Here is a 72,089-nt window from a genome sequence, read left to right as displayed (position 1 = left end):
AACCAAACAACAGACAAAGGCCTCATATCTAAAATATATCAACAGCTCAAAAAATTGAATCACTCCACAACAAATCTCCAAAGTAACAACCATCCCATTAAAAAATGGGCCAAAGACTTAAAGAGGAGTCTTCTCTGAAGAAAAAACAAAGATGGCCTATAGACACATGAAGAAATGCTCAACATCTCTTGTCATAAAAGAAATGCAAATCAAAATAAGGCTAAGATTCCACCTCACTCCAGTTAGAATGGCCAGGATCAGGAAAACGAATAATAGCAGATGCTGGAGGGGATGTGGCCAGGAGGGATCACTACTACACTGCTGGTGGGAGTGCAAACTCATTCAACCACTATGGAAAGCAGTGTGGCAGTTCTTCAAAAGACTAAACATAGAGCTCCCCTATGACCCAGCAATTCCACTACTTGGCATTTACCCAAACATCCAGAAACAAGGACATACTAAATCCACTAGCACAACAATGTTCACTGCAGCACTATTCACCATAGCAAAGATATGGAACCAACCCAGATGTCCCACAGTTGATGAGTGGATCAACAAGTTGTGGTATTTGTACACAATGGAATTCTATGCTGCTGTCAGAAAAAAACGACATCGCCCCATTTGTTAGGAAATGGAAAGACTTAGAAAGAATCATATTACGTGAAGTAAGCCAGACTCAAAGGAACTTAGGCTCAATGGTTTCCCTCATCTGTCATAATCAGTAGAAACCTTGGGCTCTACTAGCAGAGATCTGCAATAGAGCAAAACCTTGATACATAAGGCCATATAGTATGAAGCTAATTGAAAGGACCTCCAGGATATTGAAACAAAAGCCATATAACAAATGATTGCTGTCCTTAATATACTCTGTTATCTCTCATCTCCTTTGCTGTCCCTTGGGTATCTCATATAGTTACAGTATCTCACTTTGTTATATGATATATTGAATTTATTTGTATTTGGTTATTTGAAATTTGATAGGAAAGGGGGGAAAACCAAGATGAGTGGGTGGGGGGGAGGGTAATGGGTACCAAGACATGTGAAAGGGTATCAATGTATGTGAATTAATGCACCTTCTATCTGGCAAATATCATGTAACCCTTTTATTAATTACAATAAAAAAATTAAAAAAAGAATTAAATCAGCTGCTTTTATAGAATGTTTTCGAGTGTTTGAATGAAGATAAAATATAAAACAATCAATGATCCGTAGTAGATCCCCTTTGCAAACACTGTATGTATGTATGTACGCATGTATGCATGCATGAATGATGTATTTATGATGAATGTATGGTGTGTGCATGTATGTATATGTGTATGGCCTTTGCCCTTGATTTCAGGTGCTCACCCACTGAGCAACACCTCCCGTTTCGTTCTTATCACTTTGTAATGAAGTTTTGAAATCTAAGACTTATCTGAGTTGTCCAAATCTCTTGATGATGCTTATTTTAATCAAGAAGTGCCATAGAATAATCTCTGTATAGAAATGACAGAAGTTACTGTTCTGTATGGTTTATATGTCATTAAGTGCTGGTCTTAGTTGAAGGCTTTTTTGAATTCTATTCTTAACTGCTGAGCTACTATTAAATTTGATTTGTACCTCTTGAAAGTCATAGCTTTTAGAAGCATAGTGCAAAATCTGGGCCTACAGTCTTGTCAGACTGCTAAAGAACCATAAATCACATTTTTAAATTGTGGTCACTTTGTAGTTCTATTTTGGAGAACAAGTATCTATTTGTATCTATTTTATTTGTGGTATATAGACCCTTAGGTTTTTTTCCTGAATGCAAATAGGGACGGCATTTCCAAATACAAAATATAGTTAATAAGTTCAAAGAACAAATAATAGAGTTCAGTGTACCACAGAATGGCAATGACTGCATATTTTAGGATCTAGTATTAACTGATGGTGCAGCACAAAATTGGAGGGTGTATATCTATTTGAAATGTGGATGCCAAAAGGGAAATTTCTTCCCTCTACTGAAAAAAGTATTTACAGACATAAATCTCTTTTTTAATATTTTTATTGTAATTAATAAAAGGGTTACATGATATTTGCCAGATAGAAGGTGCATTAATTCACATACATTGATACCCTTTCACATGTCTTGGTACCCATTACCCCCCCCCCCACCCCCCTATCTTGGTTTTCCCCCCTTCCCTATCAAATTTCAAATAACCAAATACAAATAAATTCAATATATCAGATAACAAAGTGAGATACTGTAACAATATGAGATACCCAAGGGACAGCAAAGGAGATGAGAGATAACATAGTACATTAAGGACAACAATCATTCATTATATGGCTTTTGTTTCAATATCCTGGAGGTCCTTTCAATTAGCTTCATACTATATGACCTTATGTATCAAGATTTTGCTCTATTGCAGATCTCTGCTAGTAGAGCCCAAGGTTTCTACTGATTATGACAGATGAGGGAAACCACTGAGCCTAAGTTCCTTTGAGTCTGGCTTACTTCACGTAATATGATTTTTTCTAAGTCTTTCCATTTCCTAATAAATGGGGCGATGTCGTTCTTTCTGACAGCAGCATAGAATTCCATTGTGTACAAATACCACAACTTGTTGATCCACTCATCAACTGTGGGACATCTGGGTTGGTTCCATATCTTTGCTATGGTAAATAGTGCTGCAGTGAACATTGTTGTGCTAGTGGATTTAGTATGTCCTTGTTTCTGGATGTTTGGGTAAATGCCAAGTAGTGGAATTGCTGGGTCATAGGGAAGTTCTATGTTTAGTCTTTTGAAGAACTGCCACACTGCTTTCCATAGTGGTTGAATGAGTTTGCACTCCCACCAACAGTGTAGTAGTGATCCCTCCTGGCCACATCCCCTCCAGCATCTGTTGTTATTCGTTTTCCTGATCCTGGCCATTCTAGCTGGAGTGAGGTGGAATCTTAGAGTTGTTTTGATTTGCATTTCTTTTATGACCAGAGATGTTGAGCATTTCTTCATGTGTCTACAGGCCATTTTTGTTTCTTCTTCAGAGAAGACTCTCATTAAGTCTTTGGCCCATTTTTTAATGGGATGGTTGTTACTTTGGAGATTAGTTTTGGAGTGATTCAATTTTTTGAGTTGTTGATATATTTTAGATATGAGGCCTTTGTCTGTTGTTTGGTTGGTGAAGATCTTCTCCCACTCTGTAGGCTTCCTAATTAATTTACTAGCTGCAGACATAAATCTTTTAATCAATTCCTATTATCGAGATGAAGGAAATTTAATGATGAAAATCAATAAAAAATGTTCTCATCAATGAAAATACTCATAATCTTCAGGAAGATTTTAATGAATATTGAAGCACTGTATTAATGTAACAAAAGTTTAGGATGACTTTTTCAAAGTGTGTGTGGAAGACTCTTTTGTGACAAGGGGGCCCCAAGGACCACATGAACCAGAAGACAGTGGATGTAGAAACTACACAGCCACTGGCTTGGAACGTGAAGAGCTTCTCCAGTGATGCTTCATCTCTAAATCAAACTGATTACCACATCACCCCCTTAATACTGTGTATCTAGCAGCATTTAAGCTTATTGCTTTTCTTCATTTCATCTTGCTAGTACCATAGATATCATGCATCACTCAGACTATGTCTGTAACTTGTCGCATATGCTTCTATTGTTGTCTAAACTCACAATCTGCTATCCTTTGTGAGTCCCTCTGTGAAATGATGTAGAATGATGCTTTTTTAATACAGCTCTCACCATGTGGCCTTGAGAATAGCGACAGGACTATGAAGGCACAATTCAAGGTATAGAAGATTATGGAGGCACAGAACTGGCCCACCAGGTAGGTTTTTCATCAAGTATCAATTTCAATTAATATGTGAATTTACCGTAATGATCCATGACATCTGTTAAACATTTGCCCTTATATCAGCTCTCTCTTGACCTCAAGCAGTGTTTCCTTCACTTCCCATAATGAATTTCACCTTGTCAGTGGAAGCAGATTTCCATTGTGATAGCTTCCTCATTCCAACAGGAAAATGGCAGAAGCCTGGACAAATGCCACCTCCTCATAAAGAGGGGAAGCCTCTATCTACTTGCCTCTAGTTTCTCAATATGTCTAATGGTATGTAATAAATGTCTGGAACGCATCAAAAGCAAATCATTTTAGGATATAATTCAAGCAAAACAAGACCCTAGCAAAAACAAGACCCTGAGTCTAATCTCTAATCTGCAGTAACACACACACACACACACACACGGAGAGAGACAGAGAGAGAGAGAGAGAGAGAGAGACAGACAGACAGACAGACAGACAGACAGAGACTGACAGAGACAGAGAGACTGATAGAATGACTGCATTTAGTTTTCCTGTCTTTGCAAGTACTCTCTGGCTCAATTACATTTTGTGTCGTTCATGATTCCCTATTATCATACTGTACTGTACTGTACTATTATATTATACTGTTCTTTTTAAAAAACTTCCTGAAACATTTGCATGATACCAAAGCTGAAGGAATTTTTAAAAATCCCCTAAATTCAGATAATTTTGACAAGGCAAGGCAAGGTTAGATTTTAAACTTAGGAATCTAAAATAGAGTGTCCTATTTTCAGACCTGTATAAACCATTATTAAGCAACAGAATCAAGGTTAAAACCTGGGACTCAGTTTCTCATTCCCCTTTCCTCCCATTCTCTCTTTCTTCTTTTACTTCTTTCTCATTCTTCCTTTCCTTCCTCTCCCTCTCTTCCTCCTCTCCCTTTCTCATGTTCTCTATTCTCCTATTCCTGCTCCCTCCCCCTTTCCTTCTTCCCTTCTTTCTCTCTCAAACTTCCCTCTCTGTCTTTTTTAGATCTCCCATTTCCCTTCCCCTCTCTCCCTTCTTCTCTCCATTTTGTAGGCCTCTACCCTCCCACAGAATATTCCGCACCTCTCAGCTAGAGAACCCCCCGCCCCCAATCCTTTCACCATCAGATCCAGACTTGTCATTTAGCTGAATATGATTCAGTGTTCCAGGTGGGCAGCCATGCCCTTTCTGTAGGCACATTTGTCTCATTGTAGTCTGCCAGATTGCCACTTATTACCAGGGTAACCTTGGATAAGTGATTTGACCACATCAGAGTTTAATCTTCTCCTCTGTATAATGTGAGTAATAATGGTCACAACTTCACAGGGTCTCTTGAAGATAGAGTGAGAGCTACATGAAGATCCTACAGAGCTGCTCCTGCCGTAATTGTGCATTTGGTAGATGTGAGTTATTGTTACCCTCATTTTGTATTTGTTATTTGGCTTTATGACAGACTACTGTAAAACAGATAACCACAATCCCCAGTTCTATACAGCAAGAATTTTCATGCTTATGTACCCAAATCATGAAGCATGTGAAATAGTCTTCCTGAAGAGGCGTACATAGCCCACGCATGGGGAAAGTGGTGGTCTGACTAGAGGTTAGCTGGCCCCTGGCTGCAGTGTATGGGAGACCTGGATTCTGTTTCAACAGTCTTTAACTAACTAACTAATCCACCCAGACCAGTTGTATTCTTGACAGAAGCAGAGTAAACTCCTATAAGCATGTCTGTACTTAGCACTTGCCCATCATCAATTCTGCGTTCTGCCACCATCCCCGCTGTCTTTTTTTTTCAAGTATTCTTTTCTACTTTAAGCAGTCATTTGTCTCCTTCACGTCAAGTTGGTGATGCCCTTCACTCTATATACCTGTGTTATAAAATGCTAATAAAGAATATCCTGTGAAATTAGAATTTCTGATCCACAACCAACTCTTGCAGTGTGATTATGCCCAAAATGGGAACATGAAACATGCTTAAGCTAAAAAATGTGGTGGTTTATCTAAAATGCAAATTTAACTAGGTACACAGTGGCTCTATGAACTCTTGCATCTCTCCCAATTTGACTTTTCGGTATACATTTCCTGTTGGTGACACTGAAGTTTGAACTCAGGGCCCCATACTTGTTTGGGAAGAACTCCATCAGTTGAACCCTACCACCACTTCCCATACTCTATTTATCTGTCTGAGGAATGATTCCAACTGTGTATATGTATTGACAAACATGTCTCAGCATATTTTAATCAACAAATTATTCACTCTACTTATGTGGCCTTTCGACCTCCTTACCTCCTGACCTTGCTAGAACTTCTATCCAATCTAATACTTAAAATCCAAAATATTAAGTTGTAAAAATAATTACCTGTTTATTTACCTCTCCTCATTAACTGTATATTTATTCCCTCTAATTCTGGCACTTATACATTCCTCAGAGAGGTCTCCTTTGTTACATCACCAATCCTCTCTTCATCTTTTCCTTAGGGTATTTTTTTTATTAAGGGTTGCCCTAATTGGATCTTCATTGCATTGATATGCTAGCTACCTTTCCAGAAGATAAGCTCACAGAGTGAGGCAGACTGCTTGGATCTTATCAACTTGATTCACTCTAGGATCTTATACCACTTTATTTTTACCCTCAATAAATCTCTTTTCTGCAGATTGAAAATAAGGCCAATGTAGTTAGCTGAAGATTAAAGAGTCAGGTATTTTCAAAAGAATAGCTGGAATCAGAGTAGGCAGTAGATCTGAGCCATTATCTTCATCATCATCATTATTGATATTATTATTTTCATAAAATGCTTTAGATCTCTGCTATCTCATCCAATCGAAAGACTTCCTTATTCAACTAAACAACACATAAAAACTGGTTCCATTTTCTGGTCTACGTAGACAAATTAACACAGAAAGCAGTTCACTGAGGACATTTGCAACTCCATTCTTGTTACATGTTTCCTTTTTCCCACAACTATTTTTTATTACATAATATGACCCATGAATTTCTCCTTCGCTTAATTATGAGTTTCCTCACGGAAGCCTAGCTACACTTAACTTTAATGCATCTAATTAAAATTCATTATTTAAGTTCTTAGAGTTAAATATCTTACTTTGTTATTCCTCTCCTGTTTGTAACACAGCCTGGCTGTGAAACTTGGGTGTATTAAGATCTTCATACACGTCTTTTATACAATATTTCCCTGGGAAAGTGTTAGCTGAAATATTTGGCCATGAGACTTTCATAGCTTCTCTGAAATAGCTTGGATCCTTCTAAGGCAGATTGTGAATGTATAACGAAGTCCTGATAAGTTACTAGAACCCATGTCCAGTGGCCATTATGTGACAAAGGAAGAGGCTCACACCCATGCTCTCTCCACACAATAGCTTGTCATGCCCTTTTCTATGCAAAGATCTTAGGCAAACAATGTTTACTAAGATAAACAGCCAAAGGAAAGCTCACCAAGCCAACACATCTCTCTTCCTTTGAAATATTTTTATTATCTTTAAGAAGTTGTACAAAGAAATTGCCATTTAAGAAAAGACAGTTTATGACTACAATGCTTCCTGACCAGTGTCAGCCCTTTACCACTGTCACCTCTTTCAACACACCCTTCTCCTCCTTTTCTTCATTTTGTGGCACATACAAGGAACTCTGGCCCGGATTCTGTCGCTCTTCCCCCTTCCATTTTGTCTCCACTACTCTCTTGTAAGAACTCATTTTCTGGTGCTTTTCTGGTTGGCCTTCGGCCTCATCTTTCTAAAAAAACTACACTATTTGAGTTCTCTGTAGAGTCAATTATACTTCCACTAATTCATGTGTAGCCAACTACAAATCACTTAACATTTTTCTTCCTAGATGTATAGGTCCATTCTGTAGTAGTTCATTTGTAGTAGTACAGATGAGGGAAACCAGGCAACTTTTGTTTCTCTGTGTCTAGCTTAGTTCACTTAATATTTTTCCAAGTCTTTCCATTTCTTTACAAATGTACAATTGCATGTACATACATATATATGTATATATATATATATCTCATAGAATACACCTGTTCTAAAAGTAAAGAACGTGAGAATATATAAGATGTGTCAGGTAAGATCACTGATTCAAAGGGGTGTACTTCACTGGCATACACACATGCACACGCAGAAAGAGAGACAGAAAGGAAGAGAGAGAGAGAGACAGAGAGAGAGACAGAGAGAGAGACAGAGAGATAGAGAGAGAGAGAGAGACAGAGAGAGAGAGAGAGAGAGACAGAGAGAGAGAGAGAGAGAATGAGAGAGAGAAATTACAGAGCCTATGAGAAGATCAAAGAATCATTGCCAAAGCTGAGAAGTAGGGTGATGAGTGAGCTATTCAAGTTTCAGGGTTGTCAAGACACCTGCTGTAGCAGTCAAACCAAGAGTAGAGCAGAAATCATCTTAGGATATCATTTGTCTGTCTGCTCCGGTTGTGTTTAGCTATCACTAAACTGGGCTGAGGTCAACAGATGTCATTGCTATGATCTCTTCTTCTGACAATCACCACTCTAGCAGAATCCCCAGTCCTCTTTTTGTGTGTGTGACAATTTGAAGCCCTAAAGACAGTGCCTGGAAGCTGTCCCCGAGCTTTTTTCACAAGGCTAACAGCCACAGTTCCATTCCCAGTGTTTTGTTGGTTAATTGAAGGTAAGAGTGTCACAGGCGTTTGAACTACTGTCCTCAGATCTCAGCCTTCTGAGTAGCTAGGATTACAGGGGTGAACCACTGATGCCTGGTTCTTATTCATCCTTCTCTTCCAGCATCACTTTGTCCAAGCCTAGGCGGCAATCTGATTCACAGTCCCAGGTCTGAGATACCACCACTCGGAAGAATGAAAGAGCCTGGGAGCCACAGTGCCTCTTTCTTCTAAAATAAAAAGCCTGGCTTAGATGTTGAGAGATGTCACAGGAAAACCATGCGAATGGCACTGTTAAGAGTAAGCCTAGGGGCCAGGAGTTTGGCCTAGTGGTAGAGTGCTTGCCTAGCATGCACGAAGACCTGGGTTCGATTCCTCAGTACCACATACATAGGAAAAAAAATAACCTGGAAGTGGTGCTGAGGCTCGTGTGGTAGAGCTCTAGCCTTGAGAAAGTCCAAGGACAGTGCTCAGGCCCTGAGCTCAAGCCCAGGACTGGCAAAAAAAAAAAGAGTAAGCCTAATTATTTTTGACACCATGTTCAGCACTGAATATTACTCCGTAGATGATCTGAAATGTACTTCTAAAGCATAATGTCTTTATCTACTATAGCTTTCCAATTATTCCTCTTGTATTCTAGGGTAACTAAAATCGGTTGAATCTTCACTGACACTTTGGGTTAAGACATCCACACATAGTTAGAACCGTGAGTGCATTTTCTGAAGATTAAGAAAAGGAGAGCCTTGTACGTGATACACTTTTACCCCTGGAACACCAAGTACATCAGTGCCTATAGGGAAAGAGGTCACGAGATAAAGTAAAGGGACACCTCTGGGCTCAGAAACATAGTGTTAAAAGTATAGTCCCTCTCCTCTGTGTGACACAGTGTAAATACTGCCCAAGATATGGCATGTGATGGTGGCCTTTCGAAGATGAATGTGACATAGGTGACAGGAGGAAACCAAAAGGAAACAATGCTACCATCTCCGGGAACAGGACTTTATGTCATGGCAGATAAAATACTTCTACACAAACTGTGGCTTCAAGTGTTTAGGTGTGCTAAGTACATTACCACAAAGGCTGTCAAAAGATATCAACAATATTCCCCACGTGGAGAGCTCTGTAAATCAGCTGTGTGGCTAAGTGCAATAGTACAGGTTCTGTGGTTCGCTTATGTAAGTTCAAATCTAACTTGTGCGTTTAATGGTCATCATGCCTTTGAGTATCTCATTACTTAAACTCTCCATTCCACCCATTAAATGTAGGTATTAATATTTACCTTATAAGGTGATAGTGTTCAGTGAATTAATACAACTGAAGGTCCTGTCCATTGTAAGTTTTAATAAACATTTCCTGTTCTTCCTATTATTGTGGCCAGACTGGGGGATGTGTTTATCTCAGGGACTAATTTGAAGTGGTTAACCAGATAATGGTTGTTGGTTTTGAGGAAGGGTGAACCGCTCAAAATGTTTACACCAACTCTCTTCTTTCAGAGAATGTCAGAAGCAGTCATGTATAATTAGTGAGCTAAAACAATCTTTTGAAATATGGTTGGAGTATTACCTCATGTCACGGGGTGAATTTATGAGAATTTCAACCAGGATCAGATAAAAGCCAAGGCTTTGAGGATGGAAAAATTACCTCTAATAGGCACAAAGGTGATTAAAGGTTCACTAAATTAAAACATGCTAAACACTCAAGAGGCCCAGTTGACTGGGACTGGGAATATTAAAGGGCTTGGTGGGCTCAAGTGTCTTTGAGATGTGAAGGCTGGGAGATTTACCAGCACTACTTCTGAGGGTTTATAAATTCACTGTACACAGAGTGACATTTAAGCCTACATAAGTCAGTTTTTACTACCCAGCCTCTAACAGAATAAAATGCAGCCATGGGAAGCCTGGATTTCTCTAGATGCTTTTGCCTAACTACTTTGAGCTTCAGAATTTAAATGTCCATTCTCATTTTGTCTATGGAGATGAGAACTTGGTAGAACCAGGTAAAACTCATTCTTGAACTCTCTGTTAAAGAAGGTATGTATTATTAATAATCAATTCTACATCCACCAGCAAGATGCTGATAGAATCCTCTTTTCCCGGTCACCTGTGCCATTCATTTGTAGACCTGAATCTTTAATATATAATACTTTTTCTTAAACTACTGTGGTGATTGTCTTTCTTTTTTAATATATTTTTATTGTAATTAATAAAAGGGTTACATGATATTTACCAGATAGAAGGTGCATTAATTCACATACATTGATACTCTTTCATATGTCTTGGTACCCATTACCCTCTCCCCACCCACCACCCACTCCCTGTATTGGTTTTCCCCCCTTCCCTATCAAGTTTCAGATAACCAAATACAAATAAATTCAATATATCAGATAACAAAGTGAGATACTGTAACAATATGAGATACCCAAGGGACAGCAAAGGAGATGAGAGACAACATAGTACATTAAGGACAACAATCATTCGATATATGGCTTTTGTTTCAATATCCTGGAGGTCCTTTCAATTAGCTTCATACTATATGGCCTTTTGTATCAAGGTTTTGCTCTATTGCAGATCTCTGCTAGTAGAGCCCAAGGTTTCTACTGATTATGACAAATGAGGGAAACCATTGAGCCTAAGTTCCTTTGAGTCTGGCTTACTTCACTTAATATGATTTTTTCTAAGTCTTTCCATTTCCTAACAAATGGGGCGATGTCATTCTTTCTGACAGCAGCATAGAATTCCATTGTGTACAAATACCACAACTTGTTGATCCACTCATCAACTGAGGGACATCTAGGTTGGTTCTATATCTTTGCTATGGTGAATAATGCTGCAATGAACATTGTTGTGCTAGTGGATTTAGTATGCCCTAGATTCTGGATGGTTGGGTAAATGCCTGCTATAGATAATGCTTTTTCTTTATGTCCAATCACTGAAAAATCGAAAAACAGACTAGTATTTAAGACTAAATATATCAAATCCATAGCTAGTACTCAAGAACAATACGTAAGGTTTTTTTCACTCTGTCTCTATGCACTGAGGTGAACCAATTGAAAAGAACTATGAAACACATTGATTTTTGTACCATCTAGAACAGTATTCAATTATTTGTATATAAATTTTCCAAATATTTTATTGGCTTATTCTAAGGAAAAGTATCTGTGCTTGCAATATGATTTGGAGAAAGGAAAAGATCAGTTAATGTCAATCCATTCTTCATAGCAAAGAATATCAAGAGTACCTCTACTCTCATCTCATATAAACTCCCTGGCCCTTTGACTGATACTAATTCTCTAAATTAGAAGGCCTGCTTTACTCACAGATTTGGTCACAGCATAGTTGTGCTTGTGAGGCAAGTTTTCTTTTTTGCCTTTGCTTGATCACGACCCTGTTACTCAGCTCATTTGTTTTGTAATGACCAAATGTGGATTAATATTTTATGTAGTGTTGCTTTGTATCTAGTCATTGCTGCTTTAAAGATCAGCAATTTTAGAAAAAGCATGATTCCATCCCCATTTTTTTGCCAGTCCTGGGCTTAAGCTCAGGGCCTGAGCACTGTCCTTGGATTTTTCTCAAGGCTAGAGCTCTATCACTTGAGCCTCAGCACCACTTCTGGCTTTTTCTAGTATGTGGTACCAAGGAATCGAACCCGGGTCTGCATGCATGCTAGGCAAGCACTCTACCATTAGGCCAAACTCCCGGCCCCTCCATCCCCATTTTACATATACCTGAACATATAGAACTATGCCTCTGCATATATCATAGACACTTGCGAGCATACATGTACACATATGACATATGCATATCACGTGTTTAGGTGTTCAAAGAGCATGCCAGCACAGAAGGCAGTAAAATCCCCTCTACTTCATGAAACTTGTTGCATTTCTTGCCACAAATAATACAGGCATTAGGTTGATATGGACAATTTTTTTCTTTACATCCAAGCATCGAAAATATAAAAAAGCATAGTATTCAGGACTAAATCTATCAGTTTCATAGCTATTCCTCAATGACAAAATGTACATAAGTTTTTTCCATAATGTCTCTCGGAGTCAAAGTGAACCAATCCAAGAGAACTGTGACAGAGATTAATTTTTGTACCACGTGCAGCAGCATTCAGTTATTTATACTTAATTTTGTGGGTGGTAAATTCATAACCTGAAATACATGGGGTTAATTTATTTTTACTTTTAAGACTTTGCTTTTGAATTTATATTTATTGCTGTAAATAAAACGAGTGAACATAATGCTCTGGATGAGTTTTTGAGCTGTAATGCTTAACAATTAGATTAGCTCGCTTCAATTTAATTAATTATGATGAATTCACTTCAAAAAGAATCAAAATTTCAATATTAAAACACGAATTTTCAAATTCAGCATCCTGTCATTTCATATATAGATTTGCATACAGCAGCATACATATATTTGCATTCATATTTATGTAGATATATGAATACATAAATATGTATATGTAAATACATGATATACTTATGGTTATTTACATACATATAAAGGGAAAAGGAGGGCCTCTATTTCATTAAACATTACATTCCTTGTCGCTTTCATCAGAAAGTGAGAAATGTCATAGAAAACCCTTGAATTCATCAACTTTGATTTTTCTTCTTTATTCATGACTCAAGCTATGTTATCTTCTCTTCTTTACCCACATTTCCCATTATTATCACCAAAATTTCCTTTTAGAACTGCTTTCATTTAAACAAATAGAATTTTCTTTCTAACTTGCATGCCTTGCTGAAGATTCTCCTACAACATGTCTCCCAATTTTAAGAATCTGATAGCAAATACAGAATCCAAGAAGCATTCATAAATACACTAGACAGCAATTACAAGTGTCAGAGATATTCTTTTTGTAAAGAACTAGTAGGTTGCTGTGTATATGTGCATTTGTATTTGATCTTGGACTTCCTTTCTGCTTATAAGGACTAGTTTTTCAAGTTTCTTACAAGATGAGTGTTAACCTCTATCTTACTAAGCTAATATTATGAGAACAGTACTCTTTATTAGAGGAGAATAAGACTTCTGAGAATCTAACCTAAAGCATGAAAAAGAGAGGAAACATTCTGTTTTATAAATCAAAATAGACCAAATGTTAAAATTGGTATATTCAATTTGAGTGTTCAGTGGGTAATGTTAATGAACGTTTGATGATTCTTTTTAGTCATATTTTCTTCTGTTTTTCTTTTATTCTCTAAAGGAAGGAATCAGATTATCAGAAGTCAAAAGGAGAAGCACAGAGAAAATAGAAAAGAGACCTTGTTAAAATGCTTTATGTCTTGGCAGACAAAGAATAGTCAATAGAATCCATTAGGAATGGACTTTATAGTTCCTCACATGCATCAGATTTCTGACTGGGAATTACCAGCAACATTCATCTTTCATCCACTGTTAAAAATCACTGTCAAACTCCTGCTTGTTCAGGCAACATTCTTATCAAAATTCACAGTACCATGACAAGGCCTTAAAATATGCAAATATTACTATATCCAGGTAAAATTTTATATTACTGTCCATTTTCATTTGGTGCAACTCTTCTACTCTTTGCTTCTATTTTGAGTGAAAACAAAACCACAAAGTTTGTGGGTAGATTTATAAAGCATTTGTCCTTTAAAAAATAGTATACTACATAGCCAAAAGACAAGATTAAATAATGGCATTCGCAGGGAAGTGGATGAATCTAGAGCGAATCATGCTGAGTGAGACAAGTCAAGACCAAAGGAACAAAAGGCGCATGGTATCCTTAATATGCAGCTATTAAATCCAAAGAGTACAAGAGCGAGGACTCAATAACTGCATACCCAAAGCTATGGACATGGTCATGGAAATACAAACATAACTATATAGACATAAAAACCTATGACTCTATAGACATAATGTTTTATTTCATAAATTGATATGTTTCTATGACATACAAACCCTTAGCCTAATTTTGATTAAGTTCTAAATACTAAGTCCCAGAGATTGTAATTAGAGATTCCCTCATTGAACACTTGTTTGTTAAACTTGTCATTTAAAATACGATGTAAACATAAGCCATATAATGAATGATTGCTGTTCTTAAGGTACTATGTTATCTCTCATCACTTTTGCTGTCCCTTGATTATCTCATATTGTTACACTATCTCACTTTGTTACCTGATATATCGGATATATTTATATTTGGTTATCTGAAATTGGATAGGGAACGGGGGAAAACAAGATGAAGGGTGGGGGTGGGGGGGAGGGAAATGGGGATGAAGACACGTGAAAGGGTATCAATGTATGGGAATTAATGCACCATCTATCTGGCAAATATCATGTAACCCTTCTATTAATTACAATAAAAATATATGGAAAAATAATATAGAGAATGTAGTTCTGCAGAAGGAAAAGTGAGATTACATAGCAGCAAGTGTATCAGAAACCTTAACATTGTTAAGTGCCATAACAGAAGTGTCATCTGTCAAAGCATCATCATCATCATTTATTCATTATTTGACTTAAGCCAGGCTGTTCAAATATCTTGCACAATGTCTGAGATCAGTAAGGCCAAGGCATCAAATAGGGAGGTTAAGCAAGTTTCCCATCATTGTACAGTGAGTTTAAGGTAAAACTAGGACTTGAGTATGGATTAAACCTCCCTGTGTATGTAGTTTGTTTCTAAACTGTATCCTGCTGCAGGCAGGAAATGGTTACCAAGTGTGACCTTTGGATGAGAGTGTCCTGAGAGGGGGTAGATTGAGTTTCTAGGCTTCATGATCTGATAAAGATTGAATGTATGAACAGCCTTCTAAAGGACAGAAGAGAAGAAAGAAAATGGTCTTGGAGATGCCTTCTAGTGTGATTAGCTTGGCACAGACCAGAGGGGGAAAATCAAGAAGTTTCTTTCTTAAAAACGTATTTTTATTATCTTTAAGTAGTTCTACAAAGGAGTTGCCATTTGCTGAAGCAGTTTATGCATATAGTGCATCTTGATGAATCCCACTCCTTTCAACATTCTAATACAAGCCAAATGAGGAAAAATAGCTCCAATATGTCCCATTTCAGATGGAGTGGATAGCAGCCACACTCTCTACGTGTGGCTGTTAAAATAAAAGTCATAATTCTAAGTTGAAAGTAAGCAGAAAAAGTTGCATAGGTGAGGGAAATTTCTAAGGTCTAAGATCCTGATAACGAGACCTAGCTAGTAAAATATGATCAAGGAAGAGAAGTAATCAAGCAGTGATAATCCTCTCATTGTACTTTACCCCTCTTTCTTTCAGCCCTGGAAATATCATACCTCAAACACTATCAGCTGGCTTTGGAGAGAAGTAACTTTTGCTGCAATGCCACCTAGGAGATTAAGGCATTTTGATGATCATAGATTAGGTATTAGAAAGAAGTCATAAATTACAATGCTGCATAACATATATAATACTGCCTACTCTTTACTAAAGTAGGTGGGTACGTGTAGAAGAAAAATACTAAGATTTTCAAGTAAAAAGTATTGAATGCAAGAGAAATCACAAGGGTAAAGAAATGGGCATAATTTGTTTCCAGAATCCCTCATATAGATGTACTTATAGATGTCAATTTGGGATGATTGACACAGAGGCTGCAGTGGGCTCTTCTGTCCAGCAGGGGGTGTATTACAATCATTGCCTCACATCACTTCTGAAATGTCCTAAAATAATTAAGCAGCATCTTTCTGTTCATCCTGTCTTTGTCATGGGTCCACTGACTGTATGTCTGGTTTTCAACAATTTTCCTGGTCTCTATTATTTTGGAGTCCCAGAAGCTTGAAGTAACTTGGGAGCTCATACTTTCTAAGTATCATTTATAAACACTGCCAGCCATTTTTAAAATTGAGGATAAAATTCCTGAAACTTCTTATTCATCATTTTCCAAGCGGAAGCATTATGATCTATGAAGCCTGTCATTTCTGTTGTGGTAGATACTGCTGCACAGCCTCCTCTTCTGTCTTACATTCTTCGTATGGTTGACCTTCCCTTTTAAATCTTACAAGAACAATTCTCCTTAAAACAAATGACAGATAATAACTGAAAGCACACAAGAAAGAGGCCTAGAGAACTATTCAGTGGCTGAAACGAATGTATTCACTAGCAAAAATGCTCCTTTTACCTTTTAAAAAGCATATAATTTGAATATATACTCTTCAATGTAAAGAGGCACCGCTTTAGTTGATAAAAAAAAAAAGAAATGGAAACACCCGTACACAACCATTGCAAAACAATTGACAAATAAAAAGTGAATGCAAAATCAGTTGTTATTCTTTCTCAATGATTCAGGCCTATGTGGAGCCACTGATATTCTAGAGGAAGGGTTCGTGGTATTTTTTTTTTAACTTTAACTAAGCACAGGTTGTATCTGAGTCAATGTAGGCATGCTTTGTTTTGTGTCTGGCAGCACACAGCCTGGTTAGGTCAGGCAATCTAATGAAGAACAGCAAAGGATGTAGTCTCTGAGGTGTGTCATAAATCATATCCCATTTGCACTCCAGAAAGTTCCCAGCTGGCAGTCACCTCTGTGTCTGAGGGTCAAGTATACTCATCCTCTATTAAAGTCAATGCAAACTACAAAGCAATGCTCAGAGCCTGTGTTGTGGTTTATTTCTCAAGAGACTCTAATAATTACAAGTGGAAAAAAAGAATTCTAGACTGCTCTCATGTTGCAAAGTTTTTGAAGAAATACACCAAGATACAGTACTGATCAGCAACGTGGACCTCCTCAGAAAGAGTAAGCCATTATAGAACTTCTGAGAACATCATCACATTATATCACATCCCCATTCCTTTAGTGACGGGGAGGAGAAGAGTTGGCAAGACAGTTCAAATTGTTTTTGACCCTTCCATGGAGGTTAAACTAGGAATCTTAACCGATAAGTGCAAATATTGATTTTTTTCTCTTGAAACATTTTTATTTCATTGAACAACTTTTACAAGCTAACTATGTGCCCTAAGTGTAATATGTCTTCAACACATCATCCTTCATTTATTAAAAATTTATTAAAGATTATAATTGGTAACAATATACTCATATTTACATTTGTGTTAAGATATGTATTGTTCTAAATGAAAGCATTATTGTAGGAATAACTATTTCAAATATTGTTCAATTTAATCATATTAACTATAATTCAGGTTGGGTGCCAGTGACTCATGCCTGTAATTCTAGTTATTCAGCAGATCTGAGGATTTTGGTTCAAAGCTAACCCCAACACAAGACTCTTATCTCCAATTAAACACCAGAAAACCAGAAGTGGGGCTAAAGAGCTCAGGGATAGTGCCCAAGCCTTATGACAGACAAAAGAAAAAAGAAAGTATAATTTACTAAACTTAAATGATGTACCTGGTACATAATAATAAGATGATGATGATAATACTACTGCTAATAGTAAGAGAATTTATAATACCTAAAAGAATGACTATATATTGGTATATATTATATATCAATATAGTATATATATTGATATATGCCAATATCTATCTATATATTATAATATTGGTTTCTGTAGTAAACATTTTAAGTATATGTCATCAATAAGCTTTCTGACTTAATGAAGCTCGTGCTCATTTCTAGGAAAGAAACATATTCAAGTACCCATTATTCAAGGAGAAACAAGGCAATATCTTATTACTATTCCCAATTTTAAAAGAAATTACTTTTCAGAGACAAAGGATGCATGATTGCAGCATATAAAAATTACAGCAATAGTATAAGTAACAGGAATATATATATATATATATATATATATATATATATATATGGAGTAAGAGAAAAGCAGCAGTTTCAACTGGAATGCCTGATGAACGGGAGTAGCTTGGACCAAATTCTAGCATGACAGGCTTTGTGCTCCTACAGAGCTAAGTCTGACCCTAGCTTCCAAAATCCCCTCTGTGTATCATTGGATATGGCATTGCCTTTCTGTTATTTGATATCTCTGAATAGAGGTATGATAATTGGATAAGATGATTGATACAAAGCTCGGACCACATATTTAAAGAGCAACGAGAGCTGAGTAACTTAAGTAAGTGGATTAAAAAAAAAGACCACACATCAAAATTTTCACCTCTTTTCCCCATGTATTCTGTGCAATAGCATCTTCAGCTTCTCCAAACACTGTCTTGTGCATTTTACTGTGATATTTCCCTTCCTGTGTCTTATACAGCTATACAAACCCACATGTATATCTTTGTGTGCATGTGTATCTATATATCTCCACATTTATCTCTTTTTCTATATGTTATCTATCTCTGCTTCTATTTCTATGTCATCTTTATCTATATTTGATATCATCTATATCTATATAAATAGATGAAGAGAAGAGAAGAGGAAGAGAGGGAGAGAAAGAGAAATTAGAAATCACCTCATGCTATTATAAAGGCACTGCTCTGGGTGATCTGGAGACCCAGAAAAGCTGGCAGTAAAATTTCAATATGAATACAGAAAGCTAAGAACTAAGAGAACCAGTTATGCAACTCACTTAGTAAGTGGCAAGAGGCTAAGCAAGAAGAAAGGCAGGAAAACTAGTGAATTCCTGCCTATTTGCCTACTTGTTTTATGCAAACCTCCAAAGACTGGACAAAATCTCAACATATTCAGGAAAAGCCCTGTACTTTACAGCTAATCTCATCCAGATACACTCACAGCCACACCCAGAAATGATGTCTGAGTGGATATCTGGGCATCTCCTAATGTGGCTGAGCAGACACAAATCACCACAATTATTGTAACAAAAAATATATTAATTTATGATCATGTTGATATCTGTGTCAATTACATTACATTATTCCTTCATTAATATCATATGCTATCAGAAGCCTTTGCATGTAACTGGTACAAATATTTGCTTAAGTAAATTAGATTTCTGGAAGTTAAATATGAACTCATCAACTGATGAGTTGAATTTAGGTACGCAGAAAGTAGGTAAATCTTGTGTTCTCAGCTGTAAAACTGCAGAATAAACCATAGTTTAGCTTAGTGCTAAAAATATCTGTTGCCCCCCAAATAGTCTGAGTTAGATCATTTGAGAAGAATTAAAAGAAGGTACAGGAAAGGGTAAACTGTCTGTAATTAGCAATTGGTTTTAATTGATTATTTGCAGTACACTGAGAAGAAAAAGTCTTACACTACTTCTTAGTGTACTAAAAAGTATGATTGTTATGCTATTTTAGAACTAAGAAGCATTCATTATTTCATTATCTATTATTTTTATTATTCAACATTCATTACTTTTCTCTGATAGCATCTGAATAGATCATTATAACACATATGAATATAAATTCCATGTTCATATACAATACTGGAATATTTGCTGAGTAAGTAGCTTGATATTATTTCTAATTTATGAAGTATAGAGATATTTAATAGTCATCCATCTTTCATCATACTTCATTCATTATTGGAGTAATAATACATAAAGCATACATTATACTATGTCATTTAATCAATGTTCCTACTTCCCTCCCAAAAGGGCTCAAGCCAATGTCCTCGGTTAAGAACTCCCTCACACAATTAATTCCATCTACTACAGGGATTTGATGCAGGAAATAATTTTGCCTGTATGGAAGAGGACCTGTCTATATGGCAATATATTTTCTATATGGAAATGATTTTGGTGGCTACAATTGGGGGTTGCTATGGGCATCTATTGGGAAGGGTTCAGAGGGTGCACAGAACCCTAGCCAAATGAAGAAGTTTTCAGCCCAAATGTCAACAGAGCCCAAATCTATCAAAGCTGCCAAGACCTGAATGTCTGGCTAAAATACAACAGATGAAGAAGGGTGATAACAGAATGATATAATAAGAAAGAAAATGAAAGAATGAAATAAGCAGGAGAAATTAGATGGCCAAAAAAGTACCAAATAAATGAATCTGTTGCAATCCTGTTTTTGAATCAAATTTTCTAGATATTGCCCTGGTTTGAGTTGGGTTACCAGCAGAGCCGGGAGAAGAGCTGTGTCATTAGCAGAGTTTCACTGGAGAGTATGGGGGATCATGGGAAAATTGATGACTTTCAGAATGTGGATAGACATTTTGTTGAAAAGTTTACTTATTCCAGCAAGCAACAGTGAAATTATGCTAATATTCAAGCTTATAAATTGTATGTATGAATCTAAGCGAAATGTCTAAAAACTGGAGTGTAATTTAACAAACTGATAGGATAATAGATTGCAGGTTCAAGTTTTAATTTACTCTGACTTTATGTCTTGCATAGTCATATAGACTGTTTTGATGAAATAGTCTGTTAGCCTAGATTTTCTAGGAAATACAGACAGTGATGTTCATTTTATTTGTCAACTCCACTAGACTATACTGCCTGGATGTTTGATTAAACAGTAATCTTGACGCTGTTGCGAAAACACTTTGTGGATGTGATTCACATTTGCACTCAGCTGACTTTAAGTAAAAGAAGATTGACCTTGATGATGATTCAACAGCACAGAAAAAGGCTTTGAGAGCAAAATAAATTCTCAGGTAAGAATTTTTTTTGTCTCTAATGGTTGTAGAAACCTTGTCTGAGTGTCCAGCCTTTCAGCACCCTACAATCACGCTAATTACTTAAATTTTTTCTGGTGCACAAAATTTGTAGGCAGGCAGAGAGAGAGAGAGAGAGAGAGAGAGAGAGAGAGAGAGAGAGAGAGAGAGAGACAGACAGACAGACAGACAGACAGACAGACAGACAGACACAGACACACACAGAGACAGACATAGATAGAGAGACAGATAGAGACAGGCATAAAGACAGAGAGAGACAGACAGAGAGACAGAGACAGAGACAGACAGAAGAAACACATGCAGAAACACAGAGAGAAATAGAGAAATACCCACACAGAAACCTTTTTCCTAAGAAATCAGTCCTTATGTCATATATTAATGTCCTATGTTAATTTCACTTCTACAACAACATATTATAGACTAGGTAGTTAAAAAATGTATTTATTTAAAGCTCAAGGTACTAGAAAATTCAGGAGGACCTTTTTTCTTGGCAAAGGCTAGAAAGAAATAAACAACTCTTTCAATGGAATACCAATCTGAGCATGGTAGGTCCATCTTCAAATAGAAATTATATCCCAAGGATCCCATTTCCAAATATTCTCAATGGACTTAGGTGTTTCAAAAGGTAAGTTGGGAGACACAGACATTTAATTCAGAGGATGCAATAACAGACTAGTCTGTACCAAATGTGTGGTATCAGTGTAGTACAAAGAGCTAATTGAAGTAACCAATGTCACCAGACAATCTGGTAAAAGGGCAAAACAAAGTACTCAAGTATACTGAAGAATGTACATTCCCAGATCATGATTTTTGTTTGTGGTGTCTCTGATAAGGGGTGTTAGAAATGAGAGTCTGAACTCAAATACTTTAAAATGGGTCTTTCAAGGCAGAGAACTAAGTGTGGCTGGAGTCATTGTAGAATAATTTAGAATGTTATGGGTAGCAAAAAGCAGATACTGACAAAAAAATTGATACATAAACTTTTGGCTAATTAGGAAGTTGTTTATTCACGTCTTCAGGCCATCATCTCCAGTAAAATCAATCTATAGGAATTTCCTGAAGCATGTGTTTAAAGTGACTTTTGGAGAGTTTCATTTTTCTTCTTTTAAGCAAACGTTCTCTACCTTGAACAATTAAGTCATTTTGACCTGGTGGTCTAAAGCCATCATAGTGAGACAGATAACCTTGCTTGTCATGGTCCTTAGGTAGAAGGCACAGCAAAGTGAGGAAATGTTAACAAGGAAAACCCAAGGCAATCTCTTCCCCTCCATCACTAGACTGTGGAAGCTTGTGACAGGCAAGAAGTGGGGGTAGAGCCTTGGTGTGGTGCTAAAATTGTGCTAGATTAACTACTCTTTAAAAAATAAGAACTGTTCTTTCTGTCTTAAGGTTGTCATACATTTTCCCTTCATAGTATTCAATCAAGGATTCAGAGTAGAGAAAGAACTTTTCTATCAAGTATAAAGTTCAGTGATGTTAGAGAAATAGAATAGTTTTCCAATTTTTCCCTACTGTGGTTATCCTGCTTAATTGTGTCATCAGCTAAAGTCAGATATAACTACTTAATAAGTCTAAAATTCACCTTAATTTTCAGTTATAACGTTAGACCTACATAGGGGCAAAGTACTTGAACTTCATGAATGAAAAGACAAGAGAGGATACTTACTTTAATTCATATATAATTCCTTGGTATTATTTAATTTATTATGTCACATAACTTACCAGTGTTTTGTGTTAGTTAAAAGAATCAGTATTGTGAATGTGAGAGCAATAGAAATGCTTTTTAATCATTTCCCCTACTTTTGAGAATATTTTTGATTGACTGACTGCACTAACAACCAATCTTTCAAACTCCCATCCCATTTGTGTCAAGGTGAAAGTTTGTCCTTGGCCAGCCAATGAGCTTGGAAGAATACTAAAGCCCCTTATCTTTTTTAAAGGATGTAGGACTCCCTTAGAGCAGATATGTGAAACTTTTTAGAAGTTTCTTCTAAAGCTGGCCATTGGTGGCTCACACTTGTAAGACTTGCTACCCAGGAGACTGAGATGTAAGAATCAAGGCTTAAAGCCAGTTGGAGCTGAAATGTCTGTAACTTTTATCTCCAACAAACTACATAGAGAAATCTGGAAGTAGTGCTGTGGTTCAAGTGCTAGAAGTGCTAGTCTTGAGCAAAAGAAGCTCAGGGATAGCATCTAGGCCCTGCGTTCAAGTCCCAGGACTAGCACACACAATAAATAAATAAATTAATTATTAATTAAAAAAATAAAAATTCTAACAAGCCCAGAATTTTGGAACTAGCTTCAAATCCCAACTACTTGAGAAACTGAAGCAGAATGGTTTCAAGACAAAAGGCAACATAGAGTAAGAAAGCAGGGCTCATGCCTGTAATCCTAGCTACTCAGGAGGCTGAGATCTGAGGATACTGGTTCAAAGCCAGCCCTGGCATTAAACATGAGACTCTTATCTCCAATTATTCACTAGAAAAGGGAAAGTGGGGCTGTGGCTCCAGGGTAGGGCAGAAGCCTTGAGCTGAAGAGCTCAGGGACAATACCCAGACCCAGAGTTCAAGCCCCAACACCCACAAAAAGAAAAAAAAATATTAAGAAAAAGGAAGCTTGGTCTGTAACTTTTGGCAGAGTGTATGTATACCTCTGGATTCAAGTCCCCCCACCAAATTAACCCAACTTTCTATCCTCTTCACAGAGGAAAGATCAAATATGCATCACAGCAAGATGGATGACCTCTAGTTAGATGGTCAGCCTTCCCTTCCCTCCTCTCTCATTCCACCGGCAGCCTTCTTTCTAAAAATTCCAACTGACAATATGATTTATTTCAGATCAAGTGGTGACTTGCACTTTTTCCTCTTTGTAATGATGAATTATATACTTTTTTCTCAGATTTTCTTTCTTTCTTTCTTTCTTTCTTTCTTTCTTTCTTTCTTTCTTTCTTTCTTTCTTTCTTTCTTTCTTTCTTTCTTTCTTTCGCCAGTCCTGGGGCTTGAATTCAGGGCCTGAGCACTGTCCTTGAGCTTTCTCAAGGCTAGAACTCTACCACTTGAGCCACAGCACCACTTTTGACTTTTTTCAGTGTATGTGGTACCAAGGAAGCAAACCCAGAGTGTCGTGCATGCTAGGCAAGCACTCTAGCACTAGGCCAAACTCTTTCTTTTTGTTTCCACTGAATTTCATGTTCTTATCTTCAATTTTGACATCAATGGTAGTAAGAAAAATTTGGTTTGTACGCACTTTTTTTTTGCCACTCCAGGGGCTTGAACTCAGGGTCTGGGCACTGTCCTCGGGCTTTCTCAAGCTAGTGATCTACCATTTGAGCCAGAGCTCCACTTCCAGCTTTTTCTGTAGGCATTTTTGAAAGGGAGAGAATTTGTGTCTTTGCTCAGTATAAGGCCTGCCATAAACTCTAAGCTCAATAAATAGTTTTTTGCATGGATGTTCTACTAGTAACATTTCTGAAGTGATTATGTGAACAAAGGTAATCATGAAGGCAAATACATCTCTAGAAAATGTCATGTGCTATGTCATATATTTGAAATTTTCAGAGTCCCTGTTTTTGTTTAAAAATACATTTATGACATATATGAAAGAGAGAAAACTGAACCTGAAGACAAGAGAAAGTATGGCCTGTATATAATACATGCATTTTTTTAAAAAAAATCAGAGTACCAGAATTCATGCTGCGGAGAAAAGTTTATTTAGAACGAGAATAAAGTTTCAAAAACAAAAGATGGCAGTAGAAAAGATTCTAAATGTGAAAGTAAGAATTGAAATTAAGCTAAATCTCACATCAGAGATAGGAAACATCATAGGCCAAGTTTCCTTAGTCCCTCGAAAGATATCATTTCCTTCCGGAACTGGGATCCTCACATGGCCAACCATTTACCGAAGCTTCAAGTTTTTTTAAGGCACTGAAGAAATTATGAGAGAACGGGCATGTCTAGTAAGTTGATCCGAAGAAGCGAGAGCCACAGGTCGGCTGGAAATAAGATGACTGGTAAGACTTAGAAGAGAAGAAAGTTGGGCGGTGGTAGCTGGAACCATATCCAAGAGACTGGAAGCCAGTGTTGCCATAACCAAAAGATCCGAAGCCAGCGTTGCCATAGCCAGAAGATCCAAAGCCACCATTGCCGTATCCAAAAGATCCGGTGTAACTGGTGTGGCAGGGCCTGGAGAAGATGAAGTTCTTGGGGCGGAAGCAGGATCTACCCTCCATACTTGATGCCTCGAAATCAGTGGGTTCAGCAAAGTTCTCCTGTTGTCCACCAAAGAAAGCAGAGCCCAGCTGGAAGGGTCTTTGGGAGTAGATTCCACTGCTGGGGTAGAAGGAATGATGGTTGGAAACTGGGTACCTGTGGTAAGCTCCCAGGGACTGGGAGGAGAAGTTTCCAGAGTTGCAGACGTAAGACATGCTGTCTGGAGTTGGATTTCAGTGGAGCTGCAGTGAGCAGATGGAGTATGAATGCCACCTTCTGCACTGCCTTCTTATATACCCTAGATGCGGCTGCACTAGCATGTGACCACTTTAACAAGAATGCTTAATTAGGCTCCAGTAAAAATGAAATCACTTAACCTTCAAAGCACTTCTTTATGAATGAAGACTTCTAAGTGAAGGAATTTCATTAGTCTTTTTTTTTTTCAAAGCAATTGTTCATGAAACAAAAATGCTAATTTCTCATTCATGTACCTCGGGTAGAATGAAAATCAGCATAATTATATTTCTAAGATTGGCCCTTTATTCATGCTGACCTTCAGGATGATAGGTCAAATGAACAACACTGGGAAAGCCGGAAAACTATTTCACAATCTGAAGAGAACAATGACAGTGATCCAAGTTAAAGAACATAGTTGAGAGAGAATGGAATAAAAGATCCTCATATCCATTTCTTCTATATCTTGTAGACATCACAAAAGAAGAAATTCTGTAACAATTCTTACTTGGTAAGAGTGATAAAGTAATACATTTGACACAGATATGGAAATGAATGTTAAATAAAAATTCCACCACGGAAAATAAATGTTCTTATCGTATAAGTTGCCAAATTGCTGTGGACAAGAGTATGTAAGGTTCTTGAATATGAATATTCAAGATTTTCAGGAGTGAAAATCATATTGTAAAATTAAATCAGGGAATCTCTTCTGAATTTACTTGAACCTTCTTTCCTTCTTTCTGCCTTCTTTTGTGTATGCTTGCTTTCTTGTTAGCTTCTTGCTTCTCTCTCTCTCTTTTTCTCTTTCTCCCCCATCACCATTATCTACTTTTGGTAATGATGGAGATTAATTTTAGGGCTTTGTGCATAAGAAGGAGAAACTATTCTACCACTGAGATGCATATCTAGCCTCTTCATTTGCTCCTTAAGTGAAGTCAATAATGAATAAACTTGATTATCCAAACCTTTTCATTCTTAAAAGTTTAAGTCATTTTGTCCTCATTGATATCAATGAGAATAAACTAGCAAACACTATAGATAACATTTGTGGCTTTACTCCATCGATTTATGACCTCTCAGAAAATGGAACTTTCACAACACAGGATTAAGAAAAACAAGAAACGTGGAAGGCATTTATCATGCAGACTTCACAGCAGGATCAGAGAGTCAAAGAATTCATAACCACACTGAAATACAAATTAGAAAGGGTGTCAAGAGAGACAAAAATAATACAGTGTAGCCATCCACTGATAAATCCACTCCTCCTAGAAGAAGCAATACTGCTGGTTTCTCCCAAAAAGTTCACCATAGTGAACTCAATATATAGCACAAGAAATGGCTCAGGTGAAGGGACTGAGCAACTTAAAACATCCATCTTCAGGACTAGTAAAATGATACACTGAATATGTGTTGAGATTCCTTCTATAAACATTATGACCACTACTAAGTGGAAGTTTTAGGAAGTGGCACTGTGGTTCCAGGGATAGGGCTGTCGCCTTGAGCTGAAGAGCTCAGGGACAGTGCCCAGGCTCACAGTTCAAGTCCCATGATGGACCAAAGGGGGGAAAAAAAAAACACTAAGTGGAAGTTTTAAGTAAAAGTCTAAAACAATTGAGTTTTTCAAACTGAACATTCTGGGGCAATCCAATCAGGATGTAGCAACAAGGATTCTAATCTTGTAGAAGACTGGAGCTCCTTGCCAAACTCTCAGTGTAGACTCTACAAATCTGAACTTGGATATTGACAAATCAATCTTGTAGAAGATTGGAGCTCCTTGCCAGACTCTCATGGTATACTCTACAAATCTGAACTTGGAAATGGACAAATCAATCTCCAATCACATTCCATTCCTTACAATTTCATATCTTGACTCTATTTCTAAAATATACAATTGTTTTTCATTAGGCTTTGTCAGTATGAACAAGAACCATTCTAGCAGTTCCTAGCACTTATTTTTCAGTGAAATATTAATAAGAAAATATCTGCATAAACAACAACAAAAATGAATTTGCTAGATTGTTTTCAGTCTTCCTTTTCTATACAAAAATATTCGTTGAAATCAGATATTAAAGCAACTTGGAACATTATCTTCTCAAAAAATAATAATGTCCTTCCTCTTCCTTAAATGTTATTTTATTATCTTTAAGTTGTTGCACAAAGGACTTGCCATTTCACAAAGCAGTTTATGAATACAATGCATCTTTATCAGTGTTGTCCCATTCAACAAATAATGTTCTCTAATCCAAACACTTTGGTTCAGAAATGGAAGGGAAACATTTTTCAGTGAAAATGAATGTATTGATATGTGTGTATAAGCACAGAAGGAAAAACCTTTCTAATCTCCTCTCTTCAGCCACTTAACCAATCTTTATTATATACAAGATCTTACACAGAGTGAAACACAAATCACAAAAGAAAAGAAAAAGCCGATTGTGGAGAGTCTGGCCTGTAATCCTAGCTGAGATCTGAGGAGCAAGGGTCAAACCCAGGCATAAAAGGACCTGAGACTCTTATCTCCAATTAACCTCTAGAAAATGGGAAGTGGGACATGGCTCAAGGGTAGGGCGGGAGCCTTGAGCTGAAGAGCTCAGGGACAGCGTCCAGGCCCAAAGTTCAAGCCTTATGATCCATACACACACAAAGAAAAAACAAGAAGACCCTTGCTTTAGAAATTTCGTAATACTTGTTAGAAACACTCAAAGACAACAATTTAAATCAAAGGTATATGTGTTGCTCTCTGAGGTGACAGAAGAACCTTTTGCCAGCATCTTCAGCTCAACACTTCAAGAACATTCCATTTTAAGGCTTTCTCTAGAAGTTTTCTAGGTTCTGGGGAATTCTTTCAGTGTGCAACATAGACTCTGATGACAGACAGAAATAGATTAAGCATGTTTGCCACATGCTTTGTTGTTACTTTTAATGCCATTTCTGCATCTTAGCTGGAGAAGCTATCATTTTCAAATAGTATAAGGCCATTTATGGCATTTAGGACGCAGCACCATAAACACACGTCCTTACAGAACAGCAGAAAAGCTAGGAATGAATCTCAGCGGTCTGCCTTCAGCTTTGAACAGGAACACAGGGCATACGGGAATCTCTCAGTTAATGTTTCCCTGAAGCCAATCAAATTGAGGTCCATTTCAAAAGCAATGCCCTATGCTCCTTGCAAATCAGTTTGGGGCTGGTGCGTCACCCAGCAAGCTTGCCCCTTCATAATCAATGCTTGTTTTTGTGGAAAAGAAATGACTCTGAAGACATCCGTGAACAACTTGGTGAGCCAGATGGCAGATTGTGAAAGAGGAATCAATTATTTTTAATTAAGACAGCTTCTCGCAGCCCCGACACGGTCGACCTCGAAGGCGACTTCCCAGGTGATCTTCGCAAGGGGAAGATGAATAACAGCTTTGAAGATTCAACAGCAACACCTGAATTTCCAGGCCACACACATTCCTGTGCTTTCCAATTGGAAAAACCACAAAAATGGACACGGCGTGACTGCCGAGGCCTTTTCGATGCAGTTCAAAGCACGTGTTCACAGGTAGGGGATGACACAGCCCAGAAGTGATAAAGGTATATAAATGCTTCACCCAGTCCAAGAGGCCCCATTCCAGCTCTGAACCTCTTCCCCTCAACATGTCCTACAGCAGCAGCTCCGGACACTTCTCTCGCTCCACGGGAGGTTTCCTGCAGTACCCAGTCTCCTTCTGTGGCTCGTCCTATCCCCCAAATTACCTACAGGGCATTGGTCTCCCATCGCCCATCACCACCCAGCTGGGCTACAGCGGTGGTCAGGAGACCTTCCACGAACCCACCGGCTTCCAGTCCACCTGTGCGCTGCCCAGTCCCTGTCAGAGAAGCTGGAGATGCCCCAAAATCTCCACCTTTTACCGACCCTACCAGACAGCTCTCTTAGGGGCCCTGGGTGTTAGCACCAAGGGATCCCAGTCTTTTGCTTTGGGCTCCCCATCCCTGGGCTTTGGGAATCGTGGCTTCCAATCAGTGGGCTGTGGTCCCCAGTCTTTCTCATCCCTGTATTTCAGACCCAACGTCTATCGTCCCACCTACTTCTCTTCTAAAAGCTGCCAGTCTGTTTCTTACCAACCCGGCTATGGATCTGGCTGCTACTAACCCTGTATTGGAGAAATCCGGTATGTCAACAGAACAGCTATTATCTGAATCTCGCTGTTGCTTGATCTCCTTTGTTCGTAGTGTAGACATTGGAACTATCCGTACCCTCGTGAATTAGGAAAAGCTAGAGTTACAGTAATGGAGGAAAGAGGCCGAGACTGAATTCTTTCTCATGATATGGACATGCAATCATAGAAGCACAATTATTTCTGGTCTGTCTTAAGTTTTGCAAAGTAAAAATGTTGCAAGTTCAAATAAAATATGTATATAGTTTGCCATTTTAAATATTTCTTAATATTATTTATTTATTTGCTCTTAAATTTCCTCTCTAAAATGAATTCTAAATATCTGGCTATGTTTTTAATTGTCTACATTGATACTCAGAATGTTCCAGCAAGGTGCTAGTGGCTTACATCTGTAGTCCTAGAACCCCAGGGGTATGAAATCTAAAGATTGCACTCTGAAGCAGCCCAGGACTTAAGTTCAAGCCCCAGTACATGCACAATGCCCCCTCAAAAACAAACAAAAACAAACAAACCTTTCAAATTTAAATAGTTAAAATATATTTTTTTTATTTGAAAGGAGTGTTTTCAACTTCCATGCTTGTGTATATAATTTGCTTACCTGATTTATCGTAGAATAAAATAAAGACTACACATATTTTTAAATCCTAAACTCATGATTCATTGTGATTTCTGTGACACAGAGTTATAAAATTTTAATATTATTTGTGAAATGGTAACAATTTTCAAGGACTATTAAATTATTTTATCTAATTTTGACCAAACTTATTCTTATAAGCTAGGCATAAGAGGCTCACATCTGTAATCACAGTTACTCAGAAAGCTGAGATCTGAAGAACACAGTTCAAATCCAGACAGTTCAGGAAAGTCCAAGAGACTCTTATCTCCAATTAACAAAAGAAGTAGAGCTGTTGCTCAAGGTGGTACAGCACTGTCCTTGAGCACAAAAGCTTAGAGATAGCACACAGAACCTTATTTCAAGCCCTATTCAAATATATACGAATGTAAGGGAGGAAATGAATCAGAAAGAAGACATTAGTGTGTTACGTGAGGTGAGGGGTTCTTGTCCCATAGCCTTACTTTCCTTAATGTAAATTTCTAAATAAAATTACTAATACATACCAACATTTATTAGCAAGTAGCTCACACATTTTCCAAATCATTGATTCTATAAATTTGGTATAGTCTCAGTTTTGTTCTGTTTTCATGGTTGTTTGGTTAATTGCATTTATTTGAAAGAAAATATTATCTCACACAAATACAAATATTCTCTTGTAGATTTCAGCTAAATATCAAGGCAGTTGGTTACAGTTGAATCATCAAGCATGTTCTAAGTTTTTATCTTTTATGACAACACTAAGATTATAAAAGGTACAGTTGATTTAGTTGCTTAGCAACAGGGTCACCATATATTTTGATTTATCCTTTTCTGTCTCAGTTACAGAATTTTAGAATAATTTTAATGCATAGTTATTGAAATTTTTACCCATACATAAAGACTTAGTTGGAATAAATGATTGATTTTTTGGAGACCTTCACCTTATTTGCATCACATATTAATCTAGTTGATACTACACACACACACACACACACACACACACACACACACACACACACACATATATAATGAAATTTTAAATCTATTATAAAAATTGGAAAGAGTAATAAACAAAATTGAGCTGTTGTTTTTCTTAATCAAAGACGGGATGCCGAGGAATCACTGGGAAGATAAATTACATTCAAATACAATTTACACAAAAAATCCACACATTTAACTACTTAGGTTGAGAGTAAATTATTTCTTGTCAACTAGCCGGTGGTTCTGTACTGTTGCACTCCTGCATCAATATTTATGAACCACCAGTAGGTGGTGGTAGAGGGAATTCTAAAGATGACTGGTTAGGTGTACTTGAAGTTAGTGCATTATATTGATCAAATGGTCTTGCAGCATACAAATGAACTAAATTCCCTTACTATAGTGACTTGTGTATATATTGGGTATATATTTAAAAGTAGCAAGTAGCAAACAATTAAAGATTACCCCATACCACTTTGATTTCAAAACTTTCATTTAGATAAAAATGATTTCACTCATGTTAAATACTAAGTTTTTATTTTTTTGTGAAAGGATAAGGGAATAGCGAGTAGTACCCTCCATTAGCTAAATAATAAAATTCATTAAGGGTAAAATAAAATAAAATGAACTTCAGTGATTTTTGTCTCTTCTTTTAGTACAAGGAATCCAAATGAAGCTATGGCAAGGCTCACCTCTTTCCTCTCAACCTCCTTTGGTTGTGCTAGCGTTTGAGCAAAGGCCTCGGGCTTGCAAGGTTGGTGTTATACCATTTATGTTGCACCCTGCTTTTTTTTTGCCAGTCCTGGGCCTTGAACTCAGGGCTTGGGCACTGTCCTTGGGATCTTGGGCTTTCTCAAGATTAGAGCTCTACCACTTGAGCAACAGCACAATTTCTGCCTTCTTTCTTATGTATGTGGTACCAAGGAATCAAACCCAGTATTCGTGCATGCTAGGCAAGCTTTCTGCCATTAGGTCAAACTCCCGGCCCCTCCAGCCCTGCTTTTGACTGCTATTTTGAAGGTTGAATCTTGTGGACCTTACCTTTGCCTTTTAAGGTGCTAGCATTATATATCTGAGCCACCTGAACCTGGATTCACGTCATCCCTTTGATATTGCCAATGTAAATTCATTCAGAGTTTGTCTTTGATGATACAGTTATCTACTGTCTCAGGAATCATAGGAGTCATAGATTCTGGTTATGAGCAATAACCAGATAATAATGTAAGAATCTCATTAAGAAATGTATTTGAAATTGTGCTAATAAAATGAGTATTATTTCCAATTAAGCTACTAAGTACAAATATTAAAATGGAAACAATAATCATATATATTCAAAGTTATACTAGAAATGTTTGCCCTATCTTTGTCAATCACTGCTATTGTATTATTATCTCTGAATTCTGGATTTTGTTATTTCTGATTCATTGCTAGCATTATTTTATCTAACCAAGCCTATGAAAGAAATTTTCTTTTTCCTTTTGGATTTTATATTCTTCCATGTCAATGTCTCAATCTTTTTAGTATTATTTCTTCTTATACTACTAATAGTACCTTATTATACTACTTTACTCAAAGACTAGTCTATGACTAGATCTTGATTGACTGCTCTACTTCAATCCCTCTCTTCACATGAAGAATTCAGTTTGTAATGCTAATGAGATGTCACAAGAGATGGGCACTTTTACTATTTTTATTGATATTATTAAATATTATTGAAAAGGACATATGATATTGATCATCTTCATTTCTATATCTGCATAAGCTAAATTATATTAAAAAGGGCCATTAAAATTAACAATACAGAGGAATTCTAGCTACTTGTATTGAAGGTGAAACCAATCACCCGGCTGAGAATTCTGTAATTCTCTATATCCAATGAACCAACAGAATGTTGGGTTGGCAGTATGCTTCAAGTGGTACATCACAGCTGTGTGTACCACAGTCTGTGGTACTCTGAGTTGAACCACAGTCCTGGCACACACATGAGCACATACACATGAGCATACACACATACACACACAAACACATACACTTAATGATATAAAATTTGGCACATACACAAGTTTCCAATAATTTCTTCCTGAGCTGAGCAGCCACCAAATGTTTTTGGATCTTTTTTTTTTTTCTTTTTTGCCTATCCTGGCTTGAGCTCAGGGCCTGAGCACTGTCCTTGGACTTTCTCAAGGCCAGGCCAGAGCTCTTCCACTTGAGCCTCACACCATTTCCGGCCTTTTTCTATGTATGTGCTACTGAGGAATTGAACTCGGGTCTTGGTGCATGCTAGGCAAGCACTCTACCATTATGCCAAACTCCCGGACCTCAATCTCTTATTTGTGTAACTGCATAAATACTAAACAAATTTGTTTAATATTACTCATGGGACTAAAGAAAAATAGATGTAGTAGAAGATTGAAACTATTCATACTAAATAATTTCCATAAGAACAAAAATGCTACATACTTTGTGGCTGTACTTCATATTGAAACATTCATTTAAGCATTTGTGTTCTGACAGGGTCTTTATCTACAAACAAGTGTTAGAGTAAAAAGAAAATCTAGCTTTCTCTCACATGTGAAAGGTTTATCGTATATAGTTTCTGGCCCTCTCCCAGGGATGTTCAAGTGAGTAATGAAAAATTTGTGCCTTATATTATTTTATCCCATTTAGTATACTTTTAATGACTATCCTAAGCGTAGCTAAAGAAGACCCTTGCATGTGTATTTCCACCAACATGCACAAGCAGCATCGTGGTATCTAAAGATTGCTGATTAAGTATATTTGAAGTTTAGTGCATTACATTGATCAAATGGTCTTGGAGCATACAAATAATTTAAATTCTCCTACCATAGTGGTTTGAGCATATAATGTTCTTTTTTTCCATATACGTTTTATTGTAATTAATAGAAGGGTTACATGATATTTGCCAGATAGAAGGTGCATTACTTCACATACATTGATACCCTTTCACATGTCTTGGTCCCCATTTCCCTTCCCCCCCACCCCTACCTTTCATCTTGTTTTCCCCCCTTCCCTATCCAATTTCAAATAACCAAATACAAATATATCCAATATATCAGGTAACAAAGTGAGATACTGTAACAATATGAGATAACCAAGGGACAGCAAAAGAGATGAGAGATAACATAGTACCTTAAGGACAACAATCATTCATTATATGGCTTATGTTGAATAATGTTCTTTTAAAAGTCACAACTATTTGTCTTATTGATTTATTAGAACACAGTCTGTAAAACATTTAAGAGGGGCAAAAATTTTACTTTTTACAAGTATTAAAAGTTCACACTTGGTAAACAGAGTGCTCATCTCATCGTTCCCTTGCACTGTTACTACTTTCTACTAGATTTTGAGAAATCATATATTTTAGACTTGTTCAAACACTGGAACACAGTGGCAAACTCATCGCTTTTCCCTTTGTTCACATTTTGAAGAGGATAATTAAGCCATTCCAGGTGTTCTCATGACCTTGAAGGATTGGGTCCCAGTTGCTCATTATAAAATCCTTTGAGGTCCATACTAGGACTAATACATTCAAAAAATGTTGGTTTAGGGGCTGGGAGTTTGGCATAGTGGTGGAGTGCTTGCCTAGCATGCACAGAGACTCAGGTTCCATTCGTTGCTGTGACACATATGTAAAAAAAGCTGGAAGTGGTTCTGTGGCGCAAGTGGTAGAGTGCCAGCCTTGAGAAAGCCCAAGGACAGTGCTCAGGCCTTGAGTTCAAGCCCCAAGACTGGCAAAAAAAAGTTTATTACTTTGCAGGTGCTGCTACTAGCTTGATTGACATTAAGCCTTAGAGAAGCCTCTAGAGGTCACACGCATCCATTGATACCAATTAGATTGCTGAGGTTTTCCCTACATATTGGCAGATGAGGTTTTGGGATACCTCAGAGACCTGGAATTTGTACCAATCCACAAAGGTCCTGAGAGTTGCTCAAGGCTCATTGTGCTCTTGGTTAAAGAAATACCCTTAATCAGGAAGAGGAATGGCTGAGTCCAATTGTGCTCCAGGAAGCTGCAGATTTGATCAGGCTCTGTCTAGAATCCAAAAGGCTCTGCTGGCAGTGCACTTGATTCCATCCAGGAGCTGAAAGTGGATACATGCTGGCCTCCAGAAACCATGAGGAAATTTACTCCTTTACCTGAGCCAGAGGAAGAACCTCCATGTCCGTCTCAACTTCTCCAAGATGAGTGTCAGCTTCTACACTGGCAAGGCTCAAGGACTTCTGGTATTCCTGCAAATATGCAGTACATCTGGGGCAGCTGCAGCATCTGTAGGAGGTTCGTGTGCATCACATTTCCTTCCTTTACAGAAGGCTACCTGCCATTCTCAGGAGCCAGCCACCTTTGAAGATCTTGTCTCTGAGTTTTTGTCCACTGAAAGCAGCTGAGTTGTTGTCTCACTGTCCCTCAAGCACCTGCATCTGAGGAATGTGTTCATGGACTGCTTCAGTCTCAAGAGCCTGCGAACACTGCTGCAGCAAGTGGCCAGTACCCCGGAGACCCTTGCCCTGGAGGACTGTTCCATCACTGATGCCCAGCTCTTTCCCATGCTACCTTCCTTGAGTGAGTGCTCCAAGCTCAGCTTCTATGGAAACCACATCTCCATTGATGCCCTTCTTAATCTGCTGAGCCACAGGGCTAGGCTGGGCCATTTAAGCCAAGGCCTCTATCCTGCACCTTTACAGAGCTATCAGCGTCCAGATTGGTGTCTAGTGAACACTGGCCCTTGGAGATTTGCCCACATTAAGGCTCTGTTGCTGCCAACATTGAGAGCCCTACAGCCAAGCTAGAAAATCCAGATCTGTACTTACTTTTGTCTTTGCAAAAAGATTTGCAAACTGATTAGCTGGGCACCCCAAGGCAACTGGTTAGTCACAGAGGAGTGTCTTCCTGGTTTTTCTGCTCTGCCATATTAGCCATGTCTTGTCTCCTGTGCTCTCTTCTGAGCACTCTGATATGAAAGCTAATACTCAATTGCTTCCTCCAGGGGGCAAAATCTACAAAATTCAATGTGGGTGTATGAGACAGTGTGTTTGCACCTGACCTTTCCAGTTGAATAATACCTCTGGAGCCTACAGAGTTACTGAGTGCATCTGAGGTATATTCCTCCTGTGCACACACCATTAGGAAACTGAACTGAGTTGAGCATGGATAGAACTGGATAACTATCTTGTTTTTCTAAATAGCTGTAACCAAACACAAAGTCTGTGAAAATCCCTTACTCTCTGTATTTTCTTGTATCTCAAATAAAAATAATGGAAATGAAAAAAATACCCTTAAGTAGTTGACTTATGCAAGGTTTTGTGTTTGTGTAGGTCATATGAGATCGTATCTCATCATATGAGATATGGTATTCTTAATGTACTCATTTCTCTACAATTTGTAGTCATATTATGTTCTGTGAAGAACCTACTGCTTCTAATAGACTATCTCCAATGCCAGATAATAGCTGAAGCCCATTATAGTGGTTTACTAAAATTTCTCTAGTCCCTGAAGACAAAATTTGTACACATAAAACAATAATATAGACATTAATTTTAGGTGCCAGGTTTCATAAATTTATTGGATTAAATTCTCATTTCAACAGATCTTGAAGGAAAATCAAAGTGTATAAAGTGCAGAGATTAATATACAATTTAGGGTTATCCACTGATTTTAGGGTCTGCTAGAAGCTGAGGAGAAAAGAAGCTGTCAATGGAAGACTCAAAGAACAGTGGCTAGGATTGCCACTGAAAACAATGGTGGACATGACGCCAGGGTCAAGATTCATAAGAACATAGATGTTTAACAAGTAAATTCATAGAAACGAGACCCACAGGTTGGTCTGTAATCACAACACTGGTACATTCTAGAGGCTAAGTAGGGTTGTTGGAAGAATCTAGACCCATAACTCAGAGAAGGGAAGCCATAGACTCTATAACCCATGGATCCGAAGCCACTGGAGCCACAGCCCTGTGGGTAGCAGCTTCCAGATGTATAGAATGGAGAATAGGAGTATCTCCATCCAGACCCCAGCGAACAGGAGCTTCTAGAGCCAAACCCTAGGGGATGGCAGGCGCTGGACCTAAAGCCCAGAGACGCAGCATAAGTTGCACGGCTTGGACTGAAGAACCTGGACACCCTGGGGCTGTAGTAGGTCCTCTGGAAGGGACTGGACACCACGCAGGAGCTCTGGCAGGGACTGGACACCACGCAGGAGCTCTGGCAGGGACTGGACACCACGCAGGAGCTCTGGCAGCCTGTGGGCTCCCCACAGGTCTCCTGACAGACTCTGTGGAGAGAGGAGCCCAGCTGGCAGGAGTCAGGAGCACTGAGGTCAGTGCGGTAGACCAGGTTGCTGGGGAAGGAAGAGATGCAGGAGGAGCTGGAAGATGGCAGGCAGCCCCGAAGGGAGCGGGAGGAGAAGTTTCCAGAACAGCTGCTGTAGGACATGTTGAGAGGTGGGGTGAGCGCTGCTGTCAGTTCAGAGGAGAGGAGTGTGAGTTTTGGTGTCGTGCTCTGGACACTGGCCTTTATATCCTCCCAGCAGTAGGTGTGGTGGCCTTCGGGCTAATAGTCAACATGCCTGCAACTCCTTATTTACAATGCATTACTCGTAATCTTGCCAGAGCAGCAGTTGCATTTGAATAGTTTTCTGAGTAGTTTATTTATGAGTGCTATAACTTTGTTGTTATAGCAAAATCCAGTGGACTACTCCTTTGTTAGGAATGCTATGATGATTTAATATTAATGCCTATCTCATCATGGCAAAGGAAGCCCCTCCTATCTCTCTATTTTCTGTCTGCTTCTACTTTGTATTTACATCATGCTATGTCCATGAGTGCTTTTTCTCCTAGAAATGGAGAATTAGACAACATTAATTTTCTTCTGGCATACTGGATGGGTTTCCACCTGGATGGGAGCCTGTTTATTATAACCATCATTTTCCCAGTTGCTATCACCATCCATTCTCATTCTCCTCAATTACTTTGTGGTGATTTATGATAGTAGTCACAGAAAACTATTATATCAAGAACCACAATTACACAGTGTGTCTCACATTCAATGAAGAAAGACCAAAAACAGATAAAACACAGAGACTAAGATGGAGATTACTAGAAACTGAAAGAGATCTTGTATGTACTTAAGGACAAGGTGGCAACATAAGGACTTGTTTGGAACACTACCTATCATAAAAAACAAACTGATGGATCTATAGATAAGCCCAAGCCAAATATTTGTTTAATAAAGGCAAAATTTATACTTATGTTCTGTTTGTCTACTCTAGACATAATTCTTGTCCCACTGTGGTTTTGTTTGTTATTTCAAACATAATTGTAATCTTGCAAACAAATACTGAAGAATTAAATAGGGAACATGAGTTTTTAAGGCCAGGCTGAAGAATTGTGTGATTTTTTTCTTCAGGAACTGAGCCTCCTCACTGGAGTGCCTTTCTCACAGCCAGTTACTATGAAAAAAATATATTCTCCATTGACTTTCCTCTAAACCACTGCAATCCTGTCTGCACCAAATGTTGATATGTTTGAGAAGAATCTGCAAAGGCTCTAAAAATTCATCTCAGGCTATTTTATTTGTTCTGGAGAAAAGTGATCTCTACCATTATTTTTAACTGAATTATTCATCAACAATGAACAATTGGGATATTGCACAGGAAATGTATGATGAGGCTGTTCATGCAGAGACTTTTGATAATTTCATTGTATTTCCTACTAGTAGATTTTTTTTTATTTGTGGGCTTTGTTTCTAACAGAATCTCATCTGTGGTTGAAAATTATAGCTTTGGATAATCACCCACTTCTCCAAATTACCTACTTGCCATTTACAAGGGATTTTGCCTTCATTCATCATTTTGTATAGAACCCCAATAAATATAAGCTTGTACTTCCTATCTAGAGATTTCCCTTGGTTGACTGCATTATGGCATTTGTTAGCTAAAATATTCTTTTTATTATCCAATATTAAAATATTTAAACTCTGTATTGTCAGAAACGATGTAACTTGAGGATAGGGATGGGATTGGAAAACACAGGAGAGAAAGATGGGAGAAGTAAGCTTGATGGAGGTGTACCACACACATAGTGAGACTTGTGAATGACAATCCCTTTGTACAACTACTCAACTTTGTTTAAAAGGTAGCAAAGAGAGAGAAATGGAACATGTTCCCTCTCATTTGTGGAAGCTAGTCTAAAATACCACTGGACATGACAAACTACACAGGACTCTAGGCGCGTGTGTGCGTGCGTGTACACACACACACACACACACACACACACACACACACACACAGAGGCAATCAGATTAAAAGGAGGGTTCACCAAGGGGAGAATGTAAAAGCACATCTCCTCTGAGTATTTAAGATACTATTTACCAAAATGAATTCCTGGGAAATACACTTCTTATATTACTTATAAAATAGTTATTACTGCGGACAACATCTTAGTGATAGTAATAAAACTAGATTTTTAAAAAGTAACAAAACAAAAACATTCTTTCTGCAAAACTAGCATGGCTAGACTTGTGTTTAATGTTTGTTTGTTTGTTTTTAATGTACTTTCTCCAACACTGAAGCACTTTCTTCCAATTATATATTCTTGCTATTTTCCCCTAAAAGTTATTGTAGTGAAATTACAGGAGGTAAAGAAACATTGAAGATTGCTCATTGTTCAGAAAATACTAATGAGCATCTGTGTCTATCCATTTCTATAAATTTTTTCCAAAAAAGTTGAAAACCTGGGTTTAATAAAGAGCTGTTTATTTAGGAGGCAATGCCAATGAAAATTTAGAGGGAGAAGGAAAATGCGCCGGAAATGAAGGTATTCAAGAGATGGTGTGTTATAACGAAAGTCTCCACCATGTAACTAGGACCCAATTACAGGAGAATTCCTCACACGGGCATATCATGCTTAGGTGAATCTAAACATCCTTAGGTAGAATGTTCTAGTTATCAGGCTGTGCCAGATGAGTGCCCAAGAGATACCAGCAGGGTATTGACAGTTGTCACTGACCCATGGATAGGATATTGCTTTGATCAGTATAGATACAATAAAGAGGGGAAGAAACAAGACAGTGACTGGAAGGATAAAGTGAAATGAAAATAACTGATGAGTCTAAAGCCAATTGTGATACTGTAGGAAGCAGATACCTGTAGTGTGAAGTGGTGGACAGAGTTACAGACATAGCCAGGACACCTATATCTTCCCCACCTGAATTTGTTGAAATTTCTTCTCGTTAACTACAGTTTAATATAACAATTTTTTTAAAAAGGAATCCTTCACCTTACTCATCATATGTATTTGAGAAGATATAAATCTTTCAAGCCTATATAAAACTACCTATTGCAAATTGCTTTAAATATTATACCTTTCCCTGATGGACAAAGTATACTTACAATGTGTATTTATATATAAACTTATTTTTACATATCAAACATATATATTATACATGTTTATGTGTGTGGTCTGTGTATGTGATTTATATGTTAATATTTTCTCTGTACGCATGTATTCACATATACATGTATACTTCAGAGAAATACCAAAGTGTTGCATAATCACAGAGCTCTTACAAGAGTTCTTATAAACTCAAAAGAAATGTGGCTTCCCCTAGGGTGGCAGTCCCTTTAAATCTATATGCTGATTTTGGATGTTGATGAAGAGACTTGAGAGAATTTTCACAAACCAGTAGAACCAGAGAAACAAAATTGATATTCAGAGCCTGGTATGGAGTTAAGGCCCTGGGAAATATTCCAGACCTTAAAGAAGCAATTCTTTAAGTGAAATTCAATTCTAATAGAGTCTTATAAAGATGGAAGCCCAGGTTTCAATTATATTAAGTCATGGTTGTATTAAAATGATTTTTATTTAAGTAGACTAATAAAATCAAGAGAAATTCTTGCCAGAGACTCACCCAATTTTTATATATGAAGTATAAATTATTCTATTAAAATAAGAAAGAAAATAACTTTCAAACATAGCAAGCATGAAAAAATAGGATCTGAATGATAGAATCAAAATAATATACTTCACAAAACTATACGGAGATAATCGTGTTCTACATAATGTTGTAACCAATAAAATATTTTATATGCGATGGTGGTCTCATCAGATTATTTTCCCTAGTCATGTTATAGACATTTTAGTTAAGAACATTTTATGATATGTAAACAATATGCAATTAGATACCAACACATTTCTGAGAATGTGAGACATTATTATTAAATGCCTATTCTTAAACGACACAATATCATTCTGAGTTCTATGCTATCTACCAACTAATATGTAAGTGTTCTGTTTTTATGAAAATCAACATAATTGACTTATACAAAAAATTCAATATATTTAAGATTTACTGAATTATTTCTTAATTAAAATTAAAGCGAGCCAGAAGTTTGGCCTAGTGATAGGATGCTTGCCTAGCATGCACAAAGACCTGGTACCACATACATAGAAAAAACTGCAAGTGGTGCTGTGGCTCAAGCAGTAGAGCGCTAGTCTTGGGGAAAGCCCAATGACAGTGCTCAGGCCCTGAGTTCAAACCCCAAGACGGGAAAAATAATTAAGGAGAATTTCTTTCTGAACTTCAAAAGGTTATACAAAAGAGCTAGAATTGTAGGTGTCTATCTTGTGTCCCGTGTGCTCCTGGTCAGGGTAAACTACCATATTTGTTCACTTCCCTTAGACTCAGAGTCTACTCCTACTTCCTTGATCACATAAGTACATGGTATTTCTTTTCTGTTCCTTTTTCATCCACCCACTCTCCAGCCACTTATAAGGAATAATTTCTTTTCTAGCATCATCTCTACAAGTCTAAGACTACGAAGAGAAAGGGGAGTGTAGACTAAAAATATCTTAAGGCCAATACAGAAGTCCAAGTTGGCCTTTAAAGGAATCAAGGAATCAGTGTGCTTGCCTGGGGTTCAGTGATTTTCATAAAAGCAAGCTTTCCGCTTAAGTGCAGAGTTGGGTTTGGGACCACAGCTGGTAGGCTTGTAAATCAATGAGGCTTCCTGTGGCTTAAGGCCTGAGAAGTGCGTTCTCCAATATGTCTCTGGCATGAAGTATCCAATGGGGCCACTGGCCCTACACTGAATCTGAAATCCAGTTGCTTCTTTATCTTATTTCCTATGTGAGCCTCTTTATCAGGGAAGTGATAACCTCCAGAGAAGGCCTTAGTTCAGTCCTTCACTCACTGTCAGCAAGTAAGTTGCCTAGAAATCAGTATAATTTAGTAATTTAGTTTGTCTTCGTTCATGCTTACATCTCCTTACAGGATGCAAGACAAAATAAATAATGGCATACAATCCATGAATGATCATTTTGGAATGTGAGAAAGGTTGGTGACAAGAAAAGCTAATCTTGGCTAGGAGTTTGGCCTCATCATAGAGTGCTTGCATAATGTGCACAGACATCCAGGTTCGACTCCTCCCTACCATATACACAGAAAAACCACAGAAGTGGTGATGGCTCGAGTGACAGAGCTCTAGTCTTGAGCAAAAATTGTCCACAGACAGTGCCCAGGCCCTGAGTTAAAGCTCCAGGACTGGGGAAAAAAAGCTAATCTTTCCTGAGGAAAGACATAATGAAACTTCCAATTATTTGGCAAAACAAACATAATTTATTCATCATTTAGAGCAAAGCATTTCCATGATATCCTAAGACAAAATAAAATAGGATTGTCAAGAGGAAAAGGAAGGGGATTCCTTGTTGGAATACCATTAGTATAAAACAGTCAGAGCAACTCAGACAGAGTAGTAGTTTATTGGCTTTGTCTATAACCACCAAATTATAGCACCCATAAACATATGTAGAAAACTATTCAAATAAAATTACAGAGAGATTACCGAGTTATGCATTGTAAATAAGGAGGCACAGGCATGTCGATTATGACCCCAACAGCCACCACACCTACTGCTGGGAGGATATAAAGGCCAGTGTCCAGAGCACGACACCAAAACTCACACTCCTCTCCTCTGAACTGACAGCAGCGCTCACCCCACCTCTCAACATGTCCTACAGCAGCTGTTCTGGAAACTTCTCCTCCCACTCCCTTCGGGGCTGCCTGCCATCTTCCAGCTCCTCCTGCATCTCTTCCTTCCCCAGCAACCTGGTCTACCGCACTGACCTCAGTGCTCCTGACTCCTGCCAGCTGGGCTCCTCTCTCCACAGAGTCTGTCAGGAGACCTGTGGGGAGCCCACAGGCTGCCAGAACTCCTGCGAGATGTCTAGTCCCTGTCAGAGCTCCTGCGTGGTGTCCAGTCCCTGCCAGAGCTCCTGCGTGGTGTCCAGTCCCTGCCAGAGCTCCTGCGTGGTGTCCAGTCCCTTCCAGAGGACCTACTACAGCCCCAGGGTGTCCAGGTTCTTCAGTCCAAGCCGTGCAACTTATGCTGCGTCTCTGGGCTTTAGGTCCAGCGCCTGCCATCCCCTAGGGTTTGGCTCTAGAAGCTCCTGTTCTCTGGGGTCTGGATGGAGATACTCCTATTCTCCATTCTATACATCTGGAAGCTGCTACCCACAGGGCTGTGGCTCCAGTGGCTTCGGATCCATGGGTTATAGAGTCTATGGCTTCCCTTCCTTGAGTTTCAGGTCTGGATTCTTTTATCCTACCTCTTTTCCTTCTAGGTGTTTCCAATCTTCTTGTTTCCAGCCTTTCTACAGATCTAGTTTCTACTGACTGATCTGTTGATTGGCCTAATTCCTTCAGAGAAACCAAGATTCTACAGTAAGATCATCTATGAATTGAGAAGTACTCTGATATTCATATCAACCTTCTTCCCTTTCTGTCTCTCCAATTGGATACTGTCAAACTATAAAACTAAGTAACAATCCTTCCTCCAAATTGGAATGAAAAATAATTTTCTTTAATAAATTTATTCTGAAGCCCAAATATTTTTGCTTTTATTTATTTTTTTACTAATTATGTATTGATGTATCAATTATGATTTCTATTGCTATTAATTCTAACCATGAGTGTTGGAATATTTAGTATATGCACAAACTTCAGTTGGTCTTTAAGTATTTCTGCTTTTTTCAGCATGAGTTTCCTATGTGCTCATAGATTTTAGGTATAATTTTTCTTCTTAATCAAATATCAACGAAAATTCAATATTCCTGTTCAATTAATGAATGTCATCCATATTGAGAGTAGAATGTATTGGCTAGTTTAGTAATATGAGAATATATATGCATATGTATAGTGAGATCTAAGTTTAAGGGGTATTAAAATAGAAGAATAATGGTTGGTATAAATTTTCAGAAAATTAGTCCCTATATGGTTTAGGTACTAACTGTGCATAGTGTCACATTTTAAAAGGATTTATATGTATTTTCCAGTACATATTGTCAACTTATATGAATCATCTGTATAAGATGAAGGCATGCTGAGAACAGTGGCTCACGAGTGTAATCCTAGCTACTCAGGAGGCTGAGATCTGAGGATGGAGGTTCAAAGCCAGCCTGGGAATAAAAGTCCATGAGACTCTTATCTCCAGTTAACCACTAGTGGGGCTGTGGCTCAAGGGGTCCAGGGGTAAGGTGGTAGCCCTGAGGTGAAGAGCTTAAGGACAGTGCGCAGGCCCAGAGTTCAAGCCTCACAAGTGACAAAAAAATAAATAAATAAAAAGGTGGGGATGGTAATTTTAGACTGAAAATAACAAGGCTAAATTACACCTGGGTTCTGGGACTGCCAATGGACTAAATCTAAATGAAATCATCAAAACCTTTACTTACCATGGAAAGTAACATTTGTACTTTTGTCTTGAAATAAGAATGGAGAGATTGGGGGAGATTGGCGGAAGATGGCAGAGGTTCAGTGTGAGTCTTTCTGAGCTCTGGCCAAGATACCAGTTCTAGCATCGTAGGGGAAAATTCATACCCAAAGATCCATCCTAAGTAAGCTTTAGTACCACAGAGAGCTCAGACAGAGAGGAGAAAGGCAGAAAACTGGTGCAAGAAGACAGCATGGAGCGGAGCCAGCCACTCGGAGTGGCCGCAGAGACAAAGCCTCTCTTCTAAACCCGAGCAGACAGCGCTTTTCCCTTCTCAGCAGCGCAGACCTGCTGGATCCACACAGAGCCACACAGAGCATGCGCGAGCCCAGGGCCGTCACCCAGCTGTGGCGCAGACCTGCCAGCTTCACGGAACCAGAAAACCCAGCAATTCGTGAGTACCTCCGTGGACATTTACACTTCTGCTCCCAGTACGGCATTGGGAAGAAATCCCCTCCCCACCAGCGGGCAGCAGCACCATCTTGATTGCTGGCAAAGACCCTGCCAAACCAACTGGAGCCTGAGAAGTGGTGCTGGTAGCACCATCACTCAAAAGGGCAAAAGTTTTCCCAGAGTCAGCTTAGCCGGATGTCTGTCCCCCGGCACTAGCGGAAGTTCCTCCTCCTGGGCGGGGCCGCAATCCTGGTAAACAAAGCCGCTCTCAGCTCCACCATTTTTCTTTTTGTTTTTCTGCCCAATTAAGCAAACTGATCGGAAAAACCGTAAAGCCAAATCATAAGAGAAAAAGACTTTTTGAAGTGTTTGGATCCCGAATTTAGTGGATATACAAGTTTCCTATCCTGCCCACCCTCCCCAAAAAAACTGAAGAATACTGATCACTAAATCCTGATAGCATCCCATAAGCAAAGATTGGCCGCCATTAACCAGAGAGCAGAGCGTGTTAAGGCCTCCCAGACCTTCTCAGCCTAGGGATCTGAGATCTCCAAACCTCGGCTTTTGAGCATAAATCTCAACGCCTTGAGTGCCGGGTCCTCAGGTTTGGTGTGAGATTGCCCCATCTTTTCGGGGAGACCCTTTCATGGTACCTTGCTTGGCTTGACTCCCCGATGGCTTCACTTTTGTTGAGAGCTCTTTTTATGTCCCACATTGGGCGCCAGAATGTTGGGGTTTTTAGTCCTCGGTTCCTCCTGACCTGCAGGAGAGATAGAGAGAACACCCACGACCAGGACGAGCTGAGAAAGGAGAAAGCAGACTGACAGCCCACACTTAGCCCTCCCTCGCTGGAGGACAATCAGATGTGTCAGGGAGGCCCATCAAGGCAGGAACTCATTTACTGAGGAAGTACATTTAGCCAATATAGGGTGCAGGAGCCTATCAGCACAAATGTGGGCAGGGTGGGAGAGGTCCACGTGTTTACTCTCACTATAGGTCTCAGCAGAGAGTGATAAAGCAATGACACATTCACACCCAATAGTAATCAAGTCTCAGCAAACAGTGATACACAATACTGATGATATAGCTCAAAGTTAGGCATGGCATTCATACATGACAGCTCATTTCTTAGTGTGGTTATCTTATTCAGTGATGCAGATTCATGGGCCAGCCTGACCTTGCACTTGGCTCCCAACATACTCCTTTTTTTCTACCCTTTTTCAGAATATTTGCATTTTTATGTGTTCCTATTTTTTGTTGCCATTTTGCATCCAACATTTTTTTAATGTTATAATTCTTTCCATTTCCTCCACCCCCAGCTTTCCTTCTTTCACCTGCTTTTTAATTTGTTGGTTCTCAACCCTAGTATTTCTTGTCTAAGAACTCACATTTGTGTGGGATCTCCCCCCTCACCTTTTTTCATGTTTTTCTTTTTTTTTGTTTTATTTGTTTATTTTTACTTTTTAAAATGTTTATCATTAAACTCTCCTATATATACCTTTCTCTTTTCTTTATATATGCTTCTTATTACTCTTCTTATTTTCATAAGTTTTATCTTATTTTTTCTAGACTTTGTACTCAACTATTTTACCTATCTATCACCTTAGGCCAGTTATCATGACACTATCTCTTTTCTTCATTACTATATTAATCTTACGATTCTACATTACTCCTTTCTTACCTCCCCTCTTGACTTTCATACAATTTTTCTATCTCTGATCCTCTGTTCATCCTTCTATTTTTATATGGCATGGATCTACAGTTGATGGCTGTTGAGCAATACTGTATATCTAGGTGTTCAATTATATTGTAGGTCCAGAGGGACTTAAATAAAATAGAGATTGGATTGAGGGTTGTTTTTTTGGGGGGGGAGTCATAAAACGGTGAATGGTGGTGGTATTAGATTTGTCTGTAAGTGCACGAAAAGGGAAAATGAGTGCTAATACCAATCTAAAATTGAAAACATATATTGTCTGTCCACCTAAAGAGCTCTAAGTTAGTTATATCTTAAAAACTGTAGTCTTGTGCAGTATTAATCTTGCTCCCATTTTCAAATGAGCAGAACAAGAAACTCATGAAAAAATGGCAAATCAAGGAATAGCATCTCCCACCTAATATAAACATGCAATGGAGCAGTCAATGGCAAAACTAGGAAAGATTCCTCTAAATGCCATACAAATGCAATTGATAAATGTGATTAATGAAAAGATTGAAAACATACAGAAGGAGATAAGTGAGGAAGCCATATCTAAACAAGATGAAACAATAAAGAAGGTGATATGAGAACATGAGGAAGAGATAAAGGATGCCATAATAAGGGATTTACAAAGAAAAATGGACAAATTCATAGAATCCACAAACAGAAAGCTGACAAAACTCCAACAAATGTCCAATGAGAGTAAAGCTGCTGAGATAACCACTCAAATGGAAATCAAGGAGTAAAAGAAGTCTATACATGATCTAAAACAAGAAATGCAAGGCATCAAAAGTGAGCAACTGGAAGGGAGGGAGATGAAGAATAGAGTAAAAAGTATTGATAGCAGGTTAGACAATGCAGAAGAGAGAATCTCCAGGGTTGAAGATAACCACGATGTTATAGAGAAAGAACAGAAAATGAGTCAAAACAAATCTAGGAAATATGAGAGAATGCTTCAGGAGGTCCAAGATACAATTAGGAAGTCTAATTTAAGGCTAATTAGTATTGAGGAGGGCCTGGAGAAAGAGGTCAATGGTATTGGAAATATATTTCAGGGAATCATCTCAGAGAACTTCACAAATATCCAGAAGGGCAGGCCTATCCAGATACAAGAAGCCCAAACAAACCTGACCAGAGAAGCACATCCCATTGCCACATTATAATCCACACAGGATCAATAGAGACCAAAGAAAGGATCCTAAAAGCAGCCAGGGAGAAGAGAACATCAACCTACAAAGGAAAACCATCAGAATAACCACAGATTTCTCAGCAGAGACCATACAAGCAGGAAGAGAGATTGGAAGGATATATGCCATGCATGAAGACAAATAACTACCAACTAAGAATATTGTACCCAGCTAAACTCTGATTCATAACTGAGGGAAGAATAAAAACCTTCCATTCCAAGGAAAAGTTGTAACATTATGTAGCAACCAAACCAGCATTATAGAAAATTCTCAAAGATGTTCTAAATATTGAAAACCAACACAAACAGGATACTGATAAAGAAATGGCACCTAAAAATCATACTAGCTAAATACTAAGAACCTAATGAAAGCTTTTAAAAATGGCAGGAACTAGCAAGTATTTTTCAATCCTAACTCTCAATATCAATGGACTTAACTCTCCAATCAAACAGCATAGACTGTCTAGTTGGATCAAAAAACAAGATCCATCATTTTGATGTCTTTAAGAGATACATCTTGCCCCCCAAAACAAACATTTTTTGAAAGTGGTAGGTTGAAATAAAGTTTATCAAGCTAACAGCCGTCAATAAACAGGGTAGAGTTGCCATCCTCATATCAGATAAAATAGACTTCACACTAAAATTATGAGAAAAGACAAGGATGGTTTTTACATACTACTAAAGGGATCTCTCCTCACGGAGGACATAACTATCCTAAATATCTACACACCTAATCCTAGAGCACCAAACTTCATCAAGCAAACTTAATTTCACTAAAACCACCCGTAGATCGAAACACAGTGATTGTTGGTGACTTTAACACACCACTCTCATCTATGGACAGATCAACCAGGCAAAACCTCAACAGAGAAACCTCAGTATTGAACAACTGTATAGACCAACTAGATCTAACAGACATCTGCCGATTACTTCACCCAGCAACATCACAATATACTTTTTTTCAGCAGCATGTGGAAAATTTTCCAAAATAGACCACATTTTAGAGCATAAAGCAAACCTGTGCAGATTCAGAAACACTGAAATTATTCCCTGCACTCTCTCAGACCACAAAGGCATCAAATTGGAACTGAACACCCATCTCCACCAACAAAAATGCTGTAACTCATGGAGATTGAACAACACATTGTTGAATCACCAATGGGTCATGAAAGAGATCAGAACAGAAATTCGACAGTTTATGAAATTTAACACAAAGGAGCACACAAAATACCAGCTCCTTTGGGACACAGCAAAGACAGTTCTCAGAGGAAAATTTATATCTCAGAATGCCTACGTTAACAAATTTGAAAAAAATCACAAACCAACAATTTAATGTCACACCTTAAACTCTTGGAAAAAGAGCAGAAAACCAACGCTAATCCCAGTTGAAGGAAGCAAATTATTAAAAATCAAAGCAGAATTAAATGAAGTCCAAAAAAAGCTATAGAAAGAATCAACAAAACAAGGAGTTGGTTTTTTTGAAAAAATTAACAAAATTGACAGACCCTTAGCAAATCCTACCAAAAAAAGGAGCACACCAAATAAACAAAATCACAGATGAGAATAGTAATATCATGACAGAAATTACCAGGATACAGAGGATCGTGAGGGCATACTTTGAAAACCTTTTTTGTTAATGCCAACAAATATGAGAATCTAGAAGAAATGGATGAAGTTCTAGCCAATATTAACATACCCACCCTGAACCAAGAAGACCTAATTCAACTAAACAGACTTATTTCAAGCACTGAAATAGAAATGGCAATAAGAGACCTTCCATCCAAGAAAAGCCCAGGGCTAGATGGATTCACAGTTGAATTCTAAAGGTCTTCAATGCAGAGCTCACACCAATACTCCTTAAGCTCTTCAATGAAATTACAACAGAGGTTCTTTGTCAAACTCATTCTACGAAGTCACTATAACCCTCATCCCAAAACCAGACAGAGATTCATCAAAGAAAGAGAACTATAGACCCATATCTTTGATGAATAGTAATGCAAAACTTCTCAACAAAATACTGGCCAACCATGTTCAGCAACTCATCAAAAAAATTATACACTATGACCAAACAGAATTCATCACAGGGATGCAAAGCTGGTTCAACATATGCAAATCAATTAATATAATTCAACACATCAACAGGAGCAATGACAAAAATCACATGATTATCTCAATAGATGCAGAAAAGGCATTTGACAAGATCCAACACCCCTTTCTGTTAAAAGCTCTGGAGAAATTAGGAATCCATGGAACATTCCTCAATGTAATAAAGGCTGTGTATGACAAACTCACAGCTAGCATTATACTTAATGGTGAAAAGCAAAAGCCATTCCCTCTAAAATCAGGAATGAGAAAAGGATGCCCACTCTCTCCACTCCTCTTTAACATGGTATTAGAATTCCTAGCCAGAGCAATAAGGCAAGAAGCAAGCATAAAGGGGATCCAAGTAGGGAAAGAGGAAGTAAAACCTTCCCTCTTTGCAGATGACATGATTCTGTATTTAAAAAACCCTATAGACTCCACTCCCAAGCTGCTTGAGCTGATTCAAAACTTTGGCAAGCTAGCAGGGTATAAAATTAACCCTCAAAAATCAACTGCCTTCCTCTACGCCAACAGTGAGAGGAACGAGGCAACAATCAGGAAAGCAACTCATTTTACAATAGCCTCAAAGAAAATAAAATATCTAGGAATTAACTTTACTAAGAATGTAAAGGACCTTTTTAGTGAAAACTTGAAAACCCTGGAAAAGGATATTAAAGGAGAACTGAGGAAAGGGAAAAACCTCCCACGCCCCTGGATTGGAAGAATCAACATCGTGAAAATAACAATCTTGCCAAGGGCTATCTACAAATTCAACGCAATACCCATCAATATCCCAATGTCATTCTTTAAAGAAATAGAAGAGGCAATCCAAAATTTCATATGGAATAATAAAAGACCCCGTATAGCAAAAACACTTCTTAGCAGAAAGAACAGCGCAGGAGGAATTTCAATTCCAAACTTTAGACTCTACTACAGAGATATAGTGACCAAAACAGCTTGGTACTGGCACAAGAACAGGCCTGAAGACCAATGGAATAGAACTGAAGACCCAGACATTAAACCACAGACCTGTGGCCAACTAATCTTTGATAAGGGAGCCAAAAAAATAGAATGGAAGGAGAAGAAAGACAGCCTCTTCAACAAGTGGTGCTGGCAGAACTGGTTAAGCACCTGCAGAAAACTAAAGTTGGATCCTTCTTTGTCACTCTGCAGCAGGATTAACTCCAAATGGATCAAAGACCTCGAGGTAAAAGCCGATACACTGAGAACTTTACAAGAAGGAATAGGCGATGTACTCTTAGCACAGGTTGAAATTTTCATAATAAGGACCAAGAAACACAACAAATCAGAGAAAGGCTGGATAAGTGGGACTGCATTAAACTGCAGAGCTTCTGTATGGCAAAGGACATAGCTAGTACATTAATCAGGAAGCCTACAGAATGGGAGAAGATCTTCACTAACCATACAAGGGAGAAAGGCCTCATATCTAAAATATATTAACAGCTCAAAAAATTGAATCACTCCAAAATTAATCTCCAAAGAAACAACCATTCCATTAAAAGATGGGCCAAAGACTTAGAGAGTCTTCTCTGAAGAAGAAATAAGAATGGCCTATAGACACATGAAGAAATGCTCAACATCTCTGATCATAAAAGAAATGCAAATCAAAACAACTCTAAGATTCCACCTCACTCCAATTAGGATGGCCAGGATCAAGAAATCTGCTAACAGCAGATGTGGGAGGGGATGTGGCCAGGAGGGATCACTACTACACTCCTGGTGGGAGTGCAAACGTTTTCAACCACTAGGGAAAAGACTAAACATAGAGCTCCCCTATGACCCAGCAATTGCACTACTTGGCATTTACCCAATTGTCCAGAAACAAGGACATACTAAATCCACTAGCACAACTATGTTCATGCAGCACTATTTACCATAGCAAAGATATGGAACCAACCCAGATGTCCCTCAGCTGATGAGTGGATCAACAAGATGTGGTATTTGTACACAACTTAATTCTATGCTGCTGTCAGAAAGAACAACATCGCCCCATTTGTAAGGAAATGGAAAGACTTAGAAAAAATCATATTAAGTGAAGTAAGCTTGACTCAAAGGAACATAGGCTCAATGGTTTCCCTCATTTGTCATAATCAGTAGAATCCTTGGTCTCTCCTAGCAGAAATTTAAAATAGAACAAAACCTAGATACACAAGACCATACAGAATGATGCTAAATGAAAGGACCTCCAGGATATAGAAACAAAAGCCATATAATGAGTGATTGTTGTCCTAAATGTACTATGTTATCTCTCATCTCTTTTGGTGTCCCTTGGCTATCTCATATTGTTACAGTATTTCTCTTTGTTATCTGATATAATGTATATATGTGTATTTGGTTATTTGAAATTGGATAGGGAAGGGAGGAAACAAGATGTGGGGCGGGGGTGGATTGGGGTAATTGAGGACCAAGACATGAGAAAGGGTATCAATGTATGCAAAGTAATGCACCTTCTATCTGGTGAATATAATGTAACCCTTTTATTAATTACAATAAAAATATATATAAAAAAGAATGGAAAGATTTTCATTTATTGTATCATGTATCTATCTTACATTCATGTAGAAGAAAAGAATGTTTACAGTGTTTGGTAGGAAAAGATAGTCTGAAAATAGTAATAAAATATTTAGATAGAACAAATGATATTCATTTCATTTCCTATTCGTGTGTGTGTGTGTGTGTGTGTGTGTGTGTGTGTGTGTGTGTGTATGTTCATGTGTGTGGGCATGTCTGTGTCTGTCACCCCTGGGGCTTGAACTCAGGTCCTAGGAACTGTCCCTCAGTATCTTTTTACTCAAGGATAGTGCTCCACCCTTTAAGATAAGTTCCATTTGGTGTTAACTTGGAGATAAGAATGTCACAGACTTTTCTGACTGAGCTTGGTTGGAACTGAAATTCTCAGGTTTTGGCTTCCTAAGTAGGTTGGATTATAGGCATGATCAAGAGTGCCTGTCTTATACATTTCTTTTTCTTCAAGCTTCCTCTCAAATCAGATATAACATATTAGACATTGGAGAAAAGCTAATCTTATAAGAATATCATAGTCATGTTGGCTTCCTCTTTGTCTATTAAGTAATAAGTATTACAAAAGAATCTGTAGAGCCCATTGAACTTCATGGAATTACTTCTGCAGTAGCAGAAAGTTAAACTGAAGTGTTAAATAGAATTTTAAAATAGTGTTCTAAAGCAGTACTCTGCTTAGAACTAGTTTAACACTTCTATTGCATCTATTGAATTGGGACATACTTTCTTAAGACGTTTCTTCCCCCACCTTTTCTTGTTCTCTCTGGTCTCCCTCTGCTTTTACTCAAAATAATGAATGAATTTTCAGGAACTATAGTTAGAAGAAGTAGCAAAAGAACAACCATTGATTGTGGAAGAATATTCAGTGATTTCATTACAAAATTACATTAGAGATCAGTAAATTCATTCTTGGTCTAATCTCATTGATCTTTAAAATTTTAATAGTTCAAGTTATTGTTGTGATGATATCTTGTCTCCAAACTAAAGGGTCATGTTTCAGTGTTTCACACTGCAAATCATAAGTAACCACAAGACTCATAAGGAATAGCTACAATTTTGTGGGCAGGTAATCTTGTTCATTACTATCCCCAGACTTGAGATGCAGCAGAATATTTTTGGGTTTCAGAAGTACACTTTTCCTTTTTCCCAATATTAGCTGGTTCAATGTGGAAGTGATTCCATTTAGGACAACGCAAAAGTGATGCACCTACAGTAGAAATACTTTTTGAATGCTAAATTTCCTACCAGCACATGTTATTTATTTCATTTTGGAGTTTGATATATGGTTAAATGAATGTAAAATTTTGGTCCTTTCTCAAGCTGGAACACTATGATATATAATAGATGAGATGCATTACTTGTCTTTTTTTAACAGATGATATTTTTCAAAATACAGTGTGTTTATATGGATGTAACTCCTTTGTAATTCAGGAAACATTCACAAGATCCTAGTTTCCTGTAACTGCCATAATAAGTTAAATCAAATTAAGTGGCTTTGGCAACACACACACACACACACACACACACACACACACACACACACACACGTGGGGAGGAGCACGATCATGGGGCTTGAACTTGGCCTGGGCACTGTCCCTGAGGTCTTTAGCTCAAGGCCACTGCCCTACCCTTGAGCCATGCCTCATTTCCCTTTTTCTAGAGGTTAATTGGAGTTAAGAGCCTGGGCTGGCTTTGAACCTTGATCCTCAGATGTCAGCCTCCTGAGTAGCTAGGATTACAGGTGTGAGCCACCGCACCCGACTCATACTTATATTTATAGTTCTACACATTTAAGTTTTGTAAATTCCCTAACAGATTGGTTTTATTCAGTCTTTCTGCTTGTTAGGTTCATTTTAGAATGTTGGGATCTTCCAGTTTTGAAGTTGATACCACTTTTTAGAGTTAAAGAGGAGAAACACATATTATAAAGTCTGAAAAGTTCCAAAATACTTCTAGTCCAGAAAGTTTGAGGGGAGGGTACTCATGCAACATGTATTCATCCATTTCAAACATAGTTACAAATTTTGACCACAAACCAGAATATAAACTATGGAAATACATGGTAAAATATATCTTCAAATGTGAGGTTGTGTTTCATTGTTCTCATCTATCCTAATTGAGCTGAAAGTCTAATTGAGAAAGCCAATATGAATTAGTAGGTTTTTGTGATGATGGTCAGAAGATTAGAAAGTTTGTGATACTAAAATTACTCACACTCAATGACTCTCACTAATTCTTAGAAATAAGAAAGTTCCCACGGGAGTAGCATTAGAGATGGGAGTTTACAAGTAGAAGAAAGCTAATAGGAGCTTAGAAAACTATTCCTAGTACAAAAGTCTTGAGATGTGCATTATGAAATGGAAAGGCATTTCGGTTAGTTATTGAGCGAAAATGGAAAAAAATGACTTGAAATTAGGACACAAAAGTATTATAGCTTTACTCTCTGGAGGGCTTAAGTGGCATAATTGTGGTTGCAGACTTCTTCTAAAAGCTATAAGAAGACAATTAGTGATTCAATGTAAAGTATGAGATTGGCTCATTTGTTCATTTTCTAAATATTTAAACAATTCAGTTGCTACTTATATATTTTGAAGTAGATGAGATTTAAAGGATAGAAATTAAGAATGTATACACATTGTATATATACACTTTCTCAAGGCTAGAGCTCTACCACTTGAGCCTCAGCACCACTTCTGGCTTTTTTCTCTGTATGTGGCACCGAGGAATTTAACCCAGGTCTTCTTGCATGCTAGTCAAGCACTCTACCACTAGGCCAAACTCCTGGCCCTGCTCTTTTATTTTTAAATAAATCTTTTCACTGTAGTAATGTTTATCATCATTGACTAACCTGATTTTTTTCTAAAACTTTGAAATAATACACTACTTCTCTTTTGCATCAAGTTTCTGCAAGGTATTATTGACATTATTTGTAGTGTTGTGTGAAATTGATTCATTTTTATTGTTCTCTCCAGTTTCATTTTGCCAATATAGGAGATCATATTTATTCTTTCACCTATTGATATGAATTATTGTGCCTCAAAATTTAAAATTTATCAATAAAGCTACAATGAATATTGATTATTCTACTCTTGTCGAATTGGGCTTTTTGGTTTTTAAGGGGAGAAATATCAGGAATATAAGTTTTGAGCTGCTGAATTAATGTTTGCCTTTGGAAATTGTCCAAAGATTTGGTCTAGTGCTGGGTTTAAAATTGTAATATGAGATTCTGTTGTTATTTGTTATAGTTTGAGCTTAGAGCTTTCTGCTGTCAAGATAGGAACTCTACTGTCTAAGCCAAGCCTCCAGCTCTTTTGCTTCTGGTTATTTTTGAAATCAAGTCTCTTATATTCCCCAAACTGGAGTGTATTAAAATTATTCACTTCCCACCAGAGGCAGAATGGAAGTTACATGCCTTGGCCATGCTTCTTTGTATGTTCAGAGGAGATTTGCTTTGATGGACCTTGAACTCTGATCTTTCTGATCTCTGCCTTCAGTGTAGTTAGGATTGCAGCTGGACTTTCCAATAGCAATGCCCTAGGCCTCTAGAAACTCCACATTTGTACGAACATTTAATATTTCCATTTTCATCTATGTGGTAGATGCTAAGTGTCAGCACTTTGTGGTCTTAATTTCAACATTATTTGGCAAATTGTGATTTTTTTAGCCCTTTTCTTGTGTTATTGGTATTCTCACATGTTCTCTTTCATAAGATATGTTTTTATTCTGCTTATTTCTTAAATAATTGTTGCTATAAATATAGAAATCCTTTACATATCCTGATAGTAGGTTCTTTGTCAGATGCATGTACTGTTAAGAAGTTCCTATTTTTGCTTACTTTCTCATACCTTTAATACTGAATTTCCTTGAGCAAAAGCTGTCATATTTTATAAAAGTGAAGTTGGCAGTTATTTTTATAGTGCATTTTCATACTTTTGTGAAAACTTAGTCTGCCAACAAGGTAGAGAAATATTCTCATTTTTTCCTGACAATTCGATACTTTCAACTTTTACATATGCACAGAACATATTTCAGTTTATTTTCCCTTCTTTACACTTACCTAGTAATTAAAAATAAATTATAAGGTATTTTTCCTATTAATATGAATTGGTAGCTTTGTAAAAATAAGTAAATAGGTCTCAATAACAGCTGTTATTCTATAACTCTCATTCCAAAATTTTAACATATATCTTCCAAATACATTTCTCTGTTTTCAATATCACATTGCTTTCATGTTCTCTTTCATTAAACAAATTTTAGAAAGATTTTCAATTGCCAATGTTCTTGACATTTGTGTTCAAATGTGCCTATTCTTTAAATTAGGGATAATGGACACCTTTCAATATATGACATGCTTCTCTAGTTACCTGGGCGGGTTTTTACTTATCACTTATTTGTGACATAGGTCCTCTAGGATTTCCTATGCCAATAATCATACTGTCTCTGAATGAATCATTTGTTTAATCTTGATATATTACTCTAAAATAAAAATCTAATATTGACTACAATATTTTAGGAATACGTTATGTGGTTAATTGTGTATGTATAAGTACATGTGTGATGTATTATTTTCTCTGTGTTCACAGCACTGAATAGACATGTGCAATTAGCATGTAAAGTCCCTCTTGTTTTTAATGTTAATTATCATTTATAGTTCATAATACCAGCCTAGGGAGGAAATGAAAGATACTAATACTACTGATCTAAGAAACTCAAGCTATATGCAGCAGTATGTCCACTTGTCATTCCTCATAAGCTCAGACCTCTATTTGCTCCAAGGAAGGTCTTCAACATAAAGCCATTCTTGAGCCAAAAGTTTCCTAATTCAAGACTGCCATATCTCATTCTTCAAAGTTCACTTTAACTTAACTGAGATCCAATTTCATAATATGGAGGACAGCGACTTCCATTTGGTAGTAACAGAATTATAGCTAAAGCACCATTTTTAAAATAAATAAATCTAAAAATGAATAGTGTTGAGCATCAAAGTCACAGGAACTGAGAAATGTGAGAAAATAAAGTCAGATGATCAAAGCAGAAAAGAAATGCACAACTATGTTCAAAAAATAACTTCAGGTGGTTTACAGCAAAGAAAAATTCATATCGAATTAGGAAAGAGGTAGTATTATAGTAGTCATAAAGGAGTATATTTATAAGTATTCTGAATATTAGATGCAATGAATCAGGTTCTACCTTATCAATTCAATCAGTACAAAATATCTTGCATTTGGATAGTTTCACTTAGTTTTCCCACCCTGACTGGGACATATTTACTTAATTTCTGTTTAGAAGTTTTTCTGACTTCTAAGATACATGAAAAGCCCATGTAAAGTCTTCTTGTGTGTTGAAGAACTGCTCACTCACAGGTTTAATGATTGTTGTATTGAAAGTTTTTGGTTACTATTAACCCTACGAAATGGTAACTACAGAGAAACAGTTACCCACATTTAAAAATGCTTGTTTCAAATGTTGTTATTTTTGAGTAGCATAATGAATGCATTCTCCTAGAAGAAAATATGAGTTGTTTGATTATCATGTACTTCTAAAAAAATATTATGTTGATAACTGACTGGTGCTGAAATGTTTGACACTGTGCTACAGATGTGTGACTAATACAAAATATGAAAGCTAAGGTTGGGGCAACAAAGCTGTTATCTGTTATCGCTAATGTGACAAGAATGCATAAATAGCAGTTGGTGAGATATATTGCATAGAAATGACTCATAATCTGTTTCTTAAGAAACTGAAGCCATTAATCTCTAGATGTAAGCATTACATTTTGGCTGTGAGCAAGATGATTGCCAGTTCCTAGAAACAATAATGCCTTTGTAGAAGGAGGTAGAGGTCTCATATTGTTACACTATTTCAGCTTGTTATCTGATATATTGTATATATGCGTATTTGGTTATTTGAAACAGGATAGGGAAGGGGGGAAAACAAGATGAGGGACGGGGGTGGGGGGAGTGAAGCGGGGACCAAGACATGAGAAAGGGTATCAATGTATATGAAGTAATGCACCTTCTATCTGGTGAATATAATGTAACCCTTCTACTAATTACAATAAAAATATATGAAAAAAAGAATGCATGTTGAATTTGAAAAAAAAAAGGAGGTAGAGGTCTAAATCCAAGATTTACAGAGCTGACTATGTAGAACAGCAGAAGTGAGAAAGTGGGAAGCCTGGTAGGGGTAAAGAGGTCTAGAAGAGAGCAAGGCTTTTGCTTGACACTAAGGATCCAGTCAGCTTCTAGATCATGAGTCAAAATGCATCTTGTTCTGACTTCCCAGTCTGTGGTTCTGTGTTAAAACAAAAGCATTCTGACTAAGACATCACCATACGTGGAAAAGTAGTGGGTAGAGATGAGAGATAATGAGTACAATGTGCATTTTTAAAATGAAAATCCCCCTATTAAATTATTTTCTGTTTCATTGAAAAATGCAATGATGCTGCTATGAAGAAATTTAACTTCAATAACGAAAATGAGAGGAGAATAAGTAAGGTAGATAATTAGAGCTACCCACTACCTTTTCTGTGTCTTGTCTCTTTGAACCAGAAACCAAAGCCATGATGTGTGGCTGAAAGTGGAATTTGGACCGGACAGGGCAGAGCACCAATAAAGAGGAAACAGATATTGTGTAAAATCTATCAAACATCAAATAGATAAAAGAAAGAGAAGATACCAATGCAGGTGTCTAAGCAAAATGGTTATTACCAGAGGAAAACTTCATTATCAAGAAACTCATCAACACAAACTGGCACTTTGTATAAAGTTTAGGAATAAAGATTGGCATGTGCATAACAAGCAAGTAACACAGAAAGGGCTCTTCACACTTGTTCACTTGCTCAGTGGTGTTAAGTCTACTTGGGAAGGGATTCAAGACACTACTCTCATCCAAGAAGAGATTTAACACACACACACACACACACACACACACACACACATTTTGGGAACCTGCTTATTATTTTCTAAGCTATCTCTATTAGTTCCCATTTCCAGGAGTTTCCCATTTCTGTTTTCTCTTCCGAGTCAACAGGACTTCCCTATGCTTCTTGCCTAGGTAATGTTATCTTACCATTACCTTCATTAATCCCCTGACAGCTAGTGATGCTGAGCACTGTCTTTGAAAGGAAGTCTAATACAGTGATATAATGGATTTGATAATTAAGTCTATTGAATCTTTGCACAATATCTGCAAATATCAAAACCTATCGTTGTACTCATAACTAGTCATATGATTATTTGGCCACAAAAATAAATTAACACCCAGGTGTGGTGGCTCACATCTGTAATCCTAGCTACTTAGGAGGATGAGACCTGAGGATCAAGGTTCAAAGACAGACTAGGCACTAAAGAATTTGAGACACTTATCTCCAATTAACCACTAGAAAATGGGAAGTGGTGCTGTGGCTCAAAGGTAGGGTGGTAGCCTTAAAGCTGACGAGCTCAGGGACAGCGTCCAGGCTCAGAGTTCAAGACCCCTGATCCACAAAATAAATAAATAAGTTACTTACTTACTTACTTAATTAACAAATAAGCCAAGGTAGCATATAAACCTTCTAATGTTGATCCTTCTTAGATTCATGCTTTTCTTTAACACATAAAGAACAATAAATGGATCATAGTGAATATACACCAATAAGATCCAAGTATTTGCACCATTTTTCTAGTAAACATTAGGGAAATTTAAGGAACATTTCTAAAAATTCATGCATTAGCATATTTATATTCTTTTCTTTATAATCATAATCATATTAGTACATACATTTTTCTAATCTCTATATTTTTTGTGTGTGTTCATCATGTGACTTGAACTCTGGGCCTGGGTGTTGTCCCTGAACTCTTCAGATCACAGCCCCACTTCCAGTTTTCTAGTGGTTAACTGAAGATAAGAGTCTCATGGACATTAGTGCCGGGGCTGGCTTTGAACCTGGACCCTCAGATCTCAGCCCCCTGAGTAGTTAGCATTACAGGCGTGAGCCACCATGCCTGGCTTTCTTTACATTTTTAATTGAACTTCATGATGCACTTATTGATACAGATTTGCTGATCCAGATTTCATGAAGAACCAATTTAATTACAGAATGTGAAATTTAATTAATATAAGTATACATATTTACACAATATATTGTACTACCTTTAATTTGGGGAGAAAGATACCTGAGCACCTTTAGAGTTATTTTATTTACCAACTAGATATCAGTATGTCTATTGGTATGTCTGGCAATCATTTACTAATACTCCTTTTAATAGTCTATATCTTACTTCCAGTCAATGAATAACAGCCAAAAAATCCCCTGGATTTCAAACTAATACATTTATTAGAATAATAAAATTTGAGCTTTTAACACAAGCAAGATTACAGTAAAGTCATCAGTACAATCGTGTCCGTTGCAGTGCTATTCATCCACACCCAAAATATGGAATCAGCTCAGATGCCTCTCAGTGAATGAACGGACCAAGAAAGTATGGTATATTTGAACAATGGAATTTTACTCATCTATTAGAAAGCAGATATTCACCTGTAATCCCAGCTACTCAGGAAGCTGAGATCTGAGGATCAAGGTTCAAAGCCAGCCCTGGCACAAAAGGACCTGAGACTCTTAACTCCAGTTAACTTCTGGAAAATGGGAAGTGGGGCTTGGCTCAAGGGTAAGGTGGTAGACTTGAGCTGAAGAGCTCAGGGACAGCGCCCAGGCCTAGTTCAAGCCCTATGACCCACAAAGAAAGAAAGAAAGAAAGAAAGAAAGAAAGAAAGAAAGAAAGAAAGAAAGAAAGAAAGAAAGAAAGAAAGAAAGAAAGAAAGAAAGATAGATATTGTACTATTTGTAAGGAAATAGAAAGACCTGGAAAAAATCATATTAAGGGAAGCCAGACTTAGAGAAGGAGATGTTACCTTTTCTCTCATTTGTCATAGATAGATTATACTATAAATCTATAAGTAATCACACTGAATGATATGCAAGAGATTGGAAGTGAATGAACTTAGGTATAATGGATGCTGTGGAGAGCTCAAATAGTATTAAATTCTAGAAAACCTAAGTCAAAACCCAGCAAAGTGGTGTCAGAGGCTCCTGCCTGTAATCCTCGGCTGAGATCTGAGGATCAAAGTTCATAGCTAGCTGACCCACAAAAGTCGGTGAGACACTGCCTTCAACTAGTCACAGAAAAGTCCGGAAGCAGCACTGTGGCTCAAGGGATAGAGTACTAGCCTCAAGCTAAAAGAGTGGATGGACAGTGCCTAGGCCAAGAGTTCAAGCCCCACAACTGACAAAAAATACAGAAGAACAATAGCAACAAACCCCAGAAAACCAGCATGAGAAAATGGATATGTGCAAGGGAGTGGAGACAAAGAGACAGGGGTAGCCTAATAAAGGGGTGAAAGGAGACAATAGAGTCAAAATTCATTGTATGGCCACGAGTTTGGCCTCGGGGTAGAGTGCTTGCCTCGCATGCACAAAGACCTCGGTCCAATTCCTCGGTACCATATATATAGAAAAAGCCAGAAACGGTGGTGTGGCTCAAGTGGTAGAGTGCTAGTCTTGAGGAAAAAGCCCAAAGATAGTGCTCAGGCCCTGAGCTCAAGCCCAGGACTGGCAAAAACAACAACAACAACAACGAAAAAACCCCAAAACCAACCAAACAAAAATGACGTGTTTCCCCCTAGACTTGGGAAGAAATTATGACAACACAAGTTCCATTTCCAATGCATACTTGGGAGTTTATTTTGAATTAGTACACCCAACGACACAGGTCCGTCACTCAGTATTTGAGATCAGGAAGAAGGGAAGAAATAAGGACAGAGAAAAATGAGAGGATTATTCTTCCTGCACTTAGTGAAGACGAGAAGATTAGGAATAGAGGCAGTACTGGTATAGCTGAGGAGAGTAGACATCTGGTAAGATACTCAGTAGAAGCCAGACCCGGATCCGCAGGAAGGTCTGTAACATGAAGACAGACAGGGCCTCGAAGGCACGTAGGCTGGACGACAGAATCCTGACCCAAAGCCTTGGGAAGCGATGCCTTGAGGTCTGAAACCGCTGGATCCACAGCTCAGTCCTTGGGAACTAGCAGATCCGTAGCCCTGAGAGTGGCAGCTGCTGGACCCAAAGCCCAGAGAGCCAGTAAAACTCGACTGGCCCGAGCTATAGCAGGTGGAGATGCTGGGGCGGTGGCAGGATGTGTGACAAGGCCTGGATGCCACATAGGATGTCTGACATCTGATGGGCTGGTGGAAGGTCTCCTGACCATGGAGAGAGGAGCCCTGGAGGCAGGGTCGGGAAGAGAAGACGCTGGTGCTGTGGAACTGGTTGCCTTGTTGGGAAGATCCACAGGAGGTGCCTGAATACTGCAGGTGGTCACCGAAGTGGCTGGAGGAGAAGTTTCCAGGGCAGCAGCTGTAAGACATGGTGGTAGGATGTGTGAGGGCAGCTAAGAAGAACTGAGAAGCTTCTGGGTTTGAGTACTTACTGTACCTTGACAGGGTCATTTATATATCCTATCCGGAATGGGTGTGGCACCATAGCGTGGCACCTTCTCCATATTTGGACTTCCTCATTTGCTTATGTGCAACCCAGTCGTCTTCTTTGTAATTGCAACTCACCAGTTCTTTCATCTTCTATTTATTAGTAGAGCTCGTTTTGTTCCTGCAGCTGAGTCAATGAAATGCGTGTATCTTGCAAATGCTATGACTGTATTTAATTAATACCTATTCCATCATGGCCAGGAAAGCCCCCTCATTTTCTCTGGCTGTGACTTGTCTTATTTGTTCCTGGTTTGGCTCGGGAAGTGTTTCTTCTTGCCGTGGGAATGGCAAAGCCCTTCTCTTCCTTTTAGTCTGTGACTGAGTGACCACAGACTAAAATCTAGTGCTGTTTAGAAATCATGTTAGGTTATCTCCCAAGCCATAAATTTACCCTTCCAAATACCATTTATTTTTGTTGTTTAGCTTTGTAATTTGTCTTTATGTTCACTGAACAGGAACCAAATAAAAATAAGTCAAAGGAATCAAGAGATGACAGTAATGGGCGTAACTCTGAACAAATAAATAGAAAAAAAATAGGTATTTAGAAAAATGAAATCAGCATAAAAATAAGAGGCTTTTGGGAGCCATAAGCCACCACCATGATTGATGGACATGAACATGTCCCAGTGGGAACAGCAGCAGAGGGGAAGGCTGGGGTTCTCCTACCAACAATGTATGAGCAGACACTATTGTTGTATTTCAGTTATTGGGATTGTTTACTTCATGGCTTTCCTGTCATTGTCCTGGGATATTCTATATCGCTCATATATCTTAATAGTCCATTTCAAAATTGTGGCTGCCTTCAGAGAAATCTGTTGCTATTCCAGCCTCTGTAGGTGATTTTTTTTGTACTTTTAGCATCTCCTTGAGATACATAATTCCAGTTTTATTAGAGATATTGAGAATCATGAAGAGTAAATTCTGGGAATCCATTTTAGGAAAGTAATATAACATCATACATGATAGTAAACACATCTCAGTATATAAAATGCATTATATTTGGTAATCACATAATAATGGTCATATCATAGTAAGTGAAATAATCTTATTTTATTTAAAATTACAAAATCATAAAGTAAATCTCTCAAAGTTTGAAAAGTCCATAAACATTACCCAATGATAAGTTATCATCATTTTATGTCAGTATATCTGTTCACTTTTGTATGTGACAATTATTTTGCCAACAAAATAATTATTATAGCAATTACTTTGTCAAAATATCATTTATTTGTCCCTAGATTTTCTATATTAAAAATTGACCAATTGTGTTTTATGTCACAGAATTTTTTTTCACTTTCACCCATTTGTTGGTAGTTTTTGTCACATCCATTGTGACCTCTTTCATTTCTTCTCCTTCAGTTCTTCAACCTTCAGCTTTATGTGCACCTCAGCCAAATATCTCTTATTTACCACTTACATTTCTACTCAGGCTATGAACCATAAGGACCATTTGTGAAAGAATCATCTGTAAACAGTTGTTGCCCTGGATTTTGGGGGGCAATAAAGGCGGAATAAAGTTGCTAATACCAACAAAATAATTCTTCTTTTGTCAGACTGTAGAAAAAGTAGAATGTCTGTGTGAGGTAAATACTGTTTCAAAGAGTTTCTAAAGGCCCAGGGGACATTCCTTCTTTTACAAACATACTAAGATTCTCATATGTCCCATCTCTGTGTGGGAATGGGTTTCTGTAAGTTTATCTGTAACACTGAGAAAGTGAAGCCATTCAAGGTCTTTTCCCAGCAATACCACCTCCACCAGTGAGTTGACACCCCACCACCTTTCCCCTTGAGTCTCCCACACCATGCAGTGTAGCATGTTTCAATGTCTTTTAAAACCAAGTAGTTTATGGAAGTGTTTGTCACAGTCAGCTTCCTTGATTATGCACATAGTTTTCATTCCAATTATTTCTAAATAAATACAGTAATTCTTCAGAGACTATTATTTATATTGGACAATATCTCCTTTCAGGTAAGGAGGTATGTTAGTGCCAATATTTTAGATCAAGGCTCTTGGAAATTCATCAGGTTGATGCTAATGATCTAGGTGTTGAGTGTTGATATAGCCACCCCTCTCATCAACCCTCTCACCACCCAAATGTCAGGTAGGAGAAGGTCTCCCTTAAGTCTCCTTTGCTCACTTAATTTTGTTTCTATAATACTCAGCCTCCTAACATGTCTGCACATGCTCAGGACAGTCTCTCTACACGATCGTAGACTCTTTTTTTTGGGGGGGGGGGGAGGAAGAGGTCTAAGATTTCTCTCAGGACACATTTCTTGGCCAATGTCTTATTCTATGACTATAACTTTACTTCTAATACTTATCTCACTACACAATTTTTCTGTCCTCTTTGTTGCTTGTCTTTGTCTTTATTTGATACCAAATTGAAAGGCATACTAGGAATAAAATTATATATGTATTTGTACTATATATCTGTGATATCAGAGACCCCCCCCAATATAATGTCAAGGCTACACTGCTTAATTACAACTCTTCAATAAAAGTATAATAAAAAATGTGAACATGTTTACTTTTTTGCATGTTTCTTTAGTAAGAAATACGTTTACTAAATCCACAACTAAAATTACTAACCTGCTCCATCTTGTAGAGAACTGTATTTTGTCTGGCAGCAAAGTTAGTTATTTTTACAAAAGCTGTTCTGAACTCAGGCAAAAACCTATCTGTGTTTGTTTTGTTAACTTATTTCTAGAAAAGATTGTCCAAACTGTCAAACAACCACCTTGGGAAAAAAAATCCAGAAGCCAAACTCCCCTAGTAGCTTCCTGGAACCACCAGCTGAATTATAACTATAAAAAAAATTGTTAGTCAAGATTTCATTTACATCTTATGTAATCCCGAACCATAGCTCTACTCAGAACCAACATTACTTTGGTGTCTGACTCTTTGTTCTCTTGGATACTGACCAGGAACTTCCTTGATCACCACTCTGACTCTTGGTGAAATCTTTCCTATCCTATGTCCCAGCTGAAGCCCCCTGACATAACAGCTTGCAGTATATGAATACACAAAAGGAAAGGGAAAGTAGTTGCACACCAATCAATCAGCTTCTTTCTAAAAATCCACCTGCTAATTTCTCATCTTCACAAGATTTCCTCTTGTGAGTCTATGTCACTGATGTAACTGATTTAACCAAGGCAATCCTTTCTCAAATCTCCATTTGTTGAAGAACTTTTCGATAATAGCTTTCAACCATAGCAAAGGGTGACCTCTTTGTTCACTGGAGGTGAGCCCAGTGTCAGCCAAAATATTGAAGTGAGGAAGGTGTGTGTTCCATTAAACAACATTCTGGCTGATTTCCCAGGCAGGAAATGTTGCCCTTTCCTTCCCATTACAAGCTCAGCCCTCCTCTGATCAGTGTGAAAATGTAAAATAATGTTCTTGCCTTTTATCTAATTCAGCCCACACTGGTTGTTCAATCTCATGTACAGGTCACATGGACTTTCTATCCAAACTTCATATTAGCTGCGAATATCTCCTTGGGACCGAGTGCAAACGGCTCTGCTCACACAGGTGTGTCCAGTAATTCTCAACCAAAGCCAAAGTTGAAGCGCCATTACTCATCCAACTTGCTCTATTATTTTATTGTGTTTGTTAATATCTACTCCTTGTGGGAGAATGGGAGACAAATTAAGGAGCATTGGGTTTTAAGAATATTCATGGAAATAAAGTAAATACTTCTATGAATACTGAATGGGTATTTTTTGCAGGTCCAATTGAAAAGCTCAGTATGTTTGTGACAGTAAATATGCATATAAAACATCAACTATGGAACCAATTATTTGGTCAACCTTATCTTGTGATCCTCTTGGACTATGGGGTGATTTGAAATTTGAGTCTTTTTTTTCAAAAGTCAGCAGAACTTCAACTGGATTTGTATGCCAGATTTATATGCAAGAATCACTGGTGCTTTTATGACAGAATATGTAACAGAATTATGCTTGGGTCATTTTAGGACATCATACAAATAAGCAAAGTGTTAAAAAATTTTATTTACAAGTGCAAAAACAAAACAGAAATAAAAAGGTTGGTTTCCTCCTAAAACTGATCCACACATGAACCTGATGTTTTACCACAGGTAGGCACCACTTCCTTAAACTGAAAGGTTACCGTAAACGTTATGGCCTGCGAAAGAGTCTTATGGTCATGTGACATCATATCACACTACTGACTCTGTTACCACTTCTCAACATAAAGAATAAGGTAAAAAGTAGAGAAAAGATGATCCACCTTCTGTTGCCATTAGGTTGGGATGGTGCTATATGTGATTTTGCCATGCTTGTATATAGATGTAATTACTATTACAGGTGCTCTTGCTGAGGAATGTGGAAGATATGTTTAGTGGCATTCATATCCATCCTGAAAATCCTAGAGTTTGAATGGAGGCTGTGTGTCACCACAGTGACCATGTATAGCTGTTCTTCTGATGACTACTAACTGATGATGCCTTTTACCATAAATACCAAAAAGGGAAATAGTGATTCTCACAGACAATGGCAGCTGGAAATGGGAAGTTGAATGAAAAGATCTTTGGAGTTGCAAGTCAGATGAATGGTATGAATGACTGTCACAGAAACAATTGCTGATGAAGAGTTGTAAATCAGATGTTCAGATATCTTAAATGAAATATAAGTGTTCAGTCTTTTACATTTCTTCATACTTCGGGGCAGCTGGGTGAACTTTGGTTGCATTTAGTAAATGAGTTCCTCAGTTTTTCTGTTCAGAAAATAGGAAATCTATATATGCAGACAAATAATAACCATGAGTGGGCTGGGGTACACAGGCATTGGCTCATACCTATAGCCACAGAGACTCCAGAGGAGTGGTCAGGAAGATAAATGTTCAAGGCTAGCTTGAGAGAAATGATTGGCAAGAGCTCATCTTAATCAATAAACTAGGCTAGGGGGTCTCAGTCCCTTGATTTTAAAAGGCCATAGGTAGGAGAATAGAAACCTTGTTTTTACCCCAGGTGAAACTGCTAAGACTCTATATGAAAAGTAATTAAAGTTGGTCTGGGGTTGTGGATCATATGGTACAGTACCTGCATAGAAAAATAAAGGTCCTTAGTTCAAATTCTAATAGTGAAATAATAGTAATCAAAGCAACAAACAACAACAAAGTCTGATCTCTTCCTGATCTTGAGTTTTCACAATATTCCAAGCCCTATGGTGGATGCTGATTAGAGAAAGGCCATAGTTTTCCAGTGTCTATGTGGCAAGACTTTACAGAGCTCCAAAAATCAGAAGTTGACCACCTTTAATTCATTATTTTAAAATTTACTACTTTAAAAAATTTATTAAAAAATACTTGTAAAGACAATGAACAGGGGGATTGCAGTTATATAAGTAAGGTAACAAGCTCTGTTGTTCACTGTTAGCCCCTCTCTCTTTTTCTCCCACCTATCACTCAGCACTCCCATACTTCCCAAGTTCACTTGAAACATAGTTTCTAGTGAGTATCATTGCTACATTAGTTCATCCTTCCTCCTGCTGTTTTTATGATTCCTTTTCCCTTCCACACATCAGATAAGCTTATATACAAGACAAAGTGTACAGAAAGATAAAATAGAAATAACTGCATACAGGATGTAATGAGTTCATTTTGATATGCTTTATTATATATGGTCCTATGTACTTAGTGATTGGGCTATAGTGATCCCCTGCTAAGAATATCATAAACATATTCTAGTTATTAAAATGAGGGAAATCATGAAACCTACATTTCTTTGGGCCTGGCATGCTTTACTTAATATATAAAATTTACTACTTTTTTAATTGAAACACTGTATTTGTATGCATCTATGGTCATGTATTTCCATAGATGCATAAATGTGTGATCACAAATCAGAACAAGCAGGACATCTGTCAGTATATTTTATGAATACTCAGAATTTTCAGAGTATTTATATCATGAAATAGAAATTATTGGTAACACATTGAGGAGAGACCACTGAGATGTGTTTGGGCCCTGGTGATGCTGCCTTTGTGACTAGATTAGTGCTGTTATGGTAGGAGTAGGCTTATTATTTTCTTGGGGGTGGGTTCCATTAAAAGAGATGAATTTATCTCCCTGTGCCTCTGGCTCTCATTCTGCCATGTTCCAGTGCAGTGCTGAAACTTCACTAGATGGTGCTGACTTAATCTTGACATTTCCCAGTTTCTAGAACTCAAAGAATTAATTTCTATTCTTTAGAAAGTCCTCCGTCTGTAGTATTCTGTCATAGCATCACGAACAAGCTGAAGACATATTGCTTTCCTAATTATTTCATTGGTCAAATAAAGTGGATTCCATTCTATATTTAATTCCAAGAGTTGTTTAGCACTGACATTGACTTGTCTTTAAATGCTCTAAATTTAATTAGTTGTTTATTGCTGTCTTATTTCATTTTAGATTAGTAATCACTAAAACGTTTTTAAAACACCATTTCAAATTTTGAAATTCCCTCACAATGCTTTCTTAATAGAATTTGCTCCAAAGGCAAACAATTCCAAACTGACTTGCAACAATGTCCATGTTGAAATTTGACTACAATAATAGATAGGTAGCCTCCTCAGCTCTTAAACAGTTGCTCTTCTGAAATTCTTTCTGAACTTTTGGAAATACCACATAGCCATATCCTAGGCTGAAAGGGCTTGAGAGACAAAGATGTTGCCTACTGTTTAGTCATTGGCTCTCAGGAGACTTACAGTAATGTTTCCTGCATACAAGCATGTATACATATATATATATACATATATACATGATATGTATATACAAGCACCTTCACTACTGACTATAGTATTTTTACTCATAAACGTGATTATAACATGAGTAACTTAGAGATTTTGCTGCAGACATGAAAGACAGCCATCTGGTCACCTTGGCAGAGATCAAGGTGAGATGGCACAGTGTGGAAGGTAGCAGGAAGCTATGATGTTTTGTGTCTTGATGACTGGATGATTTACCATGAAAATGGCCATGTTCATGGTACCAGGGAGAAAGGCGTGATCTGTGGCTTTTGAGTTAATGAATAAGACATAGTCTGCACAGAGAAAATCAATTTCATTTCAATTACCTAAGTGATTGGTGAAACCCCAAAGGACTCCACCAACATCACGATTATCCATACACATGGAGTAGGAAAGGTTTACAAAGTTCTTGAAGAGAAAATTCGCTCTAATTCCTCCTTAGGTCAAAGGAAAACTGAAGACAGGAACTAGGACTTAGACATCTATTTTCCTGCTTTTACTTTAGTTATTGTTCTTCACTGGTTGCAAATTGAAATGTCGCTAATAATCCCTCCCCCTCCCCCTTTTGTATAAGATATTTCAGCTCCTATGGTTCTGTAGTCTCTCTTTTCTGTGTGACTCGAAGGAAGAGAAAGATGTCCGTTTGTTTTAAAAGTAGTTTATCTCGCTTTCATAGAAATCAGATTTTGATTTCTAATGAGTTTTTTCTTTGTGCTATTAGTCAGTTCCTGGCATGAAAATGCATTGTTTATACTTTCCCTAAAGAACATTACTGAACTGCAAACCAGAGAGTTCTAGAGACCATTTTAACTAGGTGCCCCAGATACCAAAGCCAATGTTACAGTTAGATTCTTAATTAGCTCACCTTTTTCTTTTGGCCACTATCCAAACTTTAAGCCATAAGGCAGAGATTGGTTAAAAAGCTAAAATGATGATTATTTTTTTCTCATCCCTTAGGAGATAAAGTGAAAGGCAGAACGAAGAAATGTGCTGGAAATGATCTTTCTTCTGTGCCATCTGTTCCCCTTTAGACATGAAGAGTTATCTCAAAGAAGCAGATCCCATATGCAACAAAAGGTCAAAATGTAATTCTTCTCATCTGGAAATATATTTCAGGCTCCTAAAAGAACCAAAGTTGGGGAGAACTGGAAAAGATATGCTCCTAATAATTCAGACTTCAGTAACCTCTTAGGCTATATCCATTTCTTCACACATTTATGTAACTTTGTATCAGTTCATTTGTTCAAATTTTAGTAATATTTCTTCTAGGTAAAAGACAACTGTGAACGACAACAAATTGTAAATGAGTGAATGGTGAATGTAAAGAATAGGATTTGGAATTAAGCAACTTTGAACTTAATTCTATCGATTATGGGAGGGGACCTCAGATAAACATAAATGGGAATGATATCTATTAAAGGAAGTTCTTGTTAGGGTCAACTCTGCGAAAATGTGGAATTAATGAGTACATTCAAATCATGGGAATTTTGCTAGAGGACAGCTAAGAAAGCATCAGTGAAAAGTCACTATTTGAGGATGAATTTTCACCTTCAACTCTGGAACTCAGTTGAATCACAGAAAGAGGGCGATTTAAGAATTTTTAAATGTCAGGATTGAAATATCTCCCTTCTTTTAAGGAATTGAGAACCTTTTTGATACTGTTGAAGTCTGGGGGGGATGTTAGTTTCATCTCTGTGGCATTCAAGGTATGCACTAACCAAAAGAATCCAACCCGCCCTGCTTTCTGGTGTTGGCTCACCTAGCAATGGTTTATCTTTAACCTGTGCTTGACAAAGGAGCTATTGTTTTTGTGCCATTTCTTCAGACCCAGGCCTATAATCCTAACTATTCAGGAGGCTGTAATCTGAGGATGTGGATTAAAGCTAGCTTGGACACAAAAGTCAATGAGATTCTTATCACCAGTTAACCACCAGAAAACCAGAAGTGGAGCTCTGGCTCAAAGTGGTAGAGTGCTAGCCTTGAGCTGAAGAGCTCAGGGACAGTGCCTGGTCCCAGATTTCAAGCCCCAAGATG

The 72,089-nt window shown here is 37.8% G+C and overlaps 5 protein-coding genes across 7 annotated transcripts; 2 read left to right on the top strand and 3 right to left on the bottom strand.

Moving 5' to 3' along the window:
* Window positions 1–24,850: 24,850 nt before the first annotated feature.
* Window positions 24,851–25,365, bottom strand: LOC150069622 (keratin-associated protein 15-1-like). The gene has a single exon (XM_090333526.1). It carries the CDS (start codon window positions 25,363–25,365, stop codon window positions 24,895–24,897), a length of 471 nt encoding a protein of 156 aa, XP_090189652.1. The 3' UTR covers window positions 24,851–24,894.
* Window positions 25,366–29,017: 3,652 nt separating this feature from the next.
* On the top strand, window positions 29,018–29,512 carry LOC150069621 (keratin-associated protein 14-like). Its single transcript, XM_090333516.1, has one exon. The coding sequence runs from the start codon at window positions 29,018–29,020 to the stop codon at window positions 29,510–29,512; it is 495 nt and encodes a 164-aa protein (XP_090189642.1).
* A 7,402-nt stretch (window positions 29,513–36,914) lies between these two features.
* LOC150069620 (keratin-associated protein 13-4-like) lies at window positions 36,915–37,565 on the bottom strand. 3 transcript variants are annotated; one of them, XM_090333503.1, is made up of 2 exons: window positions 37,318–37,565; window positions 36,915–37,257 (listed from the first exon to the last, which is right to left on the bottom strand). In XM_090333503.1, exons 1-2 carry the CDS (start codon window positions 37,560–37,562, stop codon window positions 36,915–36,917), a joined length of 588 nt encoding a protein of 195 aa, XP_090189629.1. In that variant the 5' UTR covers window positions 37,563–37,565. The 3 variants fall into 3 exon arrangements, with proteins under 3 accessions (XP_090189629.1, XP_090189620.1, XP_090189610.1); XM_090333494.1 differs by having other exon boundaries at window positions 36,915–37,301; window positions 37,350–37,565; XM_090333484.1 differs by having other exon boundaries at window positions 36,915–37,565.
* Window positions 37,566–43,133: 5,568 nt separating this feature from the next.
* LOC150069619 (keratin-associated protein 13-3-like) lies at window positions 43,134–45,378 on the top strand. The gene is made up of 3 exons (XM_090331249.1): window positions 43,134–43,378; window positions 43,469–43,747; window positions 45,171–45,378. The coding sequence occupies exons 1-3, from the start codon at window positions 43,134–43,136 to the stop codon at window positions 45,376–45,378; spliced, it is 732 nt and encodes a 243-aa protein (XP_090187375.1).
* Window positions 45,379–62,693: 17,315 nt separating this feature from the next.
* LOC150069618 (keratin-associated protein 13-1-like) lies at window positions 62,694–63,194 on the bottom strand. Its single transcript, XM_090333469.1, has one exon. It carries the CDS (start codon window positions 63,192–63,194, stop codon window positions 62,694–62,696), a length of 501 nt encoding a protein of 166 aa, XP_090189595.1.
* Window positions 63,195–72,089: the final 8,895 nt, after the last annotated feature.

This window comes from Megascapheus bottae, chromosome 1 (genome assembly GCF_031878675.1).
Source record: "Megascapheus bottae isolate mThoBot1 chromosome 1, mThoBot2.hap1, whole genome shotgun sequence".
Classification (NCBI taxonomy): Eukaryota; Metazoa; Chordata; class Mammalia; order Rodentia; family Geomyidae; genus Megascapheus; species Megascapheus bottae.
Note: the sequence above shows the minus strand (reverse complement) of the source record. Positions and strands in the feature narration are given on the sequence as shown.

Excerpts from the sequence above, each read along its gene's own strand:
- LOC150069622 (XM_090333526.1), bottom strand. The coding sequence starts at position 25,365 with ATGTCTTACGTCTGCAACTCTGGAAACTTCTCCTCCCAGTCCCTGGGA.
- LOC150069621 (XM_090333516.1), top strand. The coding sequence starts at position 29,018 with ATGTCCTACAGCAGCAGCTCCGGACACTTCTCTCGCTCCACGGGAGGT.
- LOC150069620 (XM_090333484.1), bottom strand. The coding sequence starts at position 37,562 with ATGTCCTACAGCAGCTGTTCTGGAAACTTCTCCTCCCGCTCCCTTCGG.
- LOC150069619 (XM_090331249.1), top strand. The coding sequence starts at position 43,134 with ATGTCCTACAGCAGCTGTTCTGGAAACTTCTCCTCCCACTCCCTTCGG. Across the intron at positions 43,379-43,468 it reads TGTCAGAGCTCCTGCGTGGT|CCCCAGGGTGTCCAGGTTCT; the intron begins GTCCAGTCCCTG and ends GACCTACTACAG. Across the intron at positions 43,748-45,170 it reads CCTACCTCTTTTCCTTCTAG|CAGCGCAGACCTGCTGGATC; the intron begins GTGTTTCCAATC and ends TTCCCTTCTCAG.
- LOC150069618 (XM_090333469.1), bottom strand. The coding sequence starts at position 63,194 with ATGTCTTACAGCTGCTGCCCTGGAAACTTCTCCTCCAGCCACTTCGGT.